Below are 72,089 nucleotides of genomic sequence, written 5' to 3' on the forward strand. Positions count from 1 at the left end.
AGGAGGCATCCCATGCCATGCAGGCCAACAATTCCCACTTGTTCAGCTTCAAGGATGCTCCAAGCCTTGTCGAATTTGGATTCCAAACCAACAGTATGCTCAGGAGGTCATTCAGTCACTAGAGGTGTTGGTTCTCCCTCAGCCACTTTGTCAAAAACTCCCTTGCTCTTATGATCCACAACATTTCGGAGCATTTTGGCAATTTGCTTCCCAAACTTCAGGTTGGACTTGGGACTCATAGAACAACAACCTCCTATACATAATTTCTTAATTTCCTGAGGACTTTCCACAATCAACAAATCAGCTCCCTTAATCAAAGTTTCTGCCCTCGAAAGCCAGCATTGAACTTGGTCTAGCCGCTTCAGCTGTTGCTGATCTTCAGCTATTTTCACACTTCTGATAACATCATCCCTTAGACCAGTTCAAATATTTCAGCCTTTGTTGGGACTTGAGCTCAGTTGGCAACTGTCTTATACTTGTCTTGGATAGATTGAGATATTGCAGGGAAACAAGTATTGAAATTCCCTGGGTCAATTCAGTTATGCCACTATTACAGGACAGGTCTAACACTTTTAGATTAGGCATAGATTGGAAGAAGTCATTGCTGATTGTCTTCTATGTGTTTTCATTGAGAAACAAGGTTAGTAGGTTGGGACATGAAGGTGTTTCGATTGGATTCTGAAGGACATTTGCCATTAGTGATATCCTTTTTACTGCTTCCCATTTTTTGATCTCTGGTGCTTCAATTAATCGAACACCTGCTTGCACTAAAATACTTTCCTAAAAAATATTGCACCCATTAGCTATCCACAGAGCCATATCACGAATCACATCGTGCATTTTCACATCATAACCTTCTCCTTCCAACAAACATGCAAATACAATTGTCCCAATAAAGTCATACCCTTGATTTTGAGCTCCATTTCTGCCATTACATTCATCTAAAAGTCCTTCACAAATCCAATAATGAATTAAATCAGTTTTGTGAATGACAAAGTCTTTTGGAAATAAAGTACAATATAAGAAGCAAGATCTCACTTTCCAATTAGGTAAATCATCAAAGAACTTCATAAGAGGAAAGACCTTATCCCCCATACCTCAAAATTCTGAGGCACATTTTCTCAAAACCTCAATTGCACGAATCCATTCTTGTGGTGTCTTCTTGCAGGCCATGGCTCGACCGATGGTGATAATTGCTAGTGGCATACCAGCGCACTCTTTGGCCATAATTTCCGAAGCATAGGAATGTCTAGATGCAAGTTGAAAGTATCATTTACCTATCAGCTTGTGTTGGAAAGAGAATAAGCGAACAAAAAGGATTGTAAGTTTGAAAATTCTAATCAGCAATCAGGAATGTTTGACTGTAATTTAGCGTAGCAACACAATGAGAACCATCATTCAATATTTTCCGATTGAAGTATTGATTTCATCACTGCTTCCAAGTTCCAGCCACTTCCGAAAAGAAAAATGGGCATGAGCATCAAAGTAGTTTTCAGATTTCACAATAACGAAACGAAACAATATATATAATAAAATTGAGTTAGATTAATGTTTTTATAAAGTTGATTAATGTAACTACCTTAATGAATTAAGCAAAATATATTAACTTTCTATATTATCAATTTGGTGGATAGTTGGATCATATTGAAACAAGCAGCTTCAATTTTTTCTTGAACAAAATGTCAGAACAAAATCCACACATTACACAAAAATTAATTTATAGATTTTCACCGATCATTGCATTTATTAAAAATATTATAAATGAAACCTACTCGCTGATCTAGTAAATTTATCTTGAACATTGTTTATTACAAATAAAAAAATTTAACGTGCGGTAATGTACGAGACTGTTTCTAGTTCATGTTAATAAAGCAACAGTTCCATTCATTTACCCTGAGATCATGCATATATTGTTGCTATGGACCATTGAATATTCTTTGTTGCCCAGAAGTATGGTTTGCCTGATCCCTCGTTATAAATGTTTACATCGTCTTTCACTCCCCATATCATAATTTTTGGACTTTTTAATTGTTTAAGTGGAAGTTTTAACACCACGAAAATAAAAATAAATTAGCCTAACAAAAAAGAGAGAAGTTGAGAAAGCTCATAACAGCTTCCAAAGAGCATTTGCAACCACAATAAATAGATTGTATCAATACTAACTTAATAGAAATTAGAAACTTCTGAGTAAATGATATAAATTTGAAATTTTTAGTATCTTCTACTCGTACAAATTACAATACCTATAGTGTATTAATTTTTGACATATGCGTAATGTACATGTCATTTTTATATTTAAAAAATTCAATTAAATAAATATTTTTTTGGTTTCTATGATAATAATGATAAATACGAACAATTTAATTTTAATTTTGATAATTTTTTATATATTTTGATAACATTTGTTAGAAGTTTGATCACTTTTCATAAATTTTTGGTATCTTCTATACAATTTTGTTAACTTTCAATATTTAATGACTTATTATATAATTTTGGTAACAATTGATACAATTTTAATACTTTTTGATAAAATTTTGATAACCGCTTGATGTAATTTAGATAACCTTTATGATATACTTTGACTAAATATTTAATTTGAGAGATGAAACATTTATATGACTACTCAATTTAGAACAAACATTTTATTTTATATGAATAAAAATTAAATGCTATAGAATGTTTATAATTAAATATATATTTAGATGAAAATTTGTGAGGGTTTCACACGCACTATTAACTCTAATAAAAATAACAATTAAATGAAAAAATCGATCATCTATAATTTTTTTAGTGGTTAAGTATTATTTTAAATAAAAAAATTTTAAAATAATCCTAAAATAGAGATCTATTTTTTAGGAAAAAATTAGAAAAAAAAAAACATTTCATTTTTTCTTACTATTTTAAATACAGTTTAAAAACAAAAAGTAAGAAAATAAAAATTAAAAGTTCTAGTATTTTTTTCACAATCATTAAATTTTCAATTATTCAATATTAATCTACAAAAAAAAAAAATCACCACTCCATACTATAATACTCATGAAATTCAAAACCCAAAACTAAACCCTATAAATAAAAAAACATTTCATTTTTTTTATTTTTTAGGAAAAAATTTAAAAAAAAAACATTTCATTTTTTCTTACTATTTTAAATATAATTTAAAAATAAAAAGAAAGAAAATAAAAATTAAAAGTTTTAGTATTTTTTTCACAATCATTAAATTTTTAATTATTCAATATTAATCTACAAAAAAAAAAATCACCACTCCATACTATAATACTCATGAAATTCAAAACCCAAAACTAAACCCTATAAATTTTTGTTTGTCTAAAAATTTTGAATTAAAACATGTATGAAAAAGACAAATAACTGAAACCAATGATCTAACATCACCCTAATTATAGAGCTCAAGGATCATAAACCCCTTGAAAAATCATCAAATCCAAGGAATATCCCATGATCCGAAGTGTAATTACCTGAACCCATTGTCAAAAGATCTAGAAACGACCCGTCTTTAGGCAATTCACTGTTCAACTGTACTGTTCCATCCAAAATCAAGCATGATGGGGACTCCGCTTGAAACTCAATGGTGGATTGCTCCGAATAGGTCCTGGGAGGCTCTGAGTTTGCAAACTGGGCAATAACTGCTTGGATTTTGAACACACACTTCCCCCATTTTCACTTTCGAACACCCTTGAATTGCAAATTACTTTTCTCAGCTGCAGGTTTCTCGCTTATGTGTTTCACTATATTCTTTTCCTTTTCAAATCTCTGGGATTGTCTTGGGTTCTCTTTCTCAGTTCTGTCTTTAAACTTATTAGGCACACCTCATAACCCTCACCTCCCCTTGATTCATTTCTTCGAGACACCTTTTCCATCTCCAACTTCTTAATTATAAAATTACAAAAAGATATTCATTGATTAGGTGTTTGTTAATCTGGTTTTCTTCCAAAATTTCAAATTTGGCAAAGATTGAGCATGCACAACCTTTTAACAGCTCAACAACGTGTCGTAACGGTTTTGAGACCGCCAGACGTAAAGTGAGTTTTAAAATTGAAGTAAATAGAATGGAGTCGCCACCAATCTTTGTTAGGGTATGATTGGCCACCCAAAAGCTTATCCTTTTAATAAAACTATAAAAACGGGTTTAAAGTTCATCAAAAAAATAAATTTTAGTCTACGAAAAATCAGGTTGGGTCCGGGAGTCGGTTATGCGTGGGGAAAGATTAGCACCCCCACAACGCCCATAAATTGGTACCATTTAATTACGCGCTATTTTTGGTGTTGGATAAAAACGATTTTAATTTGAAATTTAACACTAATTCCCTTCATTTAAAAAAAATAAAATAAAATTTTGCTAAAATATTTATTTAGAACTATTGAGAAAATCTTTAAGTTAAAAAATTATCTTAAAATTTTCCATCATCTAGGCAGAATTTAAAATAACTCTTTTCGCCTAAGATTTAACACAATAATCCTTAAAATGAAATAACAATCTTTATAGAAAATAATTGTTAGTGACTCTCCAACTTTTAGGCAGAGTACCAAGAATTATTTCTTTCGGAATGTTATTTTTAATTTATTTTATAATATCACAAAAAGATTTTTTTGTAGTATTATTCCTTTTTTTTTACTATAAAATATTTTATCATCGAACAGCAAATTAAAGAGAGAATAATGCAATCAATTATCGATGATAGCATGCTAACGTATGTATGCTAATGAATGTCATTTACAATGAAATGCAATTTAAGAGTTGGATTCTTAAGTATAATGAGACCACTCCGGCTCTCCAACATCTAGGCAGAGCTTAGGTGCGACTGTTTATATTTAAGATCTCAATTTTATTATACCTTTTATTTATTAATTTTATTATTAATAAATTTAGAACACAGTGTGAAAAACTTAATGAAATGGAGTTTCCTAAATACCCCATCATCTAGGCAGCATTCGGGAACAAACCATCTCATGTAAGACTTCCACAAGTGTTCTTAAAGTTTTGAAATAAATTAAGGGTAAAATTTTAGGGTTTAAGTTTAGGGTTTGGGGTTTAATTAAAACATGAACATCTCTAAAAATCCCCATCATCTAGGCGGACTTTCAGAGCAAGTTCAAAATTTTTTATAACTTTGGAAAACTAGTTAAAATTTTCTTATATATATATTTTTTATGAAAATTTAAATAATAATTCCCCAACATCTAGGCGGAATTATTTGTTTGAAGATATATTTTTTTTATTCCCTCCAACATTTAGGCAGGAAAAATAAAAGGCTTATTTCATTATTATTACTATTTAAACATTTTTAAAATATATTATTTTTTTATATTGTTTTCATTTAATTATTATTAATAACAATTAAATATTTATCCTAATAAATTTAAACATTTATGCATAAAAAATACTTAAAATAACAAAGATAATATTATAAAAAAAAATAGAAAATTCAAAAAAAAAATTTTTTTACCTGAACCGGACAGGTCAACGGTCCGGTCAACGGCGGTTCGACGGTTCGGTTCGGTTTGGGAGAGGTCTGGTTGGTTCAGCGGTTCAGGCCGGTCCAAAGAGCGGTTTGGTTCGGTCTGGTCAAACCGGTTCAGAGCCGTTGAGAAGTTGGGTTAGCGGGTCGGTTGCGCGGACCCCGGGTCGGGTTCGGGTCAACGCGCGGATCTTCCTTGGTTTAAACGACGTCGTTTTGGGGCGTTTATTGAAACGACGTTGTTTTGGCTATTGACAGTTTATATAAAAGTTAAAAATTTTTCTTTCCCTCATTCCTTTCACTCTTCAGAAAAAAAAACTTTCTTTTCTCTCTCGTTTTTTTTTCTCCGGCCAAACATAGATGGCTGACCGACCGTTCCTCCGTCGCTACCGCCGCCATTCGTCGGTCACCGGCTGCCGTTGACAGTGGTCGAAAAATTCCCAGAAAATACCAAAACGTTCCCTTCGACCTCTTGAATTCAGATCTGAGGTCCCTTTCACCAAAAAGCGTCCCCACTTCCCTAGATCTGCTTGTGAAGTTTCGGTCAGATCCCTTTTTCTTTTGTATTCTGGCTTTATTTTTTTCTTTGAACTGACTTTGATTTTTCTTTGTGCAGGGGGCTCTCGACGCTGGGTTCCTCCCTGCGGGGAGGACTGTTTGATTTTTTTTTGTGATTTTCTTTCCCCTTTTTTTTTTGACAGAATCTCCCTCTCCTTCTTTTCTCTCCTTTTTGGCTTCGCTAGGAGCTCTATTTATAGAGCTCCAGCCATACGCGTTTGGAGGGAAAGGCATGGAGCTCGATCACAGGATGTAAACACGAGCCTCATGCCTCTTTATTTCTTCTGTATTTTCTGGTAGTAGGGTAGGATAAACAGGGTATGGGATGGGTGGTGGGCCTGGTGGCAGTGGTGCCGGGGATGGCACCACTGCCATCCTCGATTATTATTTTTTTTTGTTTTTTTGCTGTTCTTCTTTTTTTTGTTTTTTTTTTGTTTTGTATTATTTTTTTGGTATATAATTTTTGTATTTCGTATAATATTATTATTTTTATTTTTGGGGACAAAATTGATGTCAACACAAGGCAAGGTTTAAAATTTCTAGTTTTTTTATATTGTAAATAAAGGAGTTACAGCTAAAGAGAGAAAGTGAACACTAAGAGAAAGTAGTTGAATGGAGAAAAAAATTGAATGAAATAATAAAAAAAAAAAGATAGCCCTTTGCAAGAACAGAACAATGGGAGGCTTTGTAGAGAAACAAGAGTTGAAAGGAGAAAATTTTGAAGTTAAGATAAAAAGAAAAAAATTTGGAAAGAAAGAAGAAAGAAAAGTTGTTGTGTTCTTATAAAACTGATGTTTTTATTATCTTTTAATTTTTTGGGGGTTTTAGGGAATAAATTAGTATAATACACAACTAAACAATGCAATTAAACCACTTGGAGAAGACACACACAATTTGTCATCTAAATATATCCTTAATTGTAAACGTTCAATAATGTTTAATCCTTATTTATATTCTTAATTGTAATCGTTTAATCTTAAATTGAGTAACCATACAAACGTTTAATCCTAAATTGAGTATTTAACCTATTTTTTTGGTAATTATTGATAAAATTTGTGCCATCATATATTAAATATTGGATTCCTGCAATAAAGTGTAGGCTTCATGTTAGTATAAGATAATTTTCTTTTTTATAAAGTAACATTATTGCTTCATTTAAATTTAGATTTTCTTTACTAATTTTTTTTATTAAATAAGCTCATGGTAGATTTATCCTAGCCTCTTAAGATAGAAGTTCTAGTTTCGTTTTTAGTAGTAACCAAGGTTCAATACCTGACAACTTTGAATATAAAAAAATTATCAAATATTGACAATTAAGTTATCATTATGTTATCAATGATTTACTACTAAGTTATTAATAATTTATTACTAAAATAACATTAATTTACAACTAATTTATAAATGATTTATCACTAAATTATAAATGATTTACCATTAAATTATTGATAATTTATCACTAAATTACTAAAAATTTATTATAAAGTTATAACTGATTTACTACTAAGTTATCGATTATTTATTACAAACTTATCAATTATTAACTAATTTATTGCTAAATTATCTCTAATTTACAACTAAATTATCACTAATTTATAACTATGTTATTAGTGATTTATTACTAAATCCCCAATGATTTACTATTATACTATTATGCATTTATTACATGTTATCATTTATTTAATACGTAGTTTTCGATTATTTACTATGAAATTATTATAATTTATTATTAAATTAATCATGATTCACCATTAAGTTATCACTTATTTATATTAAATTATCCATGATTTACTATAATATTACTAGTGGTTAACTATTAAGTTATAGATTATTCAAAAAAAAATTAAGTTATCGATAATTTACTACCAAGTTATATTGATTTACTTTCAAGTTTTTAATAATTAACTACTTAATTATTATTGATACTATTAAGTTATTTATGATTTAATACTAAATTTATCATTGGGATAATGTTACAAATGACTCTTGAATTATAGTGAAATGTTCAATGTGGTATTTAAATTTTAAAAAGCTTTAATGTGATACCTAAACTATGAATTTGTTAATTAATATGGTACTTATCCCTAACATAATTAGTTTCAAATGATGATACATGGCGTACAAGCAACTTTCCAAGTACTGCATTAGTTAATAATTTTATAGTTCAGGTACCACATTATATATTTCACTATAGTTTAAGAGCCATTCATAACATTAACCATTTATCAATTAATTACTATTAAAGCAAAATTGATTTACTGTTAAGTTATCATTGATTTATTGTTAAGATATATATGATTAACTACTAAGTTACTATTTATTTTTTATTAACATATCCTTGATTTATTAATATGCTACTATATATTTACAATTATGAAATATGGAATTTAAAACGTTACTAACAATATATAAGATAATTTTATTTTTATACGATAATATTATTATTTTATTCAAATTTAAAAATTTTTTTACTAAATTTTTTATTGAATGGATTTGTGATAGGTTTATTCTAGCCCCTAAGATGAAAGTTTTTTATTCGTTTCCGCCATGAACCAAGTTCAATCCCTAATAATAAAAAAAATTATCAATGATTAATAATTAAATTATTATTTATTTACTATTATGTTATTAATCATTTATTACTAAGCTACCAATAATTTACTACTAAATTACCAATAATTTAATACATATTTATAAATGATTTATCCTTAAATTATGAATTATTTATCACTAAGTTACTGATAATTTATTATAAAGTTATAACTTATTTATTATTAATTTATGAATGATTTATTATAAAATTATCAATGATTAACTAATTTACTGCTATATTGTTACTCATTTGTAGTTAAGTTATTAATAATTTACTACTACGTTATTGGTGATTTCCTACTAAATTATCAATGATTTATTATTATATTATTATATATTTACTATTATGTCATAATTGATTTACAATTTAATTTTCGATTATATACTACAAAATTATTATTAATTTAGTATTAAATAATCCATGATTCATTACCAAGTCATCATTAATTTATTTTACATTATCCAAATTTACTATTAATTTATCATTGATTAATAATTAAGTTATTGATGATTTACTATTAAATTATATTAATTTACTTTTAACGTAATGAGTAACTATTAAATTATCAATTATTTAATATTAAGTTATTATTCACAATATAAAAAAAGTTATTTATAATTCACTACTATTAATTAATTACTATTAAAATAAAATTGATTTATTATTAAATTATCACTAATTTACTATTAAGTTATTATTAATTTATTATTAAGTTATCAATGATTAACTATTAAGTTGTTACTTATTTTTCATTAAATTATTCTTGATTTACTACTCTCTTGTTATGCATTTACAATTATATTACAATTAATTTATTACTAAATTATTATGCATTTACTATTATATTATTATTGATTTATTACTAAGTTATCAATTATTGACTATTAAATTATTATTCATATATTGATTTATGCATGATTTACTATTAAGTTATTATTGATTAATTATTAAGATATCAATAATTACTACTAAGTTATACTGATTACTTTTAGCTTTCATTGATTAATTACTAAATTAGCAATCATATACTATTATGTTGTCATTAATTTGCATATATTCAAAAAGAAAGCAACCGCAATGAATGTTAAATGATGTAATTTATAAGATAGAGAAAGAAGTAAGAAAATGTTTAAACGTAGATGACTTGAAAAACAATAAGTAAATGCTCTTAATTTGCTATTTGTAGTTTAGCATATAATAATAAGTTAAAATCATAACTTTTTATACTAATGTAAGTATCAAAGCAAAGTTAAATTAATGTATAATATATATTAAGTTAATATTTTTAAGATATTCTTTAAATTTTTTAATTCATTGTAAAATAGTACATATTAAGATAAGTTTTGTTAATAATTTGATTGAATGATTTGTTTTATATTTTTATACTTGTTAGCAAAGTACAATTTCTTATAAAAGATTGAAAAAGTTGAAGTATTATGCCAACAATAAAAATAATAAACTTTACCTTATGTTTCTATCTTTAAGTATATAATTTTAGGTAAAATTTAATTATGCAAAAGCAATGAGAAAAAATTTACTAAATAAAATTTATAAAAAATAAATAGACAGTAATTTTAAAAAATATTAAGTTTATAATAATTACTTTCACATTCTCTTTCAAAAATTTCTTTTGTTAAATGAAAAGATAGTATATTTCTAATTGTTATTTCATTTTTATTACTATCATTCAAAATGCATTTTTTTTTATATATTTTGATGTCAACCAACTTTTTCATTTGAAAAGAATAAAGATTATAAGGGGTCATAACAATCCAAATAATATTTAACTGTATGTTATCTTCCTAAATAAGTTTGAACTATAATATCTATTTCAAATGAAATGTTTAAGTTGTTTCCTTCAATCTATATCACAACAACTTGATTAGCAAGACTTGGGCATAAGAATTTAAAAATCCTTAAAAGAAGATATATCATTTAATCTTTGCACAATTTGGGTATATGAATTTTCTTCTAGAATTATCATTAATATTTCCATAACTTTTGCACTTAATTTTTTTTTTCATTCTATTTTGAAATTTAATACCAGTGTCATAAAAGTATAATTAAAAATAATATGAATTAATTAACTCAAACTTGAAATAATTCAAGACTCATATTGAGTATACATAAAATTTTTACACTTTTTGAATTTTAATATAATTAAAAATAATATAAGACACATAATTATAAAAATAAACAAATTTCACTTGATTCAATTGATTTTAAACAATCAAAACCTTAGTGGTTATTTAAAATATGAAATCACTTAACCCAAAATTTGAATTGACATAGCAATACAATCAAAATCCAACATTTTTTATTTTATTTGAATTTAAGATGATTTTAAATCCGGCTTTTTAAAGAACGAAAAGTTTGCATCAATTATTATGTCAAATTTATTCAAGTGATAAGTGAATAATTAAGTATACAATGAATAGAAGCAAATAAAACTTAACTCAACCTAATTGATATTGATTCTAAAATTAAAACCCAACTTGAAATTATGAGTAGTCAAAATTCAAAATAATTGAAATACTAGATACACAATTAAATAAAATTTTATCAAAAGAATTTTCTTAATTAATGCTTTTAAATCACATTAAGTTTAGTTAAATTATAATGTATAATAATATTTTTATATTAAATGTAATAGTGATAATTAATTTGATGAATTTCAATACTTTTGAATAAATATTACCCAACATAGTAACCTTAAAAATTTTTATATAATCATGAACATTCTTTAACTTATATAATGAAAAGAAAAATGAAAGCTATACAATGTTTTTCCTAAAAAAAGAATTTTATATTGATCCTAAAAAAATTTGAAATCATTAAAATTATATATTTTTCATTGAAACATCATATAGCACTAACCTTATTGATATGAATAAGATAGAACTATGTATAATCAGTCAAATTTTTCTCTCATTTTTTTGCTTTGGAAAATCTTTTATTGGTGCTTCCATCAATTAAATGTAATTCTACATTCTACCAATTAAAAACATAAAATTTCTTTTATTTAAAAATTTTATTATACATAAATTTTGATTATATAAAAATATCACAATACATAATTTTAATAATTACAATGAAATAAAAAAGATTTAATTAATTTCTCTTTTGAATTATTTCAAGCGACTAAAAAGATTTAATTATATAAATTATCAACTCATAAAATATACAAATAATAAAATTATTAACATACATATATAGCTAGCAAATCAATTAAAATAAAAACCTGAAAGGAAAAAAATTAGAAATAAAACAAATATGCTTTAATGATTTGAGAGTCTAATAATGAAAAGAAACTTCATTTAAATTAAAATTTATAAAAAACTTATTATGGTACTTTAATCAATCATTTTTAACATTTTAAGAATTAAAAATTTAATAAGGATATTTTAATCAATCACTTTTAATACTTTTTTAGCGTAATTATAAAAAATTTAATAATAATAAAAAAATTAATTTAAATTAAAAGTTATAAAAAATTTACTAAGAATATTTTCGTGAATCATTTTTAATCCTTTTAGAATTAAAATTTCAAAATTTTAAGCAGTTTAATTTCACAAAAAATCTATTTTTAATTTTAGTTGATTTAAATTAAATTTAAATAAATTAATAAAAATTATATATTTAAAAATAAATTTGTTAATTTAAAGATTTATAAAAGTATTTAAGTCAATCACTTTTAACAAAATTAAAATTCACTCTTTTATACATAGATAATAGTTTATAATTAAAGAAAGACGAGAAGAATATAAATAATTACTGCACGGGTTTAAATCAAGAAAAAGTTGGTAGCATAACATGTTAGCTGACCATAAATAAAATCAAACAAATTGAGATATTTAGGTTGAAGCTAAAATTATTTACTCAGCATTAAAATGCAGCCTATATTTAAATCCATATAACCAAAAGATTCACCATTAACTTAGTCAATTTAATGAACATGATACAAATCAGAAAATCATCCACGATTTTAGAACACACTGCAACAGGTTCAAACGCAACAATTATAACAAAGACAAAACGTAAAAGTAATATGTTTACTCTGCAATTTCAGTCAACAGACGTAAAGCAGGGAAGAAAATCGTTTAGAGCACATTCATCCTCCCATTGAAGCTCTTTCCACCATTTTTTCTCACCTTTAATGCTGATTTTGTTTTCCTTTGCACTGTTGGAGTTGAGTGGAAGTCTAGTTAGCTTTGAGCATGCACGAACATAAATTTCTTTCAAACATGAGAAGGGAAGTGTATCCCAGTAAATGCTCTTCAACTCTGGCAAAACATGTAAATTAAGAGACTCGAGTTTTCCAAATAGGCTTAAAGTTTCTACTAGCTCAGCCACTTGACTCAGTTTTCTCTCATTGATTATTTCTTCCATATTGTTGCAGTAGGCCACATTAAACCGCCTCAGGTTTGGAGCGAGAATTAGCCATGTTATGTCCTTCAATTTTGAACATTTGCATATAAATACTTCTCGAAGGCTTTGGAAGCAATGTTTGCTTGCAATCACAGAGGTTTCAATGTGGCTCTGTGTTTTTATCATTCTGCTTTCCCCTCCCCACTCCATCTCCACTTCTTCCAAACTTTCACAATTAAAAAGACATAGTGTTTCTAGACTCTTCATATTCGCTAAAGATAAACTATTCAATCGCTTCGAGTGCTTCAACAATCTAAGCTGAATACTTAAAGTGCAGCTGCATAACCTTTCAGTACTCAAAAGTCTATCGAGACCCAAAGCACTTGTTATAGGGACAGTCAACACATTCAAATGGTTCAAGCACTTCAATTCTTCCACCAAGCATTCACTATCATCTTCCTCTTCCTGGCCCGAAGAATAATCACAGCCATACATTCTCAATACTAGCAGCTTTAAAAAAGCAGATATCAACTGTCTTGGAATTCTTATGCTAGGAGAACTACAAATTTCCAAGTTCAGGCATTTAAGCTTTTCTAAAGCCTTCAATTCAATTGGTAGCTCTCTTATCCCTGTATAGGAGAGATCGAGACATTCCAGAGACACCAATTTCGAAATTCCCACTGGCAATCCTTCTAGACCACTATTGCCTGACAAGTTTAGAACTTTTAAGCCACACATAAATTGGAAGAAGTCATTATTGATCACCTTCAACTGATTATCCTTAAGAAACAGAGTTTGGAGATCAGGACAGTTAGGTGCTTCTACTAGATTTTCAATCCTGTTCTTCATCAATGACAACCTGCGTATACTTCCCCAATTCTGAACTTCTGGTAACTTAGTTAATTGATAACCTGCCTGCACAAAAAACCTCCACTTTTCTTCTTCACATTCACATGCTATCCACAAACTCATGTCACGAATCACATCATGCATCTTTATGCAAAATTCATTTATTTCTTCCAATAAACATGCATGAAGAAGAGAACCAATCATTTGGTGGCCTTGGTTTCGAGCTAGACTTGTATTCCCATGTCCATCCAAAAACCCCTCTCCTATCCAGAAATCTATAAGCTTATCTTTATCAATTGGGTAGTCCTCTGAGAACAAACTACAGTACAAGAGGCAAGTTCGAAACATGTCATTGGGAAGAGAATCAAAACTGAATTTTAGAAGTGGATATACCTCTTCACCCATGTCTGGAAAAACAGAGGCGGATGATCTCCGACACACTTCAATTGCGTCTTTCCATTCTTCAACTTTGTTCTTACAAGCCATGGCACGAGCAATGGTGACAAGTGCGAGAGGCAGGCCTCCACATTCTTTGGCCAATTCATGAGCCAACTCACGAATACATGGATTACTATCAAGTGTTTCTTCACCAACTTTTTCTTCAAATAATTCCCAAGCTTTTTCTTCAGGCAAACACCGCACTTCAATCTTCTTTTGGGCTTCCATTTGGCCACAAACCTTGATAGAACGAGTTGTAAAAACTAGTTTGGAACCATTTTTTTGAGTTGGGAGAGGTATCCCAACCTTAGATAGATCAACTCGCTCCCATATATCATCTAACAATATGACCAATTTCTTTTCCTTTAAAACCCTGAAGATGTTTAGAGCTTTTTCCTCTGGAGTTTTGTCCTGCCATGCTCCATCAGCTATTCCCACCCTTTTAGCAATGTCATCTTGGACCTTTCCGATATAAAACCCTTTAGATACTACAATCCAAATAACTACATCAAATCGATTTGGGGGTTCACAGAACTTGTTGTTGATTTTGTTCAGGAGGGTTGTCTTGCCAACCCCTCCCATGCCATACAGGCCAACAATTCCCACTTGTTCAGCTTCAAGGATGCTCCAAGCCTCATCGAAAGTGGATTCCAAACCAACAGTATGCTCAGTAGGTCGTTCAGTTACTAGAGGTGTTGGTTCCTCCTCAGCCACCTTGTCAAAAACACCCTTGCTCTCATGATCTTCAACATCTCGGAGCATTTTGGTAATTTGCTTCCCAAACTTCAGGTTGGACTTGGGACTCATAGAAAAACAACCTCCTACACATAATTTCTTAATTTCCTGAGGACTTTGCTCAATCAACAAATGAGCTCCATTAATCAAAGTTTCTGCCCTCGAAAGCCAGCCTTGAACTTGGTCTAGCCGCTTCAGCTGTTGTTGATCTTCAGCTATTTTCACTCTTCTGATCACATCATTCCTTAGATCCGTCAATTCTGCTAGTGCAATTTTTAAATCTTCTACGTTTTCTTCAAGCTTGCATACAAACTGTGCTTGTCCGGCAACAAAATCACAGCAGCGGGTAATGACAGTATCGCATGAAGCTGAGAACGAGCAGATGTTACCCATAGTTAGGCTTTGGTTTTAAAGGGGGAGTTGAACAATTTCTGGAAAGGAGAAAAATGAACGAAATCAAAGATGCTTTTTGGAATATCAAGCCAAAGGGTGAAAAAATGAAAGAAAGATATGCAGAAGTGCACAGAAGGCAGAGAATATCTCCTGGAAGTTTTTTTTTGTTTGCTAATTCTAACTTAACCAAGGGTGTTGGGAGTAGTTGCTGTGGGATTATTACTATTTGCCACTTTCTACTTGTTTACTCCATTAAAAATATTCTGTTTGCTAACCGATTTAACTGGTAATTATACCACAACCTACAGAGAAAAACACATCAGACAATTTACATGTAATGATATGATTTTTTTTTAAAAAATTTTTGGTAAGGATCAAATAATAATTATGTTAAATTGGTTCTTGTAACAATCATGCATGTATTTTTTCCGAGCAAAAGATGCCCATTGGGGCCGGGGTGGCTTTTGGCATCTACCTTTTTGCAGAGGCAGTCAATAGCAAGCTGCACGTCATGCATTATCCTTTCACCGACAAATTAGTCAATAATGACAAAAAAAAACTTAATTTTGTGGGGTAGGTTTTCTGTTGCGTGGAAGAAGCCATCTACTTTCATTGACCAGTGTTTTGGCAACAACTAATAAATAATTAGCTTAAAAAATTAATAATGTGGGGTCGGCTTTTCTGTTGTGGTCCAATTTGACGTACGCATTTACGATTAATTAAACCAAATCATTTTCCTATAAGAGCATTAGTTAAAACATTTTCTTGTTTCATTGATATTAAGGAAGACTAATTATACTACAATTGCAATGTCTTGTACAGAAAAATACTTAGTCATTTTTAAGAAGAAAAATAGTAAGAATAAGCTTTTTAAATTTTAACTTTTAAGCTTAAGTCTTTTTGCATTTGAATTTAGTTTAATTTTATTTTGATTTATTTAATTAGTTTTTATTAATTTTTTTATAAATGTATGAAATTTGTTATTTTTTAAATTATTTTATTATAAAGAAAATTTTTAATTCTAAATTCATCAAACCTTTATTATGAAAACTTTATTTTGATCATTGAATTTAAGCATAGCAATGATATTTTGATCTGTGTGCACATAATTATTCTCTCGCGAAGATATAAAATTAGTCCAATTATCATTTGATTTGGGAAAAAAATTTCACATATTCTACGTTTCTTGTGTGAAGGAAAAGAATTCAATGTGAGAAAAGGTTTCGAGATCTTTGCCATGAATTGGATGTTGAGGCTGCCATTGAAGCATCTCTCAAAATCTTCATTTTGTAGTTTCAAATCATACATTATATGTGTAAAAGGTGCAAATGAAATTAAATTTGACATACACATCTACGACTAAGTCATTTTTAAGTTTTGTTTGATGTATAAGATTATTGATAAAATAAAATAATAATTATTTTATATTATATTTATTTGTATCTAAAAAAATTTAATTATTTTAAAATAAAAAATAATTATTTTTAATTCATAAAATTAAAATTACATATCTAATTATATTTTTAAAAATTATATCAATAATTTAAATTGTATAAACTTTAAAAAAAATAATTTTGATAAATAAATAAATTATTTTATTATAATTTTTACATATATCAAAAATAAAATCATTTAATTTAATTTTATTTATAATATTATTTAATTTAATTTTATCATAATCTTATATATCAAATATAATTTTAATTTCCTATAACAATATTTAAATCTTTTTGAAAAAAAAACTAATTAGTTGTCAATTGCAAGATTTTTTTATTAAAAAATGGTCAATCATTCTCCGATCAATCAAACCTTATCTCAATACTAAAGCTCCATTTGGAATCAAATAAGAGTCCAGCAAAGATACTTTTTGTATGAAAAATTGTGCCAAACGCATCATGCATGCATTTGTTAAACAATACCAATGCAATTGGACTTGAATTTCAACACGCCATGTTCCCTTTTTCTCATTGGCCACTCCCACCTCCAATGAAAAGTTCTCCTCCCGAACGCAACATACTTTGTCATGACGTCTTTGCTTTTTTCTTTTTTCTTTTTACCCCTCAAACAATAATGAAGGAACAAAAATGTCCCTTAGCTTTTAGCCTTTTTTTATTATTTTATTATTTGTTATTTTGAACAAAAATAATATATACAAAAAAATAATTTTTAAACATATAATAATAAATTATTATTTGATATAAAAATAATTTTAATATTTTTCAGTTTATTAATAAAAATATTATTTGATATAAAATACTTTTAATAATTTTTAATAATTTATTAATTCACAAATATAAAATATATTTTATAAATTTTATTATATGTAATTTTAATTTAATATATTTAATGGTCATTTTATCTTTTCATTATAATCTACCTCACTACCACTGCTGCATTTCTATCCAAATATATATTCTACCACTGATTTTAATCTTACCACTATAATAATCAATCTTACTGTTAGAGTAACAAATCTCATTTTTATCATTATTTTTAATTTTATCAAAATTAATCTTATCATTCATTTAAATGGACCCTAAGAATGAGCTTTTAAAACCTTTTAAGTTTCAAATTTAAGTCTTATTATAAGTGAATTTAATTTAATTTTGTATTGATTTATTTAATTAATTTGTTGTTTTTATAAATGTATGTGTGTAATATGTGATATATGAAATTATTTCATTACAAAAAATTTTTAATTGTAAGTACAATCAATAAAAAAGATGATTCTAATAAATTCATCAACTACATAAGAATTTTGTTTTGATCAGGTTTTTTATATTTTTAAAATATAAAGATAATCAAAACAAAACCAATGAATTTACATAGAGTATATCTATAACATATTTTTATCATGTTGTCGTAACAGCTTTGGGACCACCAGACATAAAAATAGAGTTTTAAAATCGAGGAAAAATAAATAAAAAGGAGTCGCCATCAATCTTTGTTAGGGTGTGATTGGCCACCCAAAAGTTTAGCTCTTTAATAAAACTACAAAAACGAGTTTAAAGTTTATTACAAAGATAAATTTCGGTCTGCGAAAAATCAGGTTGGGTCCGGGAGTCGATTACGCGTGGGAAAGGATTAGCACCGCCACAACACCCATAAATTGGTACCATTTAATTACGCACTATTTTTGGTGTTGGATAAAAACGATTTTAATTTGAAATTTAACATTAATTCCCTTCGTTTTAGAAAAAAGATAAAATTTGCTAAAATATTTATTTAAAACTATTGAGAAAATCTTTAAGTTAAAGAATTATCTTAAAACTTTCCATCGTCTAGGCAGAATTTAAAATAACTCTTTTCGCTTAAGATTTAACACAATAATCCTTAAAATGAAATAACAATCTTTATAGAAGCTAATTGTTAGTAACTCTCCAACGTCTAGGCAGAGTACCAAGAATTATTTCTTTCAGAATGTTATTTTTAATTTATTTTATCATTGAACAGCAAATTAAAGAGAGAATCATGCAATCAATTATCGATGATAACATGCTAACGTATGTATGCTAATGAATGTCATTTACAATGAAATGCAATTTAAGAGTTGGATTCTTAAGTATAATGAGACCACCCCGACTCTCCAACATCTAGGTAGAGCTTAGGTGCGACTGTTTATATTTAAGATCCTAATTTTATTATACTTTCTATTTACTAATCTTATTATTAATGTGAATTAAGAACTCAGTGTGAAAAACTTAATGAAATGAAATTTCCTAAATACCCCATCATCTAGGCAGCATTTGGGAACAAACCATCTCATGCGAGACTTTCACACGTGTCCTTAAAGTTTTAAAATAAATTAAGGGTAAAATTTTAAGGTTTAAGTTTAGGGTTTGAGGTTTAATTAAAACGCAAACATCTCTAAAAATCCCCATCATCTAGGCAGACTTTCAGAGCAAGTTCAAAAAAAAAATTTTTTTTTTATAACTTTGGAAAACTATTTAAAATTTTCTTATACATATATTTTTTTTATGAAAATTTATTAATAATAATTTTCCAACATCTAGGCGAAATTATTTGTTTGAAAAGATTTTTTTATTCCCTCCAACATCTAGGCAGGGAAAATAAAAGGCTTATTTCCTTGTTATTACTATTTAAACATTTTATATTGTTTTCCTTTTACAATTAAATATTTATCCTAATAAATTTAAACATTTATGCATAAAAAGTACTTGAAATAACAAAATATATTATATACAAAAAATTACAAAATTAAAAAAAAATATTTTTTACCTGAACCGAACCGGTCAACGGTCCGGCTAACGGCGGTTCGGCTGAATGGTTCGGTTCGACGGTTCGGTTCGATCTGGGAGCGGTCTGCCTGGTTTAGCGGTTCATTCTGGTCCAGAGAGCGGTTCGGCTCGGTCTAATCAAACCGGTCCAGAGCCGTCGAGAAGTCGGGTTAACGGGTCGGTTGCGCGAACCTCGGATCGGGTTCGGGTAGACGCGCGGATCCTCCTGCGTTTAAACGACGTCGTTTTGAGCGTTTATTGAAACGGCGTCTTTTTGGCTATGACAGTTTATATAAAAGTCAAAAAATAATTTTTTTCTTCATTCATTTCACTCTTCGGACAAAAAAACTTATTTTCTCTCTCGTTTTTTTTTCTTTCCAACCAAACGCAGATGACTGGTCGACTATTCCTCCGCCGCTGTCGCCGTCGTTCGTCGGTCACCGGCCGCCGTTGACGGTGGTCGGAAAATTCTCAGAAAATACCAAAATGTTCCCCTCAACCTCCTGAGTTCAGATCTGAGGTCCCTTTCACCGAAAAGTGTTCCCACTTCGCTAGATCTGCTAGTGAAGTTTCGGTCAGATTCTTTTTTTTTTGTATTGTATTCTGGCTTTTTTTTTTTTGTGAAACTGACTTTGATTTTTTTTTGTGCAGGGGCTCTCGGCGCTGGGTTCCTCCCTAAGGGGAGGACTGTTTGAATTCTTTTTTTTTTGTGATTTTTTTTTGTTTTTGACAAAATCTCCCCTCCTCTTTCTCTTTTTTCCAACGTCTTCGCTAGGAGCTCTATTTATAGAGCTCCAGCCATACACGTTCAGAGGGAAAGGCATGGGGCTCGGTCACGGGATGTAAATACGAGCCCCGTGCCTCTTTTATTGATTTATGTCTTATCTGATGTTTGTCAACGGAAGGAGTAATTAGAGGGGTGGAGGGTAGGGTCTGGTGGCAGTGGTGCCGGGGACGGCACCACTGCCATCCTTAATTTTTTTTGTCTTTTATTTTTATTTTTGGTATTTTTTTTGTTTTGTTTTCTGTATTATTTTTGGTATATTTTTTTTGTATTTCGTATTTTGTAATATTATTGTTTTTATTTTATTTTATTCTGGGACAAAAATTGATGTCTACACATGTCAAACATATGTATAACATAAATAATTGTAGTATCAAATTCGTATAAGCACACAACACAAAACATTTTTTATCAAATCTATATATAATTTTTACTAAAATTTTAAATTTTATCGCTTTTACTTTTTTTTATAACATTTTTATTTTGTGTTTAAAATTATCAAATCTAAATTTAAGCTTAGCAACAATTTTTTGATTGGTTTGCACATGATTAAGCTCTTGCAAAGAGATACCATAAAAAAACATAGCAGTCAAGCATATAAACATTTCTATTTTCTAAATATGAGAATTAACCCAAATGATTCACTCTCCTTAAATAAGATAAGATCATAAGGTAAAAATATTAATGATATTATATCATGATTAAAATAAAATTTCAGACAAAAAGAAGTTATTCTCATGAATTATTAAAGAAATAAAACTAAATCTAAATTATCTAAAGGTTTGGGAACATGAAGCAATAGTAAAGTTTTCAAAACCAAGAAATTAAAGATGAATTAAGTGCATTGGCTATGCATAATTATGTACAATAAAGTATGTAGATTCATATCATATTGAAAGAATATATATTCAAGGTAATTAATCACGTTACTAAAAAAAATTCATATGAACTTGAAACAGAAATCTTCTAAATTGAAGAATATAAAGACCTTGTACATTTTAAAATAAAGAGTTAAAAAAGTAAAGTTATGATTTAAGTTTTTTATTAAAATAATAAAAATTATATGACTCATTTTTTTTAATGATTCTTGTTTAAAGAACAAGTTGCATATAAACCTATATAATAAGGTTTGTTATGAAATCCAATTTTAAAGCTTTGTGGAAACAAACGAAATTCAAGGAATAGCATTCTTGAAAGAAATTATAAATGATTAATTGTTTTACAATTATGGTTAATAATAATAATATATATGTTTGTGTGTGTTAATGGTTTAATTTTTTTGTTGCAAACCAATAAATTACAAAAGAAACTTAATAGAAAATAAAAGTTGATATAATTCTAGACAAACACTGAAGCCAAGTATTGTTAGAGAATTTACACTTATATAAAATGATTATCTTGATATATTTACACAGTAAAAAGAATTAATTACTACCAAAAAAAAACACTTGTTGCATTGATGTTAATTCACCAAAGGAAATGAAACTCTCATGTTTATAAAATGATGAATTAGATAAAAGGATGTGCATAGAATAACATTTTTCAAGATAAGATTATAAAAGCATGTAAATTAGTTTAAGTTTTTAATTAAACTTAATAAACTCCTAAAAAAATTAAAATTTGATGAGTTAATTTTGACTAATAATATCATATAATAAATTATATAATTAAATGTATTTTATAATAAGTTAAAAAAATCACCATCATTTGACTATATAAAGATGATATATTTAGTACGGATCAAGAATAAATTAAAAATATAAAATTCTTGTTTAATAATTTTTTACTATGAAAAATAAAGTATTGTAAAAGTAATTCTAAAAATAAAAGTTTATATAAAAATGACAAGTGAAAATTTTCAATTTTACTTTATTAGAAAAATTCTAAAAAAAAATTGTAATTATACAATGATACAATATTATTTGATAAAGAAATATTGATTGCACAATCAAATATGTAACAGCAAATAAATGTGTGATGTATATTAATGCATACATAAAATGAAACATTACTTTTGTGATAAATAAAAGTTAGTAGATATACGAAACGAAATAAATTGTGTTCAGATGTATTATTATACACAACTAGTAATTGTACACGTAAAAAAATACATTAAACAATTACATGTCATCACAACATTATGTTTTCTTTAAAAAAAAAATTATCGGATCAAATAATAATCAAGTCAAAGTTGGTTTTTTGTCACAATCATGCACGAATTTTGTGGACAAAAGATGCCTTCGGGGCTGGGGACCTTTCGGCATTTTATGTTGGCCCTAGGCAGTAAAGGGGAAGGTGCTCAATAATGCAATGCATTACCTTTCACTGACACATTTTGGGCATCAATTGGTCAATATTTAATTTTGTGGGTTCAGATTTTCTGTTGTGTGGCAGAAGCACAAACTTGATCCAATTTGGCGTGCGCTTCTACAGCTAGTTAAACCAACTCGCTTCTAGTTTCTTACAACAACATTATTTAAATCTTATTTTTTAAGAACACTAATCAGACGTCAATTGCAATAGCAATATTTTATATAAAAAAATGTTCATTGCGTAGCCGATCAAATTTTATCTTAGTACTAAAGAATGTGCTTTTAAAATCTTTAAGTTTCAAATTTTAGGCTTGTTAAATGTGAATTTATTTATTTAATTAATATTTATTAATTTTTTTCATAAATGATTGTATGTAATATGTGATGTATAAAATTATTTGATTATAATAATAATTTTTAATTATAATTATAACTAATAAAAAATAATTTTTACAATTATTAAATTCATCAATTATATGAAAATTTTACTTTGATCAAGCTATTTATTTATTTATTTTTAAATAAATCCACCTGTACCACTAGAGGAATGCTAGAGCTAGCTAGAGGCATGTGGTATTCATTCTATTAAAAGCTTACAACTGTGACAAACTATTAAGCACCATGTTGGGATAGCAATCAAATTAACTAAATCATCTACTGGAGCTTCTTTATGCCCGGAAAAGAAGGGAGTAGTGCGAAAAGAGCATCACCATATCCTGCTGGATCTGTCACGGAAGCATAACATGCAAGAATAGCTGACGAGGTGAGACTGAAATGGACTGAAAAGTGACAACACATACCACCATCCTCTCTTAGAATTTTTATGACCTCCGCGGACACATTCGACTGGTGAAAGAATGATCAGAATTAGAAACAAAACCCAGATTCATTGATCATATAAACATAAACATGCATGAAAAGTAAGTAGCAAGACACGTAAGAGTGAAATCAACCCCTCATTTCCATCAGTCAACATACAAAAGTAAACACATGGTAATCCCAACAAGTCAAGATTTATACTTCAGTTGGAATTTCACCACCTAGTTGTTCAATGTAGCAAAGCACCTGTCCCTCCTTCACTATTTGCCTTTGTCGCAAAAAAAAACTCAGAATTTCTCAACAGAACCTCTAACATATGGAAACGAAGCCACACTTGAGAGTACAAGGGAACCAATGATGGCTTCCAAATCAATGGTTTCATCTATGTCTTATCTCCTGAAGACAACACATTGGAAAATAAAAGGATCAAAAACAGTAAATCCATTTTGAATGCTATGGCCAAATGAGAAAAAAACACTATCTCTTTCTGATAATGCAATCAAAGCAATCTATTATTTGGGCCCCTAAAATAAACAAATACTCTTACCAAAATCCATTGAAGTATTACCGCTTTACACGATGGTGGAGCACGCTTCCCCTTTATGGTTCGTGATCTCCTGAAGAAACCTACCTGCTCAATTTATTATCTTATTTCTATGAGTTCAAAGCAAGAGAAGAATTTAAATTTCATATTCTCACTTTCGGAGACTGAAGTATCACCAAGCCTTCATCTGCAGCTTTAGCAAGTAAGGATTGGATTCTCCCTGAAGAAGATAGTGATTTGGTGACAGCTAAAGAAGGTGAAGAAACAGCCCCATTTGAGTCAGTTGCTTCAACAGTTCTATTGGTGCTGATACTGACAGGAGGAGGACTTGGGGTCGCAGGTGGATGTTCACTTTTTCCCGCCAAGTCCCTCACTATGTATAGCCGAAATCCACCAAGCTAACAAATGGAGACAGAACAGAAAGCCACTCAAAACCACAATATCTGTAATTGCTTTGGATACGAAACAGAAACAATTCAAGTAAAAAAGCCATTAACATTATCATGCTATTTGAGGCACAAGAAATTAAAACCTGCTTACTTTTAGTTCAAACTCTGCAAGTGAAGTTGCATTGCATATATCTCTGACCAGAGATTCCACCTGCAGTTAGAAATTGTAAACTTCCAGCTTCTAAAATATAAGCTAAAGGTAAGATTTTTCATTCATTTTTGAAAGAAGTCCCTAAGCAGGCAATATTCACATATTTATTCCCAATTTCTAACGTTTGAATACATTAAAGAAAAAAAAAGAAATCAATTACTTCATTTTCTCCAAATCCCATATATTTTTTCTTCACAGCGGCTTAAAACATAGTTGAAACTTGAAACAGATAAGCATAGTTCACTAATTACCCAGTAAACTTCAAAGGTCTACTGGATAAAATATTTTTAATTTAAAGGTGAAAAAAAGAATGGCTATAATGATGTGGCATAACATACATGCTTGCATTAATGATTTACAAAAAGACAATTATGAACTCACCGCAGATGAATTTGGAATAAGCTGGCTGGTCAAACAAGACATTTTAGTCTCTTCAGAATCATCTGCTAAATTTGTAGTAGCTGCAAGTCAGCAACCAAAATGATGGAGACATTGCAAAAAATCATGTAGTTTAGAAAACTTAAAAAGGAAAAAACAGAGATGATGGCAAAACTTCAAAATATTCAAATTTACACACTTTAATCAGTGGGGCACTTCATTTCCACGTTTGACAGTGGTTACTCTGAGATAAGACAGCAAAAAAAGTGACAAACGACCATAAACAATCGGGAACAAGATTTCTTTTCCAATGAGTAGCATGTACATCAACCTTAAATGCATTAGGATTGAGCAGTTGAGACACAAGCTTCAATAGTTACAGCAGTTCTTTTCTTTTCCTCCTTACCTCACCCTGTATTTTTTTTTTCGTACTTTTTTCTCTCAAAGCCTTACAGCATACTGACAGATTAGAGATTTTTATAACCTCTATAAAGAATGACTTTAAATTGCAGAAACATTATAGACAATCCTTATTTCGACAAATTTGAGTGGACAATAGAACCAGAAAGAGAGATGAATTGAATATTATCAACTTGCACCATAGGCACTGTCATTCAATCACATTATTCACTGCCAGAGTGTCTGCACATTATATAACTTGGGCTGAGACTAAGGTAGAATTATTCTAAAATAAGATGGGCCTATCCTTGGTCAAAATCCACACATAAATAAGGTGAGCTGGAATAGGGAGATTGCATTCACACCAGTTGAAAAAGAAGATCATAAATATGAATGGGATTGTGGTTAGGTTCAGGAGTAATTGGGTAGATTATGTTTACATGCAAATCTCATGATTTTAGGCATGATTCTAGCAATGCAATATGAAAGTTTCCATGCTTGGAGGGATGTTCCTAGCCTATATATTTTCTATTATTCTTTGATAAAAGACAGAATAGAGTTTTCTTTGTCCTTAAGCAATCTTTTAGATTGTTCTTTAAGTTCTGTATCTCTTAAGTGGATTTTCTAGAGTTGTGAACTTTTATTATTATGTATCCTTGATTAGAATTTTTAGGGTGGTTTTTTTGTATCCCTTAGTTTCTAGTATTGGTTGTGAACTTTTATCCTTTTTAATCTAATAATCATATTTTGCCATAATTCAAAATCTTGTGAGTTGTCTTCTTTGTGACTTTTTTTTGTTTGCAATTAATCTCCACATCTCAAAGATTAATTTTCGGCATCAAATTGGTATCAAAGCTATGGTAGGTTGTCATCATCAAGCACCAATAGAAAATGTTAAAGCCAACACCGATGTTGTAGCAACTACCAATGTTGAACCAAAGAATGCCCTCATTGAGGAGATGTGACAACAGATCCTTCATCTACAACGTAAGCTGCATCTACAAAAAGAAAGATCGAAGATAAGGTGGCAACGAAGGAGGAACGAAAAAGGTAAAGGAGAAACTAATCCATATCGTGGAAATAATAGTGATTCTGATGATAGTACCCTATCTCACCCATGATAAGTTAGAGACTATCAATGCAAAAACCAGTTTCAACCTAGCACATCCAATCCAAAGATAAAAATTCCTAAGTTCATGGGAAAGATGCAACTTGAAGAATTTTTAGATTGGCTACATATGGTGGAACGTATATTTGAATACCATGATGCCCCTGAACATTGCAAGATAAAACTAGTGGCCATCAAACTCAAGAAGCATGCATCTTTTTAGTGAGAAAATCTAAAGAAGCAAAAAGAAAGTGATGGCAGGAGAAAAATTACAGACGATGAAAAGAGAGTTGAAGAGAAAGTATCTCCCAGATAACTTTCGGTAAGATTTTTCCTTAGGCTTCATAACTTGAAGCAAAGGGATCTTTCGGTGGAAGAATGCATTAATAAGAGAAACACATCCAAGACCAGTGTTTCTACCAAACCTCCTTCAACTCTACCCCTAAAAAAGGAAAAAGCCATTCCCATCAAACCACAATCTAGTACTATCAACACTCAAACCCAAAGAGACTTCAAAAGCTAAAGAGTTAGGCATACACATTTTGAGTGTCCAAATCTCAAGATAATTACATTGGTTGAAAATGAAAAACTTGAAGATGCTAATGGAGAACCTATTAAAGTTCCCTGGGATCTTAAAGAAAATGTTAAAGAGACCTATGGTGATCTTGAATCCTCACTTGTTATACACTTGAGTGATGTGTATGTAGAGAAAGGAGACTGGTTGCACAAGAATAAATTTCACACTAAAAGCACTGCTTATAATAAGGTATGGGATGTTATAATTGATAGTGAAAGTTTTGAAAATGTTGTTTCTACTTTTATGATGCAAAAATTAGACCTTAAAATAGTGGATCACCCCCAATTATATGAATTGTCTTAGCTGTAAAAAAAGAATGAAACCATGGTTAGCAAAAACTGTTTGGATCATATTTCCATAGTAAAGAATTACAATGACAAAGTATGGTGTGATGCAGCTCTGATAGATGTTTGCCATTTACTACTCAGAAGACCTTGGCATTATGATAGGATGGTTATTTATGATGGTTACAGCAACACTTACACATTTGTGAAGGATGTATGCAAAATCAGTATAAGCCCTACCAAGCCTATGGTGATGTCCAAACCAACCAAAGAGGAAGGAAACAATTATTTACCAAGGCCAATTACAAAAATGAAATTAAGATGGGTGATCTATGTATGCACTGGTGTTGATTGAGAAGAATAAAGATAGTGAAGAGCCCCTTGTAGTGATACAACAATTATTGGTAGAATTTCAAAAAGCTATTTAGAAGGAGTTACCGGCTGGTTTACAACCAATTAGGGAAATTCAACATTGCATAGACTTTATCCCAAGAGCCATTCTACCCATTAATTGCAGCCCTTTTGAAATTGTTCTTGGTAAAAATGTAATATGTCATTTGGATTTAATTCAACTTTATACTAGTCAAAAATTTGATAGAGATGTAAAAGAAATAGCCAAAGGTATCAAAATATTTCATGAACAGGATCAAAATAGAATTTTGCAGAAAAATAAAAAACATAAAAGGGTAATAATCAAGCATCGAAGACATGTGAAGTTCAAATAACATGATTTGGTGTGGATTAACTTGTGAAAAGAAAGATTTCCTCTAGGAAAGTTTGGCAAATTACAACCTAAAGCAGATGGTCCATTTAGAGTTCTCTAACAAATTAGAGAGAATACCTATAAGATAGATCTTTTTGACACTTGTGGAGTATCTTCCACCTTCAATATTGCTAATTTGTCACCCACCATGGCAAGAATACTAGTTTAGACTTGAGGACAACTCTTTTCCAACTAAAAGAGATTGATATCAGAGTGTTTGCACATCATACAACTTAGGCTGAGACTAAGGCAGATTTTTCCAAAAATAAGATGAGCTTATCCTTGGTCCAAATCCACACATAAATAAGGTGGGCTAGAATAGGAAAATTGCATTAACACTAGCTAAAAAAGAAGATCATGAATATGAATGAGATTGTGGTTAGGTTCAAGAGTAAATGAGCAGATTATGTTTACATACATATTTCATGATTTTAGGCATGATTCTAGCAATGTAATTTAAAAGTTTTCATGCTTGGAGGCATGTTCCTAACCTATATATTTTCTATTATTCTTTAGTAAAAGGCATAATAGAGTTTTCTTTGTCATTAAGCAATATTTTAGATTGTTCATCAAGTTCTACAACTCTTAGGTGGATTTCCTAAAGTGATGAACTTTTATTATTCTATATCCCTGATTAAAATTCTTAAGATGGTGTTTTTGTATCCCTTAGTTTCTAGTCTTGGTTGTGAACTTTTATCCCTTTTAATCCAATATTCATCTTTTGCCATTATTTAAATCCTTGTGAGTTATCTTCTTTATGAGTTTTTCTATTTGCAATTAATTTTTACATCTCAAGCATCAATTTTCGGCATCATTCACCTCCAAAATAAATAAACTAAAACTACTTTTTTTATCTATGCACTAATGCATTATGCATGTGTTGCATGTTTATGTATATTTCATTTGCTATACTGGTGCACAACTATTGTGCATAAATAGATGTATACAGTAGTTATTTACCAAACACTTACCAAAGACTTTAAGGAAAGATTAGTTTGTAAAGCAATTCAAGGGTAAAATTTTACTAAATCTGAACAAGTAGCGTAACATAGAATATATGTGTTCATGAGACTGCTACAATGTGAAATGTATTTCTTCAAGAATCAGCACTATTATTAAGAGCACAAAAGTTCATTATGTCAACTTTTTTTTATTGACATACCTTATAGCACAATTTTATTTTGTAATACACTAATTTAATAAAAATACTTCATTTATATATAATTAAATGTTATTTATATTTAAAATTTATATTTTTATAAAAATTATATTAAATTAAAATTATTAAATTAATTTTAGGTTAAGTCAAGTTAAAAGCATATTGAACATATATAGTTAGGATCGGAGTCGAACATCGTCGTAACGGTTTTGGGACTGCTAGACGTAAAGTATTTTAAAATTGGAAAAAATAAAAAGGGAGTTGCCACCAATCTTTGTTAGGGTGTGATTGGCTACCCAAAAAATTATCTTTTTAATAAAACTATAAAAGCGGTTTTAAAGTTTATCAAAAAGATAAATGTTGGTCTACGAAAATCAGATTGGGTCTAAGAGTCGGTTACGTGTGGGGAAGGATTAGCACTCCCACAACGTCCATAAATTTGTACCATTTAATCATGCGCTATTTTTGGTGTCGGATAAAATGGTTTTTACTTGAAATTTAATACTAATTCCCTTTATTTGAAAAAATATTTTTTTGCTAAAATTCTTTATTTAGAAATATTTAGAAAATCTTTAAGTTAAAGAATTATCTTAAAATTCTCCAACATCTAGGCAAAACTTAAGATGACTCTTTTCACTTGAGATTTAATATAATATCCCTTAAAATAACACTCCTTACAAGAAATGATTATTAGTGACTCTCAAACATCTAAGCAGAGTATCGAGAATTATTCCCTTCGAATGTTATTTTTATTTTATTTTATAATATCATGATTTTAAAAGTACGTAAATAAAAAAAAAGTTTTGTGCGAAAAAGTAAATAATGGTATTATCAAATAGCAAGTAAAAATTAAAGACAAAGAAATGCGAAATAAGTGTCAACAACAATATAATGATGCATGTACACCCATGGATATTATGCTTGATGATAAAATGCAATTTAAAAAAAATGGATTCTTAAATATAATGAGACCACTTCAACTCTCCAACATCTAGGCAGAGCTTAGTGTAGCTGTTCATATTTAAGATCTCAATTTATTGTTATTCTTTTTATTAAAGTTTTAATTTTATTGTTAAGACGAATTAAAGACAGGTATGAAAAACTTAATGAAACAAAATTTTCTAAACACCCCATTATCTAGGTGGCATTCGAGAACAAATTATTTTAAATGAAATTTTCACACGTGTCCTTAGGATTTTTTATGGTTTTTAACCTGGGTTTAGATTTTGAAAGTTTTGGGATTTGGATTTTAGGGTTTTGAATTTAAAGGTTTGGATTTTAGGGTTTTAAATTTTAAATTTTTTATTTAAAAAACATGAACATCTCTAAAAAATCTCCAACATCTAAGAAGATTTTCGGAGCAAGTTCGATTTTTATAATTTTTGAAAATTAATTAAAAAATTTTCATATATTTTTTTTAATGAAAATTTATTATTAAAGAAATTATTAATTTATTTAGAATTTTTCTTATAATAATTTCTCAACATCTAGGCGAAATTATTATTATTATGTATATTTTTATTCCCTCCAACATCTAGGCATGAAAAATAATAAAAAAAATTCAATTCTTATATTTTTTAGATTATTATTATTATTATTTTAGCATTTTAGCATTTTAGCATTTTAGTATTTTTCTTTAGTTATTACCTATTTAATTTAATTTTATTATTATTAAAAATAATTAAATGTTTATTTTAACAAATTTAAAAATTTATCATGCATAAATAAAAAAATACTCAAAATATATAAAAAAATAGAAAAGTAAAAAAAAATTTTTTTTACCTGAACTGGTACTGCGATTCTGCGGTTCGGTTCGGGCCGTTCAATCAACGATCGGTTCGGTGGTTGGTAAACAGTTCAGACCTGTCCAATTGGATAGGTCAAAAGCTGTTGAAGGAACAGATCGACGAGTTGGGTTGCGCGGATCCCGAGTCTACACGCGAATTCTCCTTGGCCTAAAACGATATTGTTTTGCTCCTTAATCTTCTATATAAAAGCCAAAAAAAAAAAATTTTTTTTAATCGTTTCACCCTTTTTTCAGAAAAAAATTCTCTTTCGCTCTAAAAATCTTCTTTGGCTTTAGCCAGAATTTGGTGTCGGATCACCTCGCCAGTCGTCATCTGGGTCACCGTCAGAGATCATAGATCAGTGTTAGTGATTGAAAAATGCCAAAAATACTCCTAGAAGTGCTCTTCAATGCATTTTTCCTAGATCTAACCTTCTTTTGCTTAAAACAACCCTGATCGACGTAGATCGAGGCTCAAAGTTTCTGTCTTCTTTTTTTTTTTATATAAACTAAAACTGATATATGTTTTTTTTTTCAAGTACCTTCTTGGCGTTGGGTTCTCCCTATAGGGAGGACTGTGTTGATTTTTTTTTTTGTGTTTTTTCTTTTTTGTGTAGATTTTTTTATGTGTTTTCCTGGTGTTAGTTTAGTTTTTTAATGGGTAGAAAGTTGTGTGGGAGTAGAGAAGGGGCTTTGAGTGTTTTGATTGAAGCAGGGGCTTTGAGGGGTTTGGGACTTAGGTGTCAACAGAGGTGCATGAAGGCTCAAGTGGAGATACTGAGTATGATGGTTTGTGGACAGAGGGTGATTGGTTTATGGTATGTTCTAACTTGGAAAAGGAAGGGAATGTTGAAGGGAAGTGTGTCTGGTTTGTGCTCGAAAGTGAGGTTTGAGAGAGAGGTTCTTAAGGAGCTTCAAAAGGGGAATAGGTGGTGGCTGTAAGGTGGCTATAGGGATAGGCTGTAGGTGGGCTAGGGTAGGTTGTAGAGGTTGGCTGGTCGAGAGCATAGGCGGCCAGTGGTGCCATGCACACCCCAATCTTTTGTTTTTTTTTGTTTGTCTTTTCTTTTTGTTTTTTTTTTTAATTTTAAATAATTTTTAATTATAATTAAACCAATATTATTATTATTAATAAAATTATTATTATTATTATTAAACAAGAATTGAAAATAGTAAACCCGGACAAAATTGGTATCTACAGCTGCCCTTCTTTGCACATTATTAAGAATCAGGAATAGGGCAAAGACAAAGACAATGATTTTGTCCGGAAGCAAATCATGGATTTTTTAAAAGTTTTTCTTTTTTTTTTTTAACCACAAGTCAAGTGATAAAAAAAATGACCGAGGCGACACCGCAAGTCAAAAAATAAAAAATTGATCGAGACAACACCGCGAGTCAAAATTAAAGAATCGATCGGGACAATACCACGAATCGAAATTAAAGGATCGATTGAGATAACATTGTGAGTTTAAATTAAAGAATTGATCAGGACAACACCACGAATCAAAATTAAAGAATCGATCGGGACAACACCGCGAATCAAAATTATGCCTGAAGGTCTTAAAAATTATGCTCGGAGGTCTTACATAATAGATCGGGATAACATCGCAAGTCAAAAAATAAAGAATCGATTAAGATAACACTGCAAATTGAATTTATGCTCGAAAGTCTTAAAGATTATACTCGGTAGTTTTAGAAATCATGCCCGAAGGTCTTACAAAATCGATCAGAATAACACCACAAGTTAAAAATAAAGATTCGATCGAGACAACACCGTGAATCAAAATTATGCCCAAGGTTTTAAAAATCATGCCTATGAGTCTTACAAATTGACTAGGATAATACCGCAAGTTGAGAAATAAAGAATCGATCGGGAAAACATCACGAATCAAAATTATGCCCGGAGTCTTAGAAATCATGCTCGGAGGTCTTACAAAATTGATCGAGATAACACCACAAGTCAAAAATAAAGAATCGATCGAGACAACATTACGAATCAAAATTATGCCCGAAGGTCTTATAGAATTGATCAGGATAACACCGCAAGTCGAAAATAAAAAATCGATCGGGATAATACCGTGAATCGAATTATGCTTGGAGAGTTTTACAAAATCGACTGTGACAACACCACAAGTCAGGAAATAAAGAATCGATCGAGACAACACTGCGAATTGAAATTATGCCCAGAGGTCTTAGAAATCATTCCCAAAGGTCTTAAAGAATTGATTGGGATAACACCACAAGTCGAGAAATAAAGAATTGATCAGGACAATATCATGAATCAAAATTATGCTCGGAGATCTTACAGAATTGATCGAGATAACACTGCAAGTCAAAAATAAAGAATCGATCGGGATAACACTGCGAATTGAAATTATGTCCAAAGGTCTTAGAAATTATGCTTGGAGGTCTTACAGAATTGATTGGGATAACACCGCATGTAGAAAATAAAAAATCGATTGGGACAATATCGCGAATCGAAATTATGCTCGGAGGTCTTAGAAATCATGCCTAGAGGTCTTACAGAATTGACTGGGACAACAACACAAGTCGAGAAATAAAGAATCAATTGGGATAACACTATGAATCAAAATTATGCCCAGAGGTCTTACAAATCTCAAAATCTTTGAATGTTCCTCCGAATCAAAGGTAATGAAACTTTAAAAATTTAAAAATCTTTTGCTCAAAAATCTTGAAAGTTATGCTCAAAGGGTTTAGAGATTATGCTCGGAGGTCTTACAAATCTCAAAATCTTTGAATGCTCATCTTACTTAGAGGCAATGAAACTTTGAAAATTTAAAAATCTTTTGCCCGGAAGTTTTATAAGTTGTGCCCAGAGGTTTTAGAGATTATACTTGAAAGTCTTACAAATCTCAAAATCTTTGAATGTTCCTCCTAATCAAAGGCAATGAAACTTTAAAAATTTAAAAATTTTTCATCCAAAAGTCTTAGAGATTATGCTCGGAGGTCTTACAAATGTCAAAATTGTTGAATACTCCTCTTAATCAGAGGCAATGAAACTTTGAAAATTTGAAAATATTTTCAAAACATGGTTTTCGCCTGATCAGAGATTTTTTAGACTCAAAGGTCTTATCTGAAGAAGGTTCCTTCTAAATAGAGCTTTTGAAATCTTGATTAAAATTGGTCCCTCTTAAATAGAGGCTTTGAAATCTTGATTGAAAATGGTTTCTCTTAAACAGAAACTTCAAAACTTTAAAAACATGCCCCTTATTTTTGTTTTTAATACTTACAAAGTTGATAAATGCAATCATGATACAAATATCTATTCTCATCAAATGATGCTAATGGAAATGTCGATGCAAATGTCAATGCCAACACAAGAATGCAAATGCTTGATGCAAATACATTTGACTGTTTCATAATGCTAATGACAATATTCTTTTCATGTAGATGCTTCTACAAATACCTTTTCTTAGGATGCAGATGCCATAATACAAATGCAAATTCTTTTTATGGTGTGAATGCAAATATCTTATACAAGCGCAAATGTAAATGATGCAAATGCAAATGTCTTTCTTGTGATGCAGATGCAAGTGATACTAATGCAAATATCCCTTTCATGATGCACAAGCAAGTAATACAACTATGAATGTCTCTTTTTATTTATTTTTTATTTTTTATTTGCAAGTCAAATTTTTTTCTCACGGTGTAAGCAAAGCAAATACAAAGACTTTTTTTGCCCCTTCTTTTTTTTTTGAAAAATCTCTGTTCAAATTTTTAATGTTTCATTTTCACGAAAAAAATGATCTCAGTATTATATACAAAATGCTCAAATAATCTCTTAAATTTTTAAAAGTGATCAAAAAATTGCCCCACATAAAGTATTTTTGCAATCGAATGAAAAATTTAAAACTTCTAAATCTCATGGAAATTGATGACTACTATTTGGAATGCTTATGGGTGAGGTAATTGACAATTCAATTTTTTTTCTCACTAGTGGCATATCTCATGGAAAGTTCGATGAGGGTTGCAACGATTTCTTTTGGGCTCATAAAAGAGATAATTTTTTTTTTTAAAACACTTTTCTTGAAAACGTGATACTTCAATGTGAGTCAAAACTAGCTATTATTTTCCAAACAAGATTTGGGAAGAGGACAAGGCTGGTTTTTTTTTTTTTTTAAATGAAAGGTCTTTAATGGGTACTGGTCTTTCAAATGAATTTGCATTGAGATTTTTTTTTGAATAGAACCTTGGAACTCTAAAATTCATTTTGGAGCCTCAAAAATGACTTTAGCTATAAACTACCCTCTTGGGGTTTTCAACTCAAAGCTATATTTCTTATCAATGAAGAATTTGACAAGTATATACAAATTCAAGGACATTGCTCTTCAATCCAAGTGTCCACATTTGATCAAAATAGACTTTTCAAGGTGTGTAATGTAGGCCGAGGTTAAAGGTTCTAAAAGAATGGATAAATAGGCTCAAAGTATATTATTCAGGGTAATTAGACCAAGGATCCTGATGAGCATTCTCTGACTTTCTTCCTTTGCTTCTTTTTGTTTTTGGAAACATTTGGCTTTAATTTTAGCAACTTTATTCACCCCTTTTCTTTTGCCCTGAATTCTCATTTTCAAGGTACATATTTGTTTTTTTACTTTTGCTTTTTATTTTATTCTAACTGAAGCTCTAGATTCTTATCTCTAAAGTTTCTTTGCTTTGCCTTAGAAATGCTTAACTTTATCTTTGGTTGTTCATTTTTCTGAATCTTGAGATTCCAATTGAAGCCTTGTTCACTTTTTCCCCCAAACTTTTACCTCTAAAGGACATGTTAGACGTTTTCAATGTCAAATACTTTTTTTAAAGTTGATCTTGAATATATCCTAATTTTGCCCCCAATGCAAAAAATGATCCTTGGCTAGGGTATTTTGGAATAAAAAAATTTAATAGGCTCAAATGGGTAGCAAATGGATAATTTTTATGTATGTGAAGGATAGAGAAAGATGGCCATTCATCATTTCAAACATGATCACTTGGCTAGAAGAGCAAATCATTGAAGATGCCTTTTTTATTTTTTTATCTTTTTATTTTTTTTGTTTTTTTCTTTACGATGCCCTATCGTTTTTTACTCGAGGTTCTAATGATGATCAAGTTGTATAGGATTGATTGCATAGTTCAAAAAGGCTCTTTGGGCTCCAAAATTTTTCTGGCATTTTCTTGATGAAAAGAAGAGAAAAGGTATAAAGATATGAAATAGATTGTCTTAGGCAGAAAGGGATAATTTTTTCTTTTTCTCAATGAGACTTAAGATATGGAACAAAGGTTATTTAAGAAAAAGGCTAAAGCATTTTTGTGTCATGGTCATAGCAAAATTTTGACACACATTAAATTACCAATTGAAAATTTGAAAGAGAATCTGATTTTTGAAATTCAAAATAAACTTTCAAAATTAATCTCTTTTATTCTTTGCCCAAGAAAAAATTATCGGCCCTTTAAAATATGAACTCAAACTGATATTCCCTGAAAGGTTATAGTTGATGAGTCCAATCATTTGAGTGATTAGGGACATGAAAGTATTTGAAAAGGTGTGATGGTATTTGATGAGCTTTTTCCTAATAGTAATCACCATTTCCCTTAAGAATCATTCATCTTTATTGTAGCAGAAAACTTCTTTTTCTCTTTTTTCTCCCTTTTTTTTTGTTTTTGAAAGTTACTTATGCAGGACTTTTTATTTAAACAAATGCATAAAGAGAAAATTTTATAAAAAGATCCAAAGCATTCAATTCTTCCAAAATAAGTTAATAACTCCTAGGGACACTATGCATATATCATACATACACAATAAAAAGATTCAAAAAAAATTATTCTATCCTGATTTTCAAAACTCGAGATCTCTCTCTTCATCTCAACTCCTCACATTTGACAATTGGATGGAGTCAACTTTCATTGTTCTATCACCTCTGGAGTTAGAATACCTCTCTTGATAAGATCTTCAACATTTTCTTTCAACTGCCAGTATTTTTCGGTTAAGTGACCAATTGCCTCTATATGATAATCACACTTGCCATTGGGATTATAGCCCCTTGCCAATGAATTTGGTGTTGTTTTTAGAGGCACAGGAGTGAGATATTGACATTTTATTAGTAAAGGTAAAAGGTAAGAAATAGGGATAGGTAACTCTTTTTGCTCATTTCTTGGTCGCTTTTGGTTCTTTGTTGGTCGGGTGGTGGGTTCAAATGTAGGAACAAGATCATGAATGACCATTTGAGGATGGAAATTTGCTGGAAAGCCCAAATGCTGGCTTGGTTGCTAAAAATATGAGTTTTAAGAGATATGGCCTATGGCAGGGTAATGAGGTTGATAAACAGGATAAGGATTGTATAAGATAAAGTTATTAGGTAGATGCCCTTCCATTGTGATTGCTTGCACCTCTCTTTTATTCTTTTCTGATATACTTTCCTCTTCAATATCTATCGCATCTTTTAACTTAATCCTGCCACTCTTGATTGTATTTTCTATAATTTCACCAAAAATCATCATGTTCGAAAAGTTTTTAGAGACATTCCTAATCATTTTTTCATAATAGGGAGTGTTCACGGAATTGGCAAATAGAACAGTAATTTCTTTCTTAGATAAAAAAGTTGTACTTAGGCCACTATGTCTCTCCATCTATGTGCATATTCTTTGAAAGTTTCAGTTGATCTTTTCTTCATGTTCTGCAAGGACAACCTATCTGGTACCATATCTTCAACATGCTTGTATTGTGCTAGGAAGGCCCTAGCCAAGTCATTCTAAGAGCAAATCTTATTTCGATCTAACTGAGCATACCATTTTGCTGCAAACCCAATGAGACTATCTTGAAAGTAATGGATTAATAGTTGATCATCATGAGTGTGGTCTGTCATCTTTCGATAGTACATGGTGAAGTGTGTTAAAGGGCATTTCATTCCATCATACTTATCGAAATTTAGGGCTTTGAATTTTGATGAAATAATAAGATCAGACATTAGACTAAGTTCACTGGTGCCAATATTCCCATACACATCATGGCTTTTAATTGCTTTTAATCTCTCTTCCAATATATTATACTTATCTTTCATCATTATATCTTCTGATGGATCTGGCACCCTTTTCAATTTCTTCAATTATTTATGATCATCTACATTAGGCACAATAGTGAAGTCATGAAGAGTATGCCAGGATTGACATTTTTTTGAACTGATGGTAACTTGGCAGAATGGCCAATATAAGGTTGATGAGTTATTGGAAGTGCTTGCGACACATGGGGATTTTGAACATATGTGAACCTAAATGGATACATGGTGTCTCAACAGCTGTTTCCTCTATTATCCTGTGCGTTTCAACAATTTTTTCTCTTTTTGTCAATTCTATTATTATTTATTTTAATTCTACCAGTTATCTGTTCACGTTCTGTTGCATTCCCATAACTATTTCTATGATCTTTCCTTGGGCCTTTCCTACTCTATCCATTCGACTTGCATATTCATTTTCCATAATTCTGGTACTAACTTGTGTGCTATAAGTATGCAGACTTAACTAATCTCATTTTCTGGACTTAACTAATCTCGTTTCCTAAGATAGCTATCCTTGAACCTTTTATTAATTATCAAAAGTCAGAAGTGCATGACATGAAAAAAAAATCTTTTAGCTTTGAAGGTTTAACAAAAGCATATTCACAATCATCATCTTTTGTCCTTAACTAGCATGAAAAACAATGAATTCAAACAGATGATGCATGATGTGCAAGCCAAAATTTATTATTATTGGGAAGAGAAAACTTGAGTTCCATATCATATTTTGGCTGGGTTATCTAAAGATATTCATTTTTTTTCAAAAGTTCGGTGAAGAGATGTTCACAACGGTTACTTTTTTTCACTAGCTCAAATTATTAAAAGTGGATAGAGGTATTAATTCATAGAAAAATCAGGTTAAAAGAAGTTTTCATTCATTCCCAAAAGTATCAAGTTTACACATCATAAACCATTCTAGGGCTGGGGCCAAAAAGTACCAGACATTCCCACTTCCCTTTGTCTCAGTTAAAAAATAATTGACTATGATTACTAGGGAAGACAACTCTTTACTTTAAAAGCTTTTTATTCATCATCCCGACCAACCTTACTGTTGCCTATAGCACTGCCTACTATCTTGGCATGGATCAAAGAAAGGTTCTCACGAATAACTGGCTTCATCTTGGCATCAAAATTCAGATATCCAATTTTCATCAGTCCTTATACCCTATGTTTCAAAGCGGTATAGTCTTCCAAAGAATGGCCTGTGATGCCAAAATGGTATTCACATTGGGAATTAGGGTCATACCATTTAGGGAAAGGTGGTTTGAAAGGTTCAGCAAGGATAGGGGCAATAAGATAGTTCTCTAAGAGCAGCAGGTATAACTCCATATAGGACATGGGTATTGGATCAATAAAGGCTTTTCCTTTGGTGTTGCTAGAGTTTTTCTATCCTATAGTTGGCTTGTTTTGCTAAAAAGATGGTGGTATAGTTGGTCTGGAGGTGAATTGAGAAATTTTGGGTTAAAGATTAGGCTGATAAAGTGGTGATTAGATAGCATGTTGAAAAATAATTATGAAATGTGAGGTGGGGGACATGGATTTAAGTGTGGAATTCTAGGTGGTTGTGTGAAATTTGGAGGCCTAATCCTATATGCTTGGAAAAGAGGTTGGAAGTAGTCATAAGAAGAATTTTAATGCAAGTTTAGACTCAAGATAGTTAGTGATAGTTGTTTGAAGCCAGGCGATTTCGGTTTGAAAATCAAACTTTTGAGCTCAGTCATCTATTAGCTAGTTCACCCATTCCTCTCTTGAATTTGCCCAAACCTTGGTCACTATTCAAATCACCTAATGCCTTAGTATGCTCGAGAAAAGTACCAAAACTAATAGGAGCCAGTTAATCTTGATTTGATGGAATCGAAAGTGACAACGATTTTTGAGGAGGAATAAACTCAACTTCAACACTACCTTTAACCAATTCTATCAATTGAGCCATCTGTTGTTTCACCTTTCAAAGCTTAAGCCATAATTCCTCTTGATTTGACTCTAAAGCACTAATCATTGCTTCCAATTGATCTCCCATTTCCATCACTTTAGTTTCCACCAAGACAAACATTTTATTTCGGGACTTAGACTAAAAATTCTAGACTATTAACCTTATTGAACGGATGTCACAAAAATAATGACACATGAAGTATGTTTATGAATACATGAATACGATGGCTAAAGAATGTCATGAAATGCACATATGCCTATGACAATGGATTTTTATATGTACAAGGACCCAAATGAAAATTTTCATCAACCATGAATTTGTATGCAATGAATGTAATGTTATGTTGCAGGGATGGTGGGAAATGCAACATATGTTCCATACAATCCTATTATTCATGAATCTATATGCATGTAATACAATAACATACTTACATGAATGATGAGATGTATACCTATGACTAATGCAACATACTTGTTTGGAATGCATGAACCTATCAAGTGCACATTATATTTTTACGCAGAATGCAATGCTCGTATTATGCTGACCTAGTGTACCAACACTACCTTTAAATATATAATGAAATAGAGTGTGTGCACTACCTATTAAGATGCGTATGAAAAGCATGTATCATTTATCAACATGTGCATAACATGGGATGCATGTACTATCCGTTGATATGGATATGATGGAATGCTCATATTATCCTATTATGATGCACATGGGATAGGATACATGTATTATTTATTATGATGTATGAAATGCGAAAGATGAAAAAAAAATTGTTTTGAGAAGGAAAAACAAAAGAACTAGGACTTTGAAAATTAATTTAGCCAATAGACAAAGAATTTAAAAAAATCTTTAATTTTTCTGAAAACTTTTTTCTTTTTGCTTGTTTTTTTTTTTTTTTTTTTTGCTTGTTGGATAATGTTAAAAATCATTTTATTCTAAAATATTTTATGAAAATGTAAAATTTGGACGATTACCAAATGAATAAACTACATGTTAAGAGAAAATTTATTTTTTTCAAGAAAATGCTTTTATTTTATTATCTATTTTTTAGTTATTTCTATAAAAGGATCAGCATGGCTCTACCTTAAGCAAGCTTCTTATGGCTCAGATATGCTAGGTTAGGATATATACGTCTAAAGGTTCCTAGACTATTCTTCACATCATCGCCTATTATAAACTAGTAAAGTTCCCCAATCCTCACCCATTATGGGTTACTAACGAAAAGGGTTCAATCTGAATAGAAGTGTTTTGCTAGCAAATACGGAGGTTATCACTTTACGAGAGCGTAGCTCCTTCACTTCCTAATAAAATGGATGGAGCCTGGGTATAGAGTTTATACATGTGAGTGAATATGCAAAGTGTGTGCAAAGTAATGTATTAATCAAAATAACATGAATAAATCATAACCACAAAATCAAAATAAAGTAATAACTAACACACAATTTATTTTATTTATTAACATGAATGTTTTCGAAAAATAAAATAAAAGGAATTAAGTTAAATATCAAATAAAACTAATTAAATCCAACCATTATCAATAGCGCATAATTAAAATTTTGGCCTGACTCTTAAATAGTCCTTAACGGAGTCACCAAGCTGTCATAACGGTTTTGGGATCACCAAATGTAAAGTATTTTAAAATTGAAAAAAATAAAAAGGGAGTCACCACCAATCTTTGTTAGGGTGTGATTGGCCACCCAAAAGATTATTTTTTTAATAAAACTATAAAAGCGGGTTTAAAGTTTATCAAAAAGACAAATGTTGGTTTATGAAAACCAGGTTGGGTCCGGGAGTCGGTTACGTGTGGTAAAGGATTAGCACCCCTACAACGCCCACAAATTGGTACCATTTAATCATGCGCTATTTTTGGTGTTGGGTAAAATGGTTTTTACTTGAAATTTAATACTAATTCCCTTCATTTGAAAAAATATTTTTTTGCTAAAATTCTTTATTTAGAAATATTTAAAAATCTTTAAGTTAAAAAATTATCTTAAAATTCTCCAACATCTAGGCAGAACTTAAGGTGACTCTTTTCACTTGAGATTTAATACAATATCCCTTAAAATAAAACTCCTTACAAGAAATGATTATTGGTAGCTCTCCAACATCTAGGCAGAGTATCGAGAATTATTCCCTTCGAATGTTCTTTTTGTTTTATTTTATAATATCACGATTTTAAAAGTAAGTAAATAAAAAAAATGTTTGTGCAAAAAAGTAAATGATGGTATTATCAAATAGCAAGTAAAAATTAAAGACAAAGAAATGCGAAATGAGCATCAACAATAATATAATGATGTATGTACGCCCATGGATATTATGCCAGATGATAAAATGCAATTTAAAAAAAATAGATTCTTAAATATAATGAGACAACATCGACTCTCCAACATCTAGGCAGAGCTTATGTGTGATTGTTCATATTTAAGATCTCAATTTATTATTATTCTTTTTATTAAAGTTTTAATTTTATTGTTAAGATGAATGAAAGACAGGTATGAAAAACTTAATGAAATAAATTTTCCTAAACAGCCCATCAGCTAAGCGACATTCGAGAACAAATTACTTCAAGTGAAATTTTCACACGTGTCCTTAGGATTTTTTATGGTTTTTAACCTGGGTTTAGGTTTTGAAAGTTTTTGAGTTTGGATTTTAGGGTTTTGGATTTTTAAGGTTTTAAATTTTTTATTTTTTATTTAAAAAACACGAACATCTCTAAAAAATTCTCAACATCTAGGAAGATTTTCGGAGCAAGTTTGATTTTTATAATTTTTGAAAATTAATTAAAAACTTTCATATATTTTTTTATGAAAATTTATTATTAAAGAAATTATTAATTTATTTAAAATTTTTCTTATAATAATTTTCCAACATCTAGATGAAATTATTATTATTATGTATATTTTTATTCCTTCTGACATCTAGACAGAGAAAATAATAAAAAAATTCAATTCTTATATTTTTTAGATTATTATTATTATTATTTTAGCATTTTAGTATTTTCTTTAGTTATTACCTATTTTATTTCATTTTATTATTATTAAAATAATTAAATATTTATTCTAACAAATTTAAAAATTTATCATGCATAAATAAGAAAAAAACTCAAAATATATAAAAAAATTAGAAAATTCAAAAAAAAATTTTTTTTTACCTAAACCGGATTGGTCAACGATCCGGTCAATACTGGTCTGGACCGGTCTGACCACTTCTACAGTTCTGCGATTCGATCAACGACTGGTTTGGTGGTTGGTAAATTGTTTGGACCTGTTCAATTGGACCAGTTAAAAGCTGTTGAAGGAATGGGTCAACGGGTCAAGTTACGAGGATCCCGGGTCAGATTCGAGTCCACACGTGAATCCTTCTTGGCCTAAACAATGTCGTTTTGCTCCTTAATATTTTATATAAATGATTAAAAAAAAATTTAATCATGTCACCCTTTTTCTAGAAAAAAATTCTCTCTCGCTCTAAAATTCCTCTCTAGCTTTGGCTAGAATCCAGCGTCGGATCATCGCACCAGTCGTCGCCTGGGTCACCGTTGGCGGTCATTGCCAATGGTCATCGGTCGTTGAAAAATGCCAAAAATACTCTCAAAAGCGTTTTTTAACGCGCTTTTCATGGATCTGACCTTCTTTTTACCTAAAATAGCCCCGATCGACATAGATTGTGGCTCAAAGTTTCTGTCTTCTTTTCCTTTTTTTTATATAAACTAAAACTGATATATGTTTTTTTTTCAAGTACCTCATTGGCACTAGATTCCTCCCTACGAGGAGAACTGTGTTGATTTTTTATGAGTTTTTTCTTTTCTGTGTGGATTTTTTTGTGTGTTTTCCTGGTGTCAGTTTGATTTTCTGATGGGTAGAAAGTTGTGTGGGAGTAGAGAAGGGGCTTTGAGTGTTTTGATTGAAGCTAAGGCTTTGAGGGGCCTGGGACTTAAATGTCAACAAGGGTGTGTGGAGGCTTAAGTGAAGATACTGAGAATGACGGTTTCTAGGTAGAAGGTGATTGGTTTTTGGTATGTTCTAACTTAGAAAGGGAAGGGAGTGTTAGAGGGAAATGTGTCTGGTTTGTGCTCGAGAGTAAGGTACGAGAGAGAGGTTCTTAAGAAGATTCAAAAGGGGAATAGGTGGTGGCTGTAAGGTGGCATAGAGGTAGGCTGTAGGTGGGCTAGGGTAGGTTGTAGAGGGTGGCTGGTCAGGAGCGTGGGCAACCAATGGTGCCGTGCACAACACCACTGGCACCCCAATCTTTTTGTTTTTTTGTTTGTCTTTTCTTTTTATTTTTTTAAAAAAATTTTTTAAAAAAATTTAATTAAATAATTTTTAATTTTAATTAAACCAATATTATTGTTATTATTAAAATTATTATTATTAATATTAAACAAGAATTGAAAATAGTAGACCCGAACAAAACCGGTGTCTACAAACATAAAAAAAAAAAAACTTATTTCAAGCCAAAGACATGTGAAGTTCAAATAACATGATTTGGTGTGGATTAACTTGCGGAAAGAAAGATTTCCTTTAGGGAAGTTTGGCAAATTACAACCTAAGGTAGATGGTCCACTTAGAGTTCTCTAACGAATTGGAGAGAATGCCTATAAGATAAATCTTTTTGACACTTGTAGAGTATCTTTCACCTTCAATATTGCTAATTTGTCACCCTACCATGACAAGAATGCTAGTTTAGACTGGAGGACAAGTCTTTTCCAACTAGAATATATTGATATCAGAGTGTTTGCACATCATACAACTTGGGCTGAGACTAAGGCAAACTTATCCAAAAATAAGATGAGCTTATCCTTGGTCCAAATCCATACATAAATAAAGTGGGTTAGAATAGGAAAATTGTGTTCACACTAGCTAAAAAAGAAGATCATGAATATGAATGGGATTATGGTTAGGTTCAAGAGTAAATGAGCAAATTATGTTTACATGCAAATCTCATAATTTTAGGCATGATTCTAGCAATACAATTTGAAAGTTTTCATGCTTGGAGGGATGTTCCTAGCCTATATATTTTCTATTATTCTTTGATAAAAGGCAAAATAGAGTTTTCTTTGTCATTAAGAAATATTTTAGATTGTTCATTAAGTTCTGTATCTCTTCAGTGGATTTCCTAGAGTGATGAACTTTTATTGTTCTATATCCCTGATTAGAATTCTTAGGATAGGATTTTTGTATCCCTTAGTTTTTAGTCTTGATTGTGAACTTTTATCCCTTTTAATTCAATAATTATCTTCTACCATTATTTAAATCCCTATGAGTTATCTTCTTTACGAGTTTTTCTGTTTGCAATTAATTTTTACATCTCAAATATCAATTCTCGGCATCATTCACCTCCAAAATAAATAAAATAAAACTACTTCTTTATTTATGCACTAATGCATTATGCATGTTTTGCGTGTTTATGTATATTTCATTTGTTATACACGTGCATAACTACATTTGTTATACACGTGCACAACTACTGTGCATAAATAGACGTATATAGAAGTTATCTACCAAAGACTTTAAGGAAAGATTAGTCTGTAAAGCAATTCAAGGGTAAAATTTTACTAAATCTGAAACAAGCAGAGGAACATAGAATATATGTCTTCATGAGACTGCTACAATGTGAAATGTATTTCTTCAAGAATCAGCATTATTATTGAGAGCACAAAAGTTCATTGTGTCAATTCTTTATATCGACATACCTTACAGCACAATTTTATTTTTTAATGTACCTTACAGCACAATTTTATTTTGTAATACACTAATTTAATAAAAATACTTCATTTATATATAATTAAATGTTATTTATATTTAAAAATTATATTTTTATAAAAATTATATTAAATTAAAATTATTAAATTAATTTTAGGTTAAGTCAAATTAAATGCATACTGAACATATATAGTTAGGATCGGAGTCGAGCATAAAAAAAAAGCTTATTTCAAGTCAAAGAAAAATTGGATAGAATTATTAAAAAATCAAGTCAATCAAAAGATGAACTTTAACTCGTCCCGACTTAACTTATTATCATATCTAAATGGAAGTATTTATGTGACACCTCAATTTGGCTTCCTTTTATTTTTCATTTTTATCCTTTTCATTTTTTTAATTTTTATTTATCTTATTCTAAAGAGAAAACTACAAGAGACTAATTCTAGCAATTAAGGGTTGGAATAACAAGACTGGGAAGTATTACTGCCTACCCTGACCATCTTTTTTGTCTTTGAAGAAAGGCCTAACTTGTAATTTTTCGACACGCATTTAGGTAGTCAAATTCAAATGAAAATTACGGCTTAAGCAATGACCCAGCAGGTTGAAGCCCCAAGGTGCCCTTTCAAGGCACCATTGTTAGAGATCTAAGGACAAAATATGAACTTGTGTTTCTATAGATTATTTACATATAATAATTGTTAGAGATCATACCTGTTTTACCAAAAGAAATATAGTATAAATTTGAAAGTCAGATGCGTTTTTAAAATATTATAATATTCTGATCATCCTAATTAATTTGCCTCAAGTTTCCAACCTAACTCTTCCTAGCCTTGATACTCGACCGAGTCCCAACTATCATACTTTTTTTTGTGAAATGGTACCACCATGTTCCCACCTTGGGCTTACGTCAATGGTGGATACACTCACATAGTCATATTCATCTTCAATTCAGAATTTCTTTTTCAAGATATCCATGATATAAAAATTATTGATAGATTTATTAATTTTACCGATTAAAAATATGTTCAAAAAATTTTTTGAGGATATTTGAATTTTCTAAATTTTTTAGTCTTTAAAATATTCGTAGATAATTGAATATTTTATTTGTAAATATGGATCTGTCATTATTCATCATTGTCATTATTCATCATGATGAATGTAATATTTAAAAAGAATCAAACTAATAGAGTTTGCATCGGATATTTGTTTCAGTTTTACAAATTCTATTTACCTACAACAATCATTAACACCAAACATCACTGCCAACCCCACCTTTTTTTATTTTTTTAATTTTTTTTTTATGAAACGCATCATCCTTGTTAAATCAACAATTACCATAATTTACCCTCCTATTAAAAACACACATGAAGTTTAGACAAATCTCTATCAAAATGATCTTCAAAGAAATGTCAAATCTTACATCTTTTTGCTTAATACTGATGCATCCTTTCATCCCTTTCATAAGCTTCCTCAAATCCGTATCCAGAAAAACCTTCCTCAAGTCAAACTCTAGCACAATTTCAGAGAAACATTTCGGCTTCAAATGAAAAAAAAGAAAGACTTCCTTTTATTCTAACATTTCTATACGTAGCAAGCTTCTTACTTTTTTATATAATTTATTATAAAAAATTATTTTATACACAGAAAGTGAAATTATGTTGTAATTTAAGATTAATTCTGTTAATAAGGAGATGAATTTCATTTTCTTGTCAATTAAAGATTATTCATTATGAAAAGTACTTCCAAAATAAATAATAAATGTATCAATTGACATGAAAGAATATACTCTTAAAATTATTTGTAAAGAGGATTAAATTCATATAAAGCCTTAAAATACGATCGTACTATCAAAATCAAAATATTTTTTATTATAAAAATCCAAATGGATTTATAACGTGACTTTGGAATCCTTACTTTCTACCTAACATTACCTTACTTTCTACCTAACATTATGTTTGAATTAAGGAGAGTAGAAGGAAAGGAAAGGAAAGGAAAATAATGAAAACAGAAAAACTCTTCCTTTGTTTGAATAAAATTTTAATTTAAAGAAAAAGAAAGAAATAAAAACTTAATAACTTTTGATTTTTCTTATAATCCTTACTTTTTTAATATCCAAATTTAAAAGAAAAGCTATGGAAAGAAAAGTTGAAAAAATTTTATTTTTATAAAAAGACTATTATATTCATATTTTTATTATGACATTAGATTTGATCATATAACTGACATTTACTACAAAAATAATTTTTTTATAAGTATTTTATATAAGATCACAATTTATAAATATTTTGTGATTTTTCAAGTTTTAACAATAAAAGAAGCTAAATTATTGTCAGAATAAATAAGTTAATTCATTTTACTATATTAAACATACTTAATTTTGTTTAAAAAGATTTGTTTATACAAATTAAGTAGTATAAAGATATATTTGTATATTATATGTTATTTTATAAAAAAAAAAAGTTATAATTAGAAAAAATATTATAATGAATTATTTCTTTTCCTTTTCACTATTTATCAAAATAATGGTTGTTAATTTTTTTTTTTATTAATTTTAACTATTCAAACATGAGATACACGCATTCTTTTCTTTCCTTTAAAAAATTTTTCTTTCCTTTCTTTTTCTTTCTTTTCCTTTATTTATATCCAAACATGGCGCAAAAGAAAAAAGATGAGGTTTTTAGCTATATCAATAATTGCAACCTCAAGTTCTAAAGAGATTAACTTGGATAGAGAAAAGTTCAAATGAAACCCAAGACAAACTCAAGTCAAGCTCAAATTCAGGCCGAATGTCAGAATCCAATAATGAGTAAACTGTGACCAATTCGGCTATTACCCTTAAACCATTTAGCTTAAAAAAACTCCACTTAAACCGTAAAATTACACTGTTTGACCTGGTAACTCTTCTTCAAATCCTCAAGGCTAATTAGGCAACTGTCTTTCTGAAGTTGTTTGAGGTAAGATGGAAAAAACGAATTCCAAAAGTCCATAATTTTTAGTAATGCTATTGCTTCTGTCAACCTGTCTGTTACTAATGCCTAGTATCTCAATAATCAGTGACATTTATTACGTTGTTCCTTTTGTAAATTTTGATTTCATCAATGACAATTACATGGATGTTGCTTCATGGTTCATACCAATTTGATAGGTTCATAAAAGAGTTGGTGACATTTTTAAAATTTCTGGTAGAACCTTGACATGGTGGTTACACAGATTTAAATTAACTGTGGTTGTAATCTCTTATCGTTACTGTCATCGTCCAGTATCGATGGATTCAGAGCAGTTATGGAGCGACATCTGGTTTGGATCGTGATGGCCAGCCTATCAAAGTATATGCTTCAGGCCGGTAGGCACGCATTTTGCAGCATGATCAGTGTGATCATTTGGGTGGAACGCTCTAAGATGGTTCCTGTAACTTTCAAAACTGTTCAAAACTTGGAGATGCCTCTAGCTGAAGCTTGGTGCCCCCTATCTCATATGTTTACAAACAAATCCAGTCGAAGGATGATGCACAACAAATGCGGCATATATAAAACCTAGTCTATGAAGCTTCAAAGTAATAGATTTGTTATTTGGTAAGACCTCTCGTTCGAGTTGAAAGCATTGGAGTTCTTTGAATAGAATGCGAAGTCTATTCATTTAACGGCATTTTAAACAGTTGGGTTTGAATTTTTCATTTTAAATTCATTTTAAATAGAATGCTCTTTCCCCTAAATTCATGGTTTGTATTTTTGTATGTAAAGTTTATTGAAAATTTACTTTCCATAATGTAACTTGATCATATTTTCACATGCTGCGGAACTAATTATATTCTTAATTAAAAGTACTAGAGCCATTGCCTTTTGCTCATGGCCGGCGTTATAGGCTAAATATACATGGCGGCAAAGACATTTTATGGTTGCCATTATCTCCTTCGGTACAAGGACAATATCTTTAGCTTTCTACCCAATCCTGGTCCCATGATTACCACTAGAATGCAGCCAAATAACTACAATTCAGGATTTTTGTTTTGTTCGTTTGTTTATTTAAAAAAAAAAAAACTGTAAATTTATAAATAAAAGATAAAATTAGAAGAGTTTAAATTTAAATTTTAAATCTGTTGAATATTATTTTTTGAAAGTGATTATATGAATCAATTAAATTCATAGGTTAATTATGATTATTTTATTCTAAACAACTTAAGATCTTTATTAAAATCCCATTTCACTTGTTTTACCACTTGATTTCGCAAAAGTGCATGGCCACTATTGCAATCATCTATCATTATCATAAAATGAAAGTTAGCAACTTAAGTGGTGTAGTGGTGACATATGTTGACAAAGACACAGAATTTATCAATATTTAAGAGTAGTATTGCGAGAAATATTGAGAATTAAATTTTGGGACCATTTTTGGATGTTTGATGATTTCTTTTTGAACTTTGTGTTTGGGCTGTCATTATTATTTTTCTTCTTATTTTGAATATAATTTTATACTCTATAATTTTTTTGTTATTTAATGTGTTAATTTTAATTTTTTTTATGATTTAATTTATCTTCATATTATGCTTATTTAATTGACTCATTCCAAAATTGATGATTTTTCACCTAAACTATGTTATTTCATGAAGAGATATTTTAAATATTATTTGTAGTTTATAAATGTTTTTATTAATCTTCTAGCTTAGTGAGTTAATGGCAAAAATTAGGTTTTAGAATCTTGAAATCTTAAGTTCAAGTTTCATTATATATAAGTTTCATTCAGTTTTATATTGAATTTATTTAATAATATTCTAATTTATTAGTTGTTTATTTAGTGATTTCTTATATATAAATGTAATATTGAACTATAATTATAAATTTTCTTCTATTAATTAATTTCCATTGAAAAAATAAAGCATTAGAAATTAAAAAAGACTATGTATATAAATAAAAAAGTTGATAGTGCTCCTCTATCCATTTGTCATAAATGCTTGACCTGAGATGCTAAGAAGTAACTTTAATGCATGTAAAAGAATTAAGAGCAAATTGGGGGCAAGGGTCCACTCTCCCCTGTTTGATGATCCCCTGAATTCCTGAAATTTTCTGCCGAAGAATAACAGAACAGAACAGAACAGGGGAGAGATTCTCTTGTAAACTTTACCCTTTTCCCACAAAATGAGACATAGAGCTCCCGAACACCCGAGAAATTTTTTAAACCTACTGGAAAAGAATCTTAAGGAATCCAAAGGAAAAAAGAATAACAAAAAAAAAAAACTTTTGTTCTTATTCGGGAAAACACAAAAATAAAAGTAAATCAAATCAAACCCAAGATGCCAAAGGTGCCTTACAATGAGAAAGGAAGAGAAAAGAGTGTGGAATCAAGATTTTGCCTTTCGTACATGTGAAAATTGTCTCAGGAAAAACCAAATAAAACATTTGCAGATTAATTTAATTACTTCCACCCAAACCACAAATGTGAATGAAACAGAAACAAGAAACATTATCAGAATAAAAAAAAAATCAAAACTTTAAACTTTAAACACCCCCCCCCCCCAAAAAAAAAAAAAAGACATCCATCTGTTTAAAAAAAAAAACTTTAAACTTTAAAAGAATAATCTTTTTTTTTCTATAAGTCCCACATCTCAGTTCATTGAGATGGACTTAAACTTAAACATAAACCCCCAAAGTTCACCGGAATTCCTACCTCCGGTCACAGGAAAATACGAGGAAAAGAACAGACAAAAACCTATCTTGATCTACGCTTACCAGGCCTTTTCCTATGAATATGATTCTTGGTTTGTTTCCCGAAAGCACTGCAAAAACCACAAGTTGAAACCTTTGGAGAAGGTGGCTCAATAGCAGCGGATACCTTACCAGTACGGTAACCTCGTCTTTGACCGTTAGATTGGCTTCTTTCAATGGTATTGATTGGTCCAATATTTCTAATCGGCTTAACATCTTTAATATCATCAATCTTTTCTGGGTTATTGTCTTGCAGCTATGCTTGTTCTTCTTGCTGTAGTTGCTTTGTTTTTTCTTCTTGTTGTTCTTGTTTTACTTGGTTTATCTCCTCTGAAAAAAACCTGTCATCCCAAATAAGTCCTGAAGATTCTTGCCTCCTAAAAGACACTATAGATCTTTGCAAACCAGCCATGGTAGATGACAGCTAGATGTTTTTCTCTTTTCTCTCGTTAATGAAACTAAAAGCTTTCCTTCTATAAATTCCAATTCGTTGTAAAATATAAATAAATCTTTATATATAAAGAGAGAGAAGGATAAAGAAATCTTGAAGATTTGGTTAAGAAAAAGTCATACTAAGGCAACTCAGTCAAATTTTCAAGTTTTCAACAAAATTATTTTCTGTAAAGGGGATTGGAGTTTTTTTCTCATGATAAGGCACCCTATAATCTTATTTATCAAATTAGAATAGTTTTAAACTTAATTCTTAAAATAAGATACTTTGTATACTTGGAATCCACATATGAGATATATGATAAATTATATAAAAATAAAATAAATGATAAATTATTTAATTAGTTTTAACTCAATCAAAAAATTCTAAAATACACATATCTTGAAAAGGCCTCATCTTCTCTTCCTTTTTCCTTCATCAGATCGTCCTCTCTTTATCTTCTTTTCATTTGAATTAAATATTCATGCATTGTTATTTACTAAAAATAAACTATTGATGTTTAAAGGGTGTTCAATGAAATGTCTAAAAAAAACTTTTTTGTTTACGAATTTTATTAGCTAATAACCTAGTGAAAGTATATCATTGTACTGACAATACTTCAAAACCTTAGCTCTCTAAAATTGGAACTGAATTTAGCAGCAAGGTTGGTGAAGAAAACATAAGGAAAAATAAAAGGGAGAGATTCCATGGAATATAGACCAACACGACAGCAAATTAGGTAAAGAAAGAAAGAGAGAAGGGAAAAATCTAAAATCAAAACCAAAAGATATAAAACAAGGAAGAAATAAAAAAAATTTTAAAAAATATAAAATAAAATTTGAAGAGCATTTATTTAGTGTGAAGTGAATAATCATGGTGCAATGGTTTTATATTTTTGGAATCGATCAGTTAAAAAAATTTTGCCCAAAAGATAAAGATTTGAAAAGAGATTAATATTTATTTAGAAAAAAAGAGAAATAGATGAATACTTTTTTGTTGGCAGAAAAAAGAGAGATTATTTAGAGGTGGATTGAAACTCCAATATTCTCTAGATCTACTCCCAAAGGTGCTCAAAATTTTTTGGTGCCCTCAAGAATCTAGGAACATTCTATGCTTGGCCTCAAAACCCGCACCTTTTCAATTAATGGTTTTTGGTTTTAATAAATAGTATCAAATAGCAAGGTCAGTTTATACTTGCTGTTAGGGCATGTTACAGTGTTGCAATGATTGTCTTCTATTTGATAAGCTTTCTGCATATTTTAAGAGATGAATAGTTACAATGAAGAAAGGGAAAGAAGATTAAAAAAGAAAGTGATGTCGAATTTCATGTTGACATGGAATTAAATTGTATGATACTATCTGTTTTTAAGAATAAAGTTTAAAAGTATCCCACTTAAAGAAATAAGATATCTACATACCTTGGTTTGGGAAAAAACTCAGTCAATATTTCCAAGTTTTTCAACAAAATTATTTTCTGTAAAGGGGATTGGGTTAAATTATGAATTAAAATATTTAACTAATTGTAAAAGTTTATGCTATAAATTTAATCATGCAAAATTATAATATAATTATTTATATTTTGTTGACTATTTTTCTATCTAGTATAATTCAGATTAATAGGTGGATCTAAATTGTGATTAAGATAGTAATTAGTTTTTGTAACATTAATGGTCTGACCTTAATTCACAAAAATCCATTTGCGTGCTAGATTAAAAGGCTATCACCATATTAAAAAGTTCACTTTATAACTGGGCATCCATCCATAAAATGTAGCAAAAAATCTAAATATAAATAATTATGGGGAATATAAATAATTATGGGGAATATATTTATAAGGGTAGTTAACTCTAAAAGGATACTATTTTAATTTTAAGTCTTTATAGAATGTTTGGTTTACGAGAATATGAATTGGATAGAATAAAATTATATATGGTAAGATTATATTAAATAATATTATCTTATTTTATATTTATTATGTGTAATGATTAAAATATGATAATTTTATTTATTGATCAAAATTATTTTTTAAAAATTTATACAATTTAAATTATTAATATAATTTTTAAAAATATAATTGGATGATTAATCCTACTTATAATTTTATCAAAAGGATGATTAATCCTCTGTACAATTTTATCATTTTCTTTAAATACAAACTAAATATAACATAATATAATTATCATCATATCCTATCATCATCTTATATACCAAACATTACCTTAATTGACTATAGTAAAGATTTGAAGAAGATACGAGATATGTTTATTTTGTTGTTGGGAGAGAATATGAAATTCTGGATCATATAGAAGAATTTGGAAAAATCTCAACCTAAATGAAGCCTAACATATTTTACCCTTTACTTCTTTTTAGTTTTATGATTGAAGGCTTAAATTTAAATTTTATTGTGTGTGGATTTGGTTATTTAATTATATTTTAATTTGTTAGCTGATTATTTTGTAATTATAATTTAATTATAATATAGTAGTTGATTATTTAATCCATTATATAAATGTAATATTTGTAACAATCTAAAAAAAATGCATGATCAAAGGATAATATTTTTATTGAGGCCATGCCGTCATGGTCCTCAAGAGTGCTCAATTGATCATGATACATATATATAGAAGAGATCTTTTATTTTTTAATAGTTATGTATAAGAGATCTTGTTTACCAACCATCTTTTTGGGGGAAAAAAATTATCTTGAAAAAGATATAGTCAAAAGTCTTCCGCTAATGGGCACTAACTGTCGAACTAATCTATACTTAACAAGTCAACTAATTTAAGCTAAAACAAAAATATAAACACTAACCTCTAAGTGGGTTTAGTTGAAACCCATTGAACTGAAAGTGACCGAGTCGCTGCTGGAGGGAGGTGACTTCGTCGATGCAGCCTAACTCGCCTGGTAGTTGCTGGCTTCATGGTGGTTGGCAACGCATTGAAGGGGGCAGCTGTATTTTTTGGTTGTCAGAGAGACACTTTTTCTCTATTTCCTTTCTTGAATTGAAATTAGTTTCCCTTAATGGGCCAGAGAACCACTACATAAGGAGGAGAGCAGGAATACATTATTAGCAAATCTCACCCTATCCCATTATGAGTATATACAAAAATAACTTAGGTCATACTTTAATTAAAATCATATTACTTGATTGGATATATCATAATATAGTATCCCTATAGTTAGTCATTGATTTGAATTAACCAAATTTAATCCGGATCAAAATAATTTTGTTAGTCCATCAACATGAGATTACTACAACTCCAACTTGACATAGCTTGGTCCCTATGTTAATAAGTTTTGGCACATTGTTAATGCTTAATATAGTTGCTTGTAGCTCCAGTAAAATATTAAAAAAGGAAAAACTTGGATCATTCAACTCGTCATATAAGCCAGACTTCTTAGTGAATTGTTCTAAAATTTTTATGTGGTCTATTGGTTGGATATGATCAGTTCATTGTACAAAATGCCACTTAAAATTTGTCTTTAAAGCACGTTGTGAGTTCAACTTTCATTTATATACATCTTCTATTTGAAGACAGCAAGCAAATTAGCAAGTTCTGAGCTTAAATTAATCACAAAAAGTAGTTCGGAGTGAATCACCACCCATAGTAAATGCTTATACTTATTCTACCAATCACCTAGGATTTGTAGCATGCTCTATCAAACCTTGACTTGAAAGTTAGCTAAAGAATTGGCAACTAGGTTTTGAAACATGATAATAAATTTATAATTAGCTTAAAAAGTATGTAAAACAACTGATATATCAGAATTTAAGTATCTGAGCCTAGTCGGTTAACTCTGGTAGACAGAGTTTATGCATTAATTTATTGGTGATTGCCCTTTAGTCGATAAATGAATTGAGCTTGAGATGGTATTAGGTTCACAATTTGTTAAATGAAAAGGAGATTGTGGTTTGAACAAAAAAAATTTGTGCAGCATCAGAGATAGACAATGTTGTTGGTTTATAACACATTGATTAAGGCTGTTGTCTTTAGTTTTTTGGGTATCGCATTATTAAAGCTTCCTAGTAAGAGTACCTATTGCATTTTTGAAACAAGCATGCAGATAATACTTTGTATTGTTTCTCCTAACATGGAATGTAAAATTTATGATGTTCAAGACTTTAAGTCTATTTTAACAAGTCACACTTTAGTTTCATGGTGTGGACAATCATAACACAGCACATGTATGTATTTTTCACTTTAATATTTGTGTGTGTATGCCTTACACAAAAAATATAGATATCAGTCCATGAAAGTTAAAGATTAGACCTTGACTATAATTTTTTTTTTTTTTTTGACTACTTTCTAAACTGTCTTAAAGATTAAATTTCAAGCCCTGCATAACCTGATGACGAATAAAGTTGCATGAGCATAGAAAATTTCCAATCATGTGGTTTATTACAGCACAAATTCAAGCTCTATGAGTTCATTAAAGGTATGATTCTCTTACCAAAAGAAGGAAAAAGGTAATCTTGCAACAAACTTGCAAATTTTTCATTATCAAGGAAAAATAATCCATGATGAAGAGAAGCAATCATTTGCAATTCGAAGCTGTTCTTGATATTGTAGTTCTTTGCACTTGTAAGTCACTATGGGGAGATGTTCAGGGGCCTAGATTTGAAACAAGGAGCAAAAGCATTCCTAGTTGTCTCATCCTTCCATCCTAATTCTTTCCACCAGAATTCCCATCCATGAATGGTAATGCCATGTCCTTCAGCATTCTTTGCATTGACCGAAAGCTTTTTCAGTTTTGGCCACCCAAATATGGAGATTTTTTTTAGACTTAAAAATAGAAAGGGTTCCTAATAGATGCATTTTAGTTCTGGTAGGTAAGACAAATGAAGAACTTTAAGCTTTTCAAATGGCTTAATACTTTCCTACTTTATTTAGAAATCCTGCACATTTGGCTGTGCTGATTATTTCTTTGATTTGGGAGCATCTTGATATGCAAAGACTAGCAAGGTTTGGGGCAAGCATGAGCCATGTCAAATCCCCCAATTGCATACACTTGTCTACACTTACTCTTTAAAGGCCATTGAACCATCTGTCCTTTAAGATCATAGAGCTGTGGAAATCAACAGATGTTAGTTTTTTTCTTTGTTCCTGCAACCATGTTTCAGCTCTTCTAAACTCTTACAGTCTAAGATATCTAGCATATTGAGATGCTTCATATCTACTAAACATGAAATATTTAGAATATTTGAAGCACTTAAAAACTAGAGGCATAGGTTTTGAGTGCAGCTTTTGTGTAGGAGCTTAAAAGTCCTTCAAGTGCTAAAGCACTCCTTATTGTGAGACTCAACATACTCAATTGTTTCAAACACTGCAATTCCTTGACAAAGCACTCATTTATTTCCTCTTGATAAAATATTACTTTGCATAATCATATCAGATGAACCGCAATTAAGCATTCTCAACACTTTTAAGAATGGAAAGATAGATATCAGTTGGCATGGAATTGTATTTAATACAAATGTATCATCCAAGTTCAAATATTTTAGCTTTTGAAGGGACTTGAGCTCATTTGGCAACTAGCTTATACTTGTCTTGGATAGATTGAGATATTGTAGGGAAACAAGTTTTGAAATTCCTTGGGCCAGTTCAGTTATGCCCCTATTACAGGATAGGTTTAGCACTCTTAGATTAGGCATAGAATGGAAGAAGTCATTTGTGATTGTCTTTACTGTGTTTTCATTGAGAAACAAGGTTAGCAGGTTGGGACATGAAGGTGTTTCGATTAAACTCTCAAAACAATTTGCCATCAGTGATATCCTTCTTACTGCTTTTTATTTTCTAATCTTTGGTGCTTCAATGAATCAAACACCTATTTGCACCAAAACACCTTTCTCAAAATTATTGCACTCATTGGCTATCCACGGAGCCATATCACGAATCACATCTTGCATTTTCCCATAATGACCTTTTTTTTCCAATAAACATGCATACACAAGTGTCCCAATTATGTCTTACCTTTGTTTTTGAGCTCCATTTCTGTCATTACATTCATCTAAAAGACCCCCACAAATCCAATAATCTATTAAATCAATTTTGTGAATAACAAATTCTTTTGGAAATAAAGTACACTATAAGAAGCAAGATCTCACTTTCTCATTAGGTAAATGGTCAAAATTGAACTTTAAAAGAGGAAAAACTTTATCCCCCATACTTGAAAATTTTAAGTCACATTTTCTTAAAATCTCAATTACCTAAATCCATTCTTGTGATGTCTTCTTGCAGGTTACGGCTTGACCAATGGTGATAAGTGCTAGTGGCAAACCAACATACTTTTTGGCCATAATTTTCGCTAGCATAGGAATTTCTAGATGCAGGTTGAGAGTATCATTTCCAGTCTTCTTTTGAAACAAACGCCAATCAAAAGATGGTGGCAAACACTCAACTTTGAAAATTTTGTGGGCTTCCATCAGACCACACACCTTTTTGGAACATGTAGTGAAGATTACCTTGGAGTTATTTTGTTGGTGTAGGATAAGAACTCCAATTTTTGTTAGATCAATTCAGTCCCATAAATCATCCAACAACAAAACAAATTTCCTAGTACTTAAGACTTTGTACATGTCTATAGCATTTTGCTCAAAACTTTTATTTCTCCACCTATTTTCAGAATATCCTATCTTTTCCCCAATCTCTTTTTGAATCTTTTCAAGTTTTAGGTCTTTAGAAGCCATTGCTCAAATCACAAAATCAACATTGCTAGGATGGCTGAGGAGCCTATTGTTGATTTAGTTGGGCCTAAAGTAACAAACACAACAACGCGAAAGTAATATATCACAATAAACCCATAGTAATAGATAAAATCACTAATCTAACAACACAAAAAAAAAATAATAAAGCACACCAAGATTTACATGGAAAGCTCTCTAGTGTGGAGGATAAAAAATCACATACCATTAAAAAAACTCCACTATTAAATAATAGATATACAAAATTCTCCTCTAACTAAAACTAAAGCTAATCAATAACTAAAGAGACAATTTGAGAAATCTCACTAAACAGGTGACTCAACAAATATACCCTGGTTTTGTTCCTAAAAAGTTTTAAACCTGATCTTTACTGTTTAGAATATAGAACTCTAAATCATAAACTTACTAACAAAATTTTAGCTCAATCGGACTACGGATCGATTTTAATTTAACCAAGTCTCCCTTCTCCCTTTTCTTTCTATTTTCCTAGATTTTTTTCATTTTATTTGGCACCACACTCTATCATTCTACTCCAAAAACATAGCCCCTCTTTTTATTATTAAAGGCTTTATTTTAGGTTAAAAGTCAAAAGTCGATGGCCTTTAATTGGCTAAAACAATTGCATGGGGTTAGACCTCATATATTCTTAACAATCTCCCCTTCTAGCCCCATTAAGAGGAGATTCAATACCATAGTAGTTTTCATTTGAAATTTACCTTGGCCAAAAAACTCATTTTGACTAAGTTACTACAAAGTTAAAGCTTTTCCTTAAGAAGTATCTTAGTCAATATATCTACTATATTCTTATTAGTATGGATTTTTTTCAATAGCATTTATATTCCCTAATCACTAAACGTAACCAATGATATCTAACATCAATGTGCTTTGTTTTAGCATAGTATATAGCATTCTTACTAAAATTTAAAGCACTTTGGTTATCACAAAATATCATATACTCTTTTTGATTCAACCCCAATTCAAGAAAAAAATGTTTCATCCAAAGCATTTTTTTACCTGTTTTTTTTGTTGTAATATACTCAGCCTCTATAGTTGACAAGACAATAAACTTTTACAACTTAGACTGCCAAGACATAACCTCCTGCAAAAATGAACAAATACCCTAAAGTAGATTTCCTACCATTAAAATCAATTGTTATGTCAGCTTCAATAAACCTTTCTCGAACTAGTTGTGAAACTCTAGAACTCAAGCACATTTTTGAAATGTTCTTCAAATATTTAAAAATTCATTTCACTACTTCCCAATACACCTTTCCTTGATTAGAAAAAAATTTGCTCATCACACCAACTGCATAAGTAATGTCAAGCCATGTGCAAACCATAAGATACATCAAAGAACCAACTACAAAAAAATAAGAAATACTAGATATAGTTAGTTGCTCTTTCTTAGTTAATGAAAAAGATTTCTTACTCAAATAAAAATTGTTGGCAAATGGACTGCTAAATGATTTAGCATATTGCATGTTGAATCTACTAAACACCTGTGACAACCATAACTTTCTAGCTCTTTTATCATGGATAATATCCACATCGAGAATCTATTTTGCTAGACCTAAATCCTTCATATCAAAAGACTTAGATAATTATTCTTTCAACATGTAAACCATACCAGCATCTTGTCTCACAATCAATATATCATCAATATATAATAAGAGAATAATGAAGTTACCATAAAAAAATTTTTTTACATATAAGGATTTGCTACCTTTCTTTTATAGCTGTGGCTCATTATAAAAGAATCAAACTTTTTATGCCACTGTCGTGGAGCTTGTTTCAAGCCATAAAAGCTTTTCTTTAGTTTGCAAACTAAGTGCTCTTTCCCTTTTACTTCAAAACCCTTAGGCTGATCCATATAAATGTCCTATTGTAAGTTACCATGCAAGAATGTAATCTTGACTTCAAGTTGCTTAAGCTCAAGATTCAAACTAATTGTTAATCCTAGTACCACTTGAATGGAACTCATCTTCACAACTAGAGAGAATATCTCATCAAAATTGATGCTAGATTTTTGATAAAAACCTTTCACCACTAATCGAGCTTTCTACCTCACTAGTTTTGCACCATTTTTTTTCAACTTGAATACACATTTTTTCTTCAATGGCTTCCTCTTTTTTTAAAGTTTAACAAGATCATGTGTATTATTTTGTCACAATGACTTCATCTTTTCTTTCATTATTTTTAACTAGTGCTCTCTATCCGAAAGAGTTTGTATATCTTGAAAGCTATTTGGTGCCTTTTTCACTAATAACTAAAATAAAATTTGAACTTAGATACTTGGTGGATAGCCTATGCTTTCTAGTAGATCTCCTAGACTAAGATTTTATACTACATGATTTTGAAGGCAGTACCCCTTGCTCAACACTTTCTAGTGGAAAGGACTGCTCACCCTATTTAACATTTTTAGGTAGATAGCATTATTTTTTCTACTCAAAACTGATTGTATCTGGCTTATCACTAACTATGCTTGGCTCATTCATATCCTCAAGTTCTATCTTTTGCTCATTCTCATCATTTGTGGCTCTTTTCAGTGGAATCTCCAGTAATGTTGAAATATCACACTCAACAGTAACCCGTTTAGTCTTTTTATTTTTCTTAGTCTTCTCATTTTTCTCAAGATCTATTATGGTTTTTTTTTTCATGGAAGACCACAGCTTTGCTTCTAATTGACCTTTTTTCACTAGATCCCATATCTTGTAGCTAAATTCTTTATTACCATATCCTACAAACACATACTGTGTGGCTTTACTGTTAAGCTTTAACCTCACTTTTTCAATATATGCATGAATACTTTATGTAGACACCCAATTTGGTCCAGGCCCGAATCAATTGGTCATGGCCCAAATGGGAAGCCCAATTCAATTTTTATTTTGTATTATTTTTATTTTTTTTCTTTTTTCTTTTATGTATTTTATTATTTATTTATTATTATTATGTATTAATATATGTATATCTTTATTTATTTATTTATTTTCTGTTAATATTTATATGTATTTGATTTATATAGTTATATTTATTATTATTATTATATTATTATTTTTTTTATCTTGTAACATTTTTTGGATTTATCTTTTTTTTTAATTATCTGTTAATTTTATTTTCATTCATTTATCTGATTTTTTTTCGATTATCTGATTATTATTTTTTTTCTTTTTTCTTTTTTTTGAGGGCTGTGATTGAAAGTTGAAGAATCCTACTGTGAATGGGGGATTCAATCAGAAGAGTCCATATTGGATTCAAAGATTGAATCCCCGTCCAAAGAGGAATTGAGATTGATCAGAAACTCATGATCAATCTCTATAAAAAGCACCCTCTGGAACAGAATGAAATAGACAAAAAAAAATAGTGAGCAAAGCTACTGATTTGAGAAAAAAAGAGGCGTATAGAAAGCTAAGAAAAGGTTTAAGAGTGTTCTGGGAGTTAGTAGAATTTTTTGAAGATTTTTGGTGATTTTTTTTTCTGGGAATTTCTGGAAAATTTCAGATTTTGGTTGAATTTTCTGACAAAGTTTGAATTTTCTGGCGAAGATTCTGATCAAATTTGAAGTTTTCGGTGAGTAGCCCAGTTGTCGGCGAAGAATCCCAGAAACCGACCAACTTTCGACCAACTTTCGGTGAAAAACCTAGATTCCGACGACAAATCCCAAAATTCGGTGAATATTCAACCGGAGTTCTTCAGCAGTTGAGAGAGAGGCGAGAGAAAAAAGGAAGAAGAGAGAGAGAGGAGAGGAGCGTTCTGTCGAAAAACAAAGGGAAGGACCTTATATACCTTCCGAAAACGACATCGTTTTGGCCTTAAGTGACCCAAAGGTTTCGCGTATTTTGTCAAGATCCGACCCGACCCGCGCGTCGACCCGCTATCTGACCCGCGCGTGTCTGCCCTCCTCCGAGCCGAGTCGAGCTGAGCTCCAAAGCCACTTTTCTGAGCCATTTTTTCTTCCTTGAGCCGAGCCGATAGCCGAGCTGCTCCAGGTTTTTTTTTTTTTTGGAATTTTTTTTATTTATTTGTTTATTTGTTTTATTTATTTATCTATTTTTTATTTATTAGATTAGATTTATTTAATATTTTTTATCTTTATCTTATTTTTATTTTTGTTTTACTTTTCTTTATTTTTTTATCTTTCTTTATTTTCACTTTTATTTTGTTTTATTTTTTTTAAATAAAAATAAAAAAAAATATATTTTTTGGGAAAAGTTGAAAGTATCAATTTTCCTTAAAATTCAAAATTTTCAAAAAATATTTTTAGGAAAAAGTTGAAAGTATCAATTTTTCTTAAAAATCAAAATTTAAAAAAAAAAATATTTTCAGGGAAAAGTTGAAAGCATTAATTTTTCTTAAAAATGAAATTTCAAAAAAAAGTTTTGAGGAAAAGTTGAAAGTATCAATTTTCCTTGAAAATCAAAGTTTCCAAAAAAAAAAACATTTTTGGAGAAAAGTTGAAAGTATCAATTTTCCTTGAAATCAAAGTTTCAAAAAAAAAAAAAACAGTTTTGAGGAAAGGTTGAAAGTATCAATTTTCCTTAAAAATAAATTTCCAAAAAATATTTTTGGAGAAAAGTTGAAGGTATCAATTTTTCCTACATAAGAACAATCATCCTTTTCTTCCTTTCTATTTTGATTTTGATTTTGATTTTTCTTTAATTAATCCGACGACGGAGCCTCTGCAAGTAAAATAGTAGTTTTTCTTGTATACTCCTGAGGTGAGGAAATTTTTTCAATTTTTTGCTAAAAGTATTAGAGTCAATTGAGAATGATTTCCGATAGTTAATTACTTGGTAAAATTTTAAGGCTTATTGGATAACACAAATTTAAGCTGGTACCATCTTTTGATGGGCGTTGTGAGGGTGCTATAACCTTCCTCACACGTAACCAAACTCCCGAACCCTGTTCTGGTTAGTAGACCTGAACCTATTCTTTTAGGGACCCTTAAACTTAGGTGTTCCCTGAAAGGACAAATTCTTTAAGTGGCCAATCGCACCTAGATAAAAAAAGATTGGTGGTGACTCCCTAAAAGTAAATGTCTAGCGATAGATCCCCGGATCTAGACGTTATGACAGCTTGGCGACTCCGCTGGGGACTTTGAGAGTCAGGCCAGCAAATAATTTGTGTTATCCAAAAGCCTAATAAAATTGAACCTTGTTGTGTATATGTGTAATTATTCATGCATGTTTATTTACCTTATTAATTATGTCATTCATCTGTATGTGCATAACATGAGCTCTACACCCGAGCTCCGTCCCTCTAGGAGGGAGTAAAGTACCTATTGCTTTCATGAGGTCTAATGCCTCCGCAGTGGCTAGCGAAATACTCCCACTCAAATTGAACCTTTTCCACTTGTAGCTTGTAATGGGTGAAGATTAGGGTGCCTTACTAATCTGTGATGGACAACGATGTAAGGAACAATTTGAGGACCTTTAGACTTTCACCTTAAAACCACATATAATGAACCTTAGGAATGCCTAACCTATAGATAGAGCCATCACTCTTCCCTTTTAGAATTGACCAAAAGCATAGGATTCATCCTTTTTACTTTGTGTGATGTTTAAATTTACTTAGTTATTTATTCTTTTTCTGGATATACTAACCTTTTTTTCTTTTGCATTGGTTCATATGCATATCATAAAGTTGCATAAAGAACATTTGCTTGAAAAACGGTCTTCAACAAATTTTTTTCATGGATGCCAATGAACGCTTAGTTTGTTCTTCATCAGTATTAGCACCCTGTGGAACACCTAATGAAGTAAGGGCCCAGTCAGAAAAAACTCAACTGAAAATGGGAGATTGCTTGCCAATTGGGTATGATTCTACTCTGTCTCAAGAAACATCTATCCTTCTCAAATAGAATAATTTAGAAGATTTGGTTGATATCTGGAAGAAGATGAGTCCGTCAAGACATGAGCAGTTTTGTCAGAAACATGGGCATATAGCACACCTTCTAGTAGTGGTTGTTGATGATCAACTAATTAGAGCTGCAACATAATTTTGGGATCCTGCATACAGGTGTTTCATTTTTAATGAAGCTGATATGACTCCCACCATTGAAGAATATTCAGTCTTGTTGGGTTTGCATCTTTAGACTCCTGACAAGATATATGTCAAAAAGCATAAGTCAAGATTTCGTAAAAGCCTGGCTCAACTCATGGGGATAGACAAGGAAGTTGTGGATTCTCATTCAAAGAAGAAACAAGAATAGGTTTGCCTACCTTGGAAGTTTTTTCATGAGTTTTTGATGCAACATGCCAATGAAGAACAGGGGTTAGACATATTTGCCTTGGCTATATACGGACTGGTAATTTTTCCAAAGGTTTTGGGACATATTGAGATAGCGGTGGTTGATTTCTTCGAAAGTGTGATCAATGGCTATAATCTTTCAACGGTAATATTAGCAGAGACTATCAGATCTTTGAGTTATTGTCGTCGGAATGGAGGGCGCTTCATCGGATGTATATAGTTATTATACGTGTGGATGAAAAACCATTTTGAACAAGGGAATGGTGCTTTCTCGAAGGTTGATATCCGTAATCGTTTTCCAATCAAAGAATTCTGTGAAAGTGGGTGGTCAAAGCGAAAGTCTAAATAAGAATGGATAACTTTCTTACAAAAGTTGGAAAATGCCAGGGTGAGATGGTTAGCCCCATGGATGAATCGGGAGCCTATGTTGTATCAATGTAGGGATAATATAATGGTTCCACTTTTGGGTTTATGGGGAGTAACGAATTATGCACCACTCCTAATGAGAAGGCAATTGGGGGGAGAACAATTTATTCCTATGACTTATAGGCTTCATCAGTTAGATTTTTCTTACAGTGAGCCTAAAGCATTTCAAAGGATGAATGAGATGATTAAAGCATGGAAAAATCCCCAAAGAGTGAGTCCTAGACCATTCACTGAAAAAGTCACCCCAGGTTACTTGGTTTGGAGAACAAAGAGAAGACAAGAAATGGTATTCACTTATGAAGTCTCTCAACCACCAACAGAAGAAAAACTTGAAGAGGCACCATCAGAGTTAGAGCTAGCAACAAAAGAGTTTGAGTTTGAAAAGATCAAGTTAAAGAAAGAGATTTAAGAACTTCAAGAAGAAAAAGCCCAGTGGAAAGGTAGAGCCAAAAGCTATAAGTTAAAGTTCACAAGATTGCTAGAGAACAAGATACAGCTACTGAAGATCTAGCAATGTTACACCATGAGCATAAGAGGCTATGTGTGGGAGAAAGAGCCAAAGGGATAACCATTGCCGACCTGACTGAGGAAAATACAAGATTAAAACAAGAGTATGCCGAATTAGAAGAAGAAAGTACCGAAACACAAGCAAAAATTAACATGCTAAATAGTTATTTGAGCAGGCTAAGTCAAAAGTTGGATGAGCAAGGAGATCACATCGCTGCATTGGTTAGGGAACATAGAGAATTATCATATCAAGTCTGGTGTGGTAAAAGAAAGAACTTGGGAAGGCAGAAATACATTGAGCATTTAATAACCCAAATCCATAAAGGAGTATGTAAGGCAAGAGAGATGGTGGAAGAGGCAGAGGCATTAAGACAAGTGATGGCCCCAGTAGGAGAACATGGACAGCGTCTCTTGAACTTCATAGAAGAAGCCAAGGCCCAGTATGAACAGATCAAACAATTTTATGGCTATAATTTTAGGATGATAAACTCAATGTAGATCAAAGTTTTTGGAATAAATGAAATTTTTTAGTTGAATACCGTTTTAAGGTAAATGTTCTTTACATACATGCATTTTTCATTCATTGCATCCTCATTCATTACACTTAACAAAGTAACCATGTGATAATCATGCAATTTACTAATTCTAAGATATGGTACTCAAGGTTCCAGGATAGCTCCATCTAGCGAAAACCCTGCCCATCGATTCAACACAAGATCCAGAGCAAGGCAAATGGAGCAGAAAAATTCTCATAGATTTGAAAAGATAGAAAAAGCACAGGAAAAGATTGAAAGTGAGCTAAGCAAGATTCTGAAAGCTCTTAATAACATGAATAAAGGAAAATGAGTTAAAGAAAATACAAGCCAACAAGAAGTGGCTGACCCTTTATACCCTCCAAGATTTGGCCCACCTCAAGCCCAGTCTACCCAAGAGGTCCTGGCACAACACTTCGCATATCCAACATATCCTGGAATGCCATCAGCTTTTAACCCAGGGCAGTATAATAGCTATATAAATCCTATCTTCACTGAAAAGGTAGCAAAACCAATTCCTGATCTAGATGATTTAAAAGAGAAGGAGAAGGAGAAGGCAAAGATGAGAGTGGAAGCTAAGGAAAGTTTTAAAATTAGCATGCTAGAGCAAAGGCTAAGGGCTGTGGAAGGATTTAGCTTTTATGGGTCAGTTGATGCTACTGGGCTCTGCCTAGTTCCTGATATGGTTATCCCCCATAAGTTTAAAGTACCAAAATTTGAAAAATATGATGGTACAAAATGTCCCAAAACCCACATCACCATGTATTGCAAGAAGATGGCAGCTCATGCTCATGATGAAAAACTATTGATGCATGTTTTCCAGGACAGTCTTACTGGTTTTACGACCAGATGGTATGTTCAGCTAGACAGAACTCGCATCCGCTTTTGGAGCGATATGGCACATGACTTTATCAGTCAATATCAACATATCATCGATTTGGCCCCTGATCGTTTGTCTTTGCAGAATCTGGAGAAAAAATCAAACGAGTCTTTTAAAGAGTATGCTCAGAGTTGGAGGGATGTTGCTTCTCAGGTATAACCTCCTCTAACAGAGAAAGAAACTACAGTGCTGTTTGTTAGCACTTTAAAACCTCCCTATTATGAAAAGATGATAGGGAATGCAACAAAAAATTTTGCTGATATGCTAATCTCAGGAGAAATCATTGAGAGCGCCATCAAGAATGGCAAGCTAGAAGGAAATGAAGCATCTAGCAAAAAAATCCCAAAGAAAAAAGAAACTGAAGCTCAGGCTGTGAGTTTTGATAGACAGCAACTTAGAGGTTATTCACCTTACCTACCACCAGAATATCTGCCATATCACCCCGCTGTAAATAACACTTCCTTTCACCCATACCAACCATTTACACAACCACCATACCCCCAAACATATCAAACCCTTCATAGACCCCAAAATACCATGTATAGTCCTAACATTCAACCTACCCCAAGACCCCAAAATCGCCCAACTAACCCTATTGGTGGCTCGCGGAAGCAACGAACCACTCGTGAGAAACCTGTTTTTGACCCAATTCCAATGACTTATACGGAATTATATAAGGAGCTCTATAACAGTCATTTGATTGCTCCAAGTAAATTGGAACCCTTCAAGCCACCTTACCCCAAGTGGTATGATCCCACCGCCCACTGTGACTACCATTATGGGATTGCTAGACACTCCACCAAAAATTGCACTACCCTGAAACACAAAGTGCAACGGTTGATTAAGGATGGGATGATTTACTTTGACATTGGAGGGATGGCTGTGCCAAATGTTAGTGGCAATCCTTTACCGAATCATAATATGAATGCTATAGGTGAAGAACATGAGCGCCATGTGAAGAAGAAAGTGGTAGATATTAAGACACCTCTCAGCCAGCTATTCGATGTTTTATGAAAAGTAGACATGATACAACTGGTAAGTCCACACAGCTATCATGGAACATATATAGCTGCTACTAGTTGTAAGTATCATAATGGGGCAACGGGCCATTCCATTAAGACCTGTGAGCAGTTTCACCAGGAGGTACAAAAACTCTTGGATTCACATCAGATGAAAGTCTATGAAGAAAAGAAAAACTTGAAAAATGCTGAGGTGTACATGACTGATAGGCCTATAAAGCTGTTTCCAAAACCAGTGACAATTCAGTGTGGGAACAAACCAAAATTAGTCATAGACAAACTCCTCTCCAGACCGGTAACTTTTAAAGTCTCGACTCCTTTTCCATACAAAGATGATAAAGCTGTACCCTGGAGATATGGCTATGACACTGTAGTTCAGGGGCAGAAAGAAGAAGTCTCCAAAGCCGATGCTTCCAACATAACTGGTGTGGAGGCATTACTCGAAGTGAGAGATGTTACACTCCAGAAATGCTAGAGAAGGCTAGAAGGAAAAAAGTTAAAGAAGGAGAAAGATGGAATAATTCAGAGATAGAGCCTGAAAAGGATCAGCTAAAGCCAGTATCAGAAAGGGAGGTTTGTGAATTTTTTAAGCTGGTAAAACATAGTGAGTATTCAGTTGTGGAACAGTTGAATAAAATGTCAGCTCGAATCTCATTATTATCACTATTGCTGAACTCAAAGCCATACCAAAACGCCTTGATGAAAGTGTTGAATCAAGCATACGTGGCACATAACGTGTCTGTTGAATATGTAAACCACTTGGTTGCGAATCTAGTTATGCCAAATCACATTTCATTCAGCGATGATGAGATTCCTTTGGAGGGAAAAAAAATGCCAAGGCTCTACATATCACAGTCAAGTGCAAGAGCCATATCATAGCCAAGGTCCTTATCGATAATGGTTTTGCCATCAATGTCATACCTATGTCAACTTTGGCAAGGTTACCCATTGATCACTCCCATATGAAGGACAGTCAGATGATTGTGAGAGCCTTTGATGGAACCAAAAAAGAAGTCCTAGGAGATATTGAGATGCCCTTACAAATTGGGCCATGCACCTTCAATATAAAATTTCAAGTGATGGATATCTCTCCATCCTACAGCTGTCTGTTAGAAAGGCCATGGATTCACATGGCAGAAGCTATGCCCTCTACTTTGCATCAGAATATCAAGTTCAATGTGAAAGGTCAATTACTAGTGGTAGTTGGGAAAAAAGATATGCTAGTGACCCAACCATTGAACACTCCATATGTAGAGGCTGCTGAAGAAGCATTGGAATGCTTCTATCGATCTTTTGAATTGGTCAATTCTATAGGTGAAGGATTTCAAAGTCAACCTTTTTCAAAGATAGTGGTGAGCCAAGTCATTAACAAAGGCTGGTATCCAGGACTTGGGCTAGGTAAAAACTTGCAGGGAATTAAAGAACCTCTAACAATGATAGACAATAATGACAGGATGGGCCTAGGCTATGAGATGGCAGAGTAGGAAGTCAAAAGAAGGCCATCAAGAAAGACAACCGGACTGATGTTTATCCCACACTTGTATGAAACCTTCAGACCTGGAGGATTCATGTACCCAGATGCAAGGAAAAGTGTGAAAGATGATTTTGCCCAGTTAGCCATTAATGCTGTTGAAGATGAAGTGAAGGTTAATCAAGAGGAGTGGGTTTGCCTTTGTCCACCAGATTATGAGCTGAACAATTGGAGTGCCATCGAAATGCCTTTGACTTTTGACTTTGATACAATGTAATTGTAACATCTCAATAGCTTTTGCCCAAGGCTATGGGATGATCTTTTTTGTTTGGGCCATTCATCATTTATTATTTCTAATAAAAAATAGAGATGATGCATTTTCATTTATTTCTTCTTATGCCTTCATTATTTCCATCTTTCCAAGCACATCTTGCCAACATATCCCATTTCATTCAATTTCAGGTCTTTAAATGAACATGAAGATAATCATGATAACAATCAAGAGGTTAGCTTTGAGAATTCAATTAACACTGATGAACTTAACAATAAAGAGAATTCTAAAGAATATGTTATGCCTCCGGATCTAATGAGGATGATTGAACAAGAAAATAAGCCAATTGAGCCTCATCAAGAGGTAGTGGACTTAGTGAATCTGGGAGATGAAGAAAATAAGAAGGAGGTCAGAATGGGCACTTCACTTTCATCTGGAGATAGGCAACGATTGGTAGACCTACTTCGAGAATTTGTAGATATATTTGCTTGGTCTTACCAAGATATGTCAGGGCTAAACACAGAGATAGTAGAGCACAGATTGCCCTTAAAGCCAGAATGTAAGCCAGTTCAGTAGAAACTGAGACAGATGAAGCCTGAAATGCTGTTAAAGATTAAAGAAGAGGTGAAAAAATAATTTGATGTAGGTTTTCTACAAGTGGCTAAGTATCCAGAATGGGTAGCTAATATAGTCACAGTTCCTAAGAAAGATGGAAAAGTACGAATGTGTGTGGACTATCGGGACTTGAATAAGGCTAGCCCAAATGATAACTTTCCTTTGCCTCATATTGACACACTGGTAGATAACACGGCTAAGCATTCGATTTTTTCCTTTATGGATGGTTTCTCAGGGTATAATCAGATAAAAATGGCCGTAGATGATATGGAGAAGACTACTTTTGTGACCATGTGGGGAACCTTCTGCTACAAAGTCATGCCTTTTGGGTTAAAAAATGCTAGAGCAACATATCAAAGGGTCATGGTAACACTCTTCCATGACATGATGCACAAAAAGATCGAGGTGTATGTAGACGATATGATTGCAAAGTCTTGTGAGGATGAAGGTCATGTCACTAGCCTCAGAAAGTTATTTGAGAGGTTGAGAAATTTTCAGCTCAAATTAAACCCAACCAAGTGCACCTTTAGGGTAAAGTCAGGCAAGTTGCTAGGCTTTGTGGTCAGTGAAAGAGGAATTGAAGTTGATCCCGATAAAATACAGGCCATCCAGAATTTGTCACCTCCCAGCACACCAAAAGAAGTTCGAGGTTTTCTGGGGAGATTGAACTACATTTCTCGGTTCATCTCTCAGCTTACTTACAAATGTAATCCCATATTTAAGCTTATCCGTAAAGATAATCCAGAAAAATAGAATGAAGAATGTCAAGAGGCATTTGATAAAATTAAGCAATATTTATCAAACCCTCCAATATTGGTGCCACCTATTCCAGGAAGACCTTTAATTCTATACTTAACTGTATGTGAAAATTCAATGGGATGTGTGCTGGGGCAGCAAGATGAGGCTAGCCGAAAGGAGAAAGCTATTTACTATCTGAGTAAAAAGTTCACGAAATATGAATCCAAGTATTCTTCATTAGAGAAAATGTGTTGTGCATTAACGTGTACTGCCAAAAGACTCAGACAGTATATGCTTTATCACACTACGTGGCTCATAGCAAAACTGGATCCAATTAAGTATATCTTCGATAAGCCTTCTTTGTCAGGAAGAATTGCTAGATGGCAAGTAATGCTCTCGAAATATGATATTATATACATGAGCCAAAAAGCAATAAAAAGAAACGCTATAGCAGAATTTCTTGCAGATCGTACTACTGAAGAGTATGAGCCGATAAAGCTAGAATTCCCTGATGAAGACTTAATGACTATTTCCCAACTAGATGAAGGGGAGCATGGGGAAAAATGTTGGAGAATGTACTTTGATGGAGCTGCTAATGCCTTGGGGCATAGAATTGGGGCAATTTTGATTTCTCTAGAAGAACAATACTATCCTGTAACAGCGAGGTTAAAATTCAATTGCACAAATAACATCGCTGAGTATGAG

At 31.0% G+C, this 72,089-nt stretch overlaps 2 protein-coding genes and 2 pseudogenes across 3 annotated transcripts in view; all 4 read right to left on the minus strand.

Moving 5' to 3' along the window:
- LOC149510736 (disease resistance protein RPS5-like) overlaps positions 1-14 on the minus strand; it is a 2,609-nt gene extending 2,595 nt beyond the window's left edge. Inside the window, exon 1 of the mRNA XM_089757075.1 lies at positions 1-14. This exon is cut by the window's left edge and continues 313 nt beyond it. Coding sequence (XP_089613201.1) covers positions 1-14 — 14 coding nt within the window.
- A 12,510-nt stretch (positions 15-12,524) lies between these two features.
- Positions 12,525-15,728, minus strand: LOC149510737 (disease resistance protein RPS5 pseudogene; annotated as a pseudogene). Its single transcript, XR_016335179.1, has one exon. The product of XR_016335179.1 is annotated as a disease resistance protein RPS5 pseudogene (transcript).
- Positions 15,729-23,312: 7,584 nt separating this feature from the next.
- On the minus strand, positions 23,313-37,378 carry LOC149510738 (uncharacterized). The gene is made up of 8 exons (XM_089757076.1): positions 37,090-37,378; positions 25,084-25,163; positions 24,643-24,702; positions 24,258-24,500; positions 24,129-24,189; positions 23,760-23,830; positions 23,540-23,585; positions 23,313-23,464 (listed from the first exon to the last, which is right to left on the minus strand). Exons 1-8 carry the CDS (start codon positions 37,376-37,378, stop codon positions 23,394-23,396), a joined length of 921 nt encoding a protein of 306 aa, XP_089613202.1. The 3' UTR covers positions 23,313-23,393.
- Positions 37,379-51,379: 14,001 nt separating this feature from the next.
- On the minus strand, positions 51,380-51,985 carry LOC149510739 (uncharacterized protein At1g15400 pseudogene; annotated as a pseudogene).
- Positions 51,986-72,089: the final 20,104 nt, after the last annotated feature.

This window comes from Durio zibethinus, chromosome 28 (genome assembly GCF_047325235.1).
Source record: "Durio zibethinus cultivar Kanyao isolate XHJ-2024 chromosome 28, ASM4732523v1, whole genome shotgun sequence".
In the NCBI taxonomy this organism is placed as follows: domain Eukaryota; kingdom Viridiplantae; phylum Streptophyta; class Magnoliopsida; order Malvales; family Malvaceae; genus Durio; species Durio zibethinus.

Coding starts and splice junctions, on each gene's coding strand:
- LOC149510738 (XM_089757076.1), bottom strand. CDS start 37,378: ATGGTCATTCATGATCTTGTTCCTACATTTGAACCCACCACCCGACCA. Junction 25,164..37,089: donor TGAAGATCTTATCAAGAGAG/GTATTCTAACTC, acceptor GCTGACTTGCAG/CTACTACAAATTTAGCAGAT. Junction 23,465..23,539: donor AATTCTAAGAGAGGATGGTG/GTATGTGTTGTC, acceptor CTTCCGTGACAG/ATCCAGCAGGATATGGTGAT.